Here is a 72,089-nt window from a genome sequence, read left to right on the forward strand (position 1 = left end):
GTTAGGCCATAAGTATGAAAAGGCCAGGTGTTAGGCCAGGAAACATCTGTGAGGCATGGGACATGTTAAGGGAGGGTCAGAGGATGTACAGAGGCCCTTGTAATCAGGGAAGGTAAAGGGCAGCCTTCTGCCTGATTAATATCTAATAATCAGAACATCAAGGCGTGGCAGGTAAGATGGGTAGATGGTTTGCTTGGAAACAAGTGGGCAGGCCTAGATTGAGATTGGGTCTGGGATGTCCACTTGTTATAGTCTGCCACTGCCGCTGCAGGAGGTGCTTCATCTGCCAGGGCTCCTCTGCATGCCATGCCTTCCTCCACCCAGGCATTGCAGAAGAACTCCCACTGGGCCTTACAGATGTTATGCATAATGCAGGCTGCAATAATGACCCAGGGAGGTTGTCCTTGGTGAACTCAAGGCGGGTGGTGAGGGTGTGCCAGCATCCCTTGAAGTGACTGAAGACATGCTCCACCAGGGCGCAGGTTTGGCTCAGGCAGCAGTTGAAGTGGGCCTGGTGGGAGTCCAGGTGGTCAGTGTAGGGCTGCATGAGCCAGGGCAGGAGTAGGTAAGCAGGATCCCTGAAGAGCAGGGGTGGGACCACCATGGTGTCCAGCTGCAGGTCTGGCACCTCAAGCAGGAATTGGCCACTCTGCCGGGTGTGGCAGACCAGAGGTCCAGAACACTCAGGCATCATGTACGCTGCCTGCCCAGCCGGCACTTGTGTACGAAGGAACCTCAGTGGTTCATGATGGCCTGGGGCACCACAGAGTGAAAGCCCCTCTGGCTGTAATAGGGGTGGTCTCCAATAGGGTGGGCAGGTGACAGGGATGTGGCTCCCATCCAGGGCCCCGATGCACTGAGGAAATCCTAGGGCATGGAACCTGGCCACCACTGTGCACACAGAGCACAGTGTTCCCCAGCAGGAGTGTAGGGCACTGGTTGTTGCAGCCAGGGGCAGGGGCTGGAGCAGCCATGGCACAGGGATATGCAGGTGGTGAGGAGAGTGCTTCTGTATGCTATCCCTGCACTGGGAACACTGCTCCTGGCCAGGGAAGTGGCTGGATAGAGAGCAGTGGGCAGGGCTGCCTTTTGAAGAGTGCTGCCTGGAACTCCACCCGGTGGTGGCAGGGGCCCATTGCAGGGCCCCAGGAAACAGGGAGCGGATTGGCAGCAAATCTCCCACTTCCCTGCATGTGTAGACACGTCTGGTACCATTTACTTGCGAGTAATTTACTCACGAATAAACTGGTGCTGCATCAAATGCACATGTAGTTGTGCACATTGTGTCTTTCCTAATTGTATAATTCTGTATAAGGAACCCTATCTTTCTATGTTGTCTGTTAAAAACTTCACATGCCTTCATATAACAACACTTAACAACAAATATAATATGTTACTATGAGAGACAGCCTTCAAGTCAAGGATCTATGTCCTACTTCTGCAGAATCATAGTCCTTTGTTTTTACTAGGTACCTTTTTATTTCACTCTTCTTGACTAATTTCTTCTACACATTGTTGCAAATCTGGATAGAAACCCCTCATCCAGGTTCTTTGTCTTCCAAGTTTTCCTGTGTGAATGGTGTTACCTTCTTTTTCTCTAATTTTCTTGACTAGTAAGCAATATTTTATCTCATAGGAGGGTATGATTCCTGGGGATGTCTGAGTGGCAGGTTTTGAGCTCTGTTTTTTGTTCCCCTACTTTTTTGGGTGAAGGAGGTTAGTGCTGCAGTCTATGTAAACAACCATGCTCATTTAGAGTGCTTATCTTTATGCTCACAATATCAAAAGAGAATGACCCTTTTAAAGTTCAGATGCCTGCAGCCCAGATGTGGACACCTGGCTCAGTGAAGATGGGGAGACTTTCTCTCATTTCCTCTGCAAGATAAATTGCTTCAAGATTTGTTAAGAGACTTTATAGGCTAAACCAGAGATCAAGCAACCAAGCAAGACCCTGCAGGAAACATAACAGATGTGCTGAGAAAAACTAAGAATGGCTCTTCTTTTGGGTGCCATTTGGATTTTAGAATTTTTTTGGTCTAATCATTCTTTTATCAGTTCAGTATGCAAGGGGAGGGAAACCTGTCTCATGCCTCTGGGGACACAGTGTTACCATAAATTTTTATGATTGTCTCACTTGTCTCTGGAAAATTACAGCTAAATTCTGTGCTGCCCTGTCTTTTCACACCTAATGAATGCTGGCTTCTATGGCAGTGATATAACAGTAAGAGCCACAAATGAGATAACACTTATTCTAATCAGCCCATCAAGGGGATGGTAAATCAAAATCTCTTCTGCCCTTTCTTAACAGTACTACCAGGATATGTTGTCCTGTTGGGCATTAACTGTATAAATAGTTGCACTGCTATAACTTTCCCAATTTCTGAAAGAAACTGCCCTGCGATCACACACAGAAATTATTTTCTATAAGTGCTAATCTCCATTTAAGTCCAGATAATTAATCTGCTTTGCAATAGATGCAACAATATAAGTGGGAGTTACAATGGTTGACAGGTAATATGTTAAACTGTACTTCCAATATAAGCATTGTAGTTCAATTTATCCTCCTACTGCTCTCTCACAGTCATCTGTTCACATTTGAAGAGACTGTTTACCTCTCTACATTTTTCTGGTTTGTGGCTACTTGGAGAGATATCTTCTTTATGTTTAAAAGCTGCTTGCAGATGACCAAGGGTTTCTACCAAATTTCACAGCAGGCACAGAGACTCTAAAGCAGTGGTCACCAACTGGTCGATCTCTCCCCACCTGCATCCCACTGTTCCTGATTGGGGAGCCCCTGACAATCAATCTCAGTCTGGGGGGGCTATCCCCCCCCAGACTGAGTTCGACTGTCAGAGGCTCCATGATTGGGAGTGGCGGGATGCACATGGGGAGCCATGCCCTCTGCCACCAGAGCCAGGGCTGGGTGAGTGGGATCAACCCACTCTGTACCCCCCACCACCAAGTGAGTGGGACCCTGGCTGGGCTGGGCCTGGGCGGCTTGTCCAGGAATGTGTGTGTGGGTGTGTGGGGGGGGTCTCCCACTGCTGCACGCACCCCAGTGGAGGCCTGGGGGGCGTGTGCCCCGCTGATCTCTGTGTGGGGTAAGGTAGCTGCCGCTGTGTGCTGGGCTTTGTGCCCTGGGCTTTGTGCCCCAAGCCCCGAACTGCAACAGGGCTTGGGGTGCAAAGCCCAGTGTGAAGTGACAGCTGCCTCACCCCAAGCACGGGTTGGGGGGGCAGGTGCCCCCTGGGCATCCTCCGAGATGTGGGCAGTGGTGGGAGTCCCCCTGCATGCCTAGATGAGCCACCCAGACTCTGACCCTTCCCTGGCCTGGCCCAGCCAGGGCCCACTCACCCCTGCCCCTGCCCAGACTGACCTGTTTTATGGGGGGCAGGGTGAGGGAGGGGGGCAGTAGATCCTGGTAGATCCCTTTACTTCAAAAAGTGATCTTCATCTTAAAACAGTTGGAGACCACTGCTCTAAAGCCATTACTACCATTCTGTGTTGTGCAAGTATGCATAATCACAAGCCACCATCAGTATGACTGTGTGTGGCCCCAGTGGGGATCCTGGACTTCTCTGCCCTTTGGAGAAAGAAGCTGCCTTTCATAGGAGATATTGTAGCTATTGAACTCTGCTGGAAGTTAGGTTCTGTCTGTGCTGACACTAAACCAGTTTGTTTAAAGGTGATTCTTCAGTTGAAAGACCCCCATATGAACCATGGAAAGGGTGGTGAGATGATAACAGAGTGCTAGCATGTTGGTCCCACACAGTGAAAGATACTGAACATTTCCCATCTGCTGCTCTGCCAGTGTAGAACTCATTTCTGTGAATTACTGGTAACTCGCAGAAAAAGGGTGACAGAGAATTAATTTATTTTGTGGGTGAGGCAGAAGCTGGAATTTGAGATGTCTGACTCTCCCAACATGGGGCGTTTTGAATATTTCTTTCTTCTCGTGTCCAGAGTAACAACACTGAGGATCCCAGAGGTAAATTAAAAAAAAACCCTGCTTTTATTAAAATACTTAATTCAGTCACATGAGCAAGTAGCGTGCACTTATCCCAGATTGCTCTCACTTCACTTTCCTAGCAGGATATTGACTGGCTATATACATACAGCCAATGTAACACATGATAAAAGCATTTCACACTCATTGAATACACAAACAGCATGAGTGGAGGAGTCTGTTGCTTGGCAACTATTGAAAGTTGCTTTACAAATTGTCCCTTTCATGAGAATCACACAACTTCTGTTAAGTTAGCTGCATACTGATGTCTGACTGAAAGTATTGAAAAATCTATTTAAGCATTCTAGTTATCATAAAAAGGAAAGGCTGGAAGGGACCTCTTTTGAGGTCTTCTAGTCCAACCCCCTGCTCAAGTCAGGATCATCTTTTTCATCCCATATTCTTATCCAGTGTCTACCATTGTATTTCATCCAGAAAAGGCAAGCCATGAATACATGGTTTAGATCTATACTTTGTGTAATTCTAAACTTTCACATGAATCCAATACACTTGCACTTACACAGATAAATGAGGTATTAATCTGGAAGCTGCAAGTGACTCAAATGAAAAATCTCACAAACTGCCTGACACATCAGGACTGGGATTTGTACCAAATGCAGCTTCAAATAACACAGCATGCTCAGGGTTTCAAAACAAATTGCTTTCCTGGAAAACTAAAAACAATTAAAACAGGATGTGCTGGTTGTGAAGCTGCCTTCAACTTGCCTGAGACTTTTTTGACAGTGTCTGTATTGTAGCAGCATCTGCCTAAATGGCTCTTCTGTACCAGGCACTGTCCATACACTTACCATGAAAGGCTGTTTCTGGCTCTCCACAGCAACAACAAGATTGAGAGAATGGGGATGGGAACCAACAGTTCATCTCAAACAATACTGCACATACTGTTCCATGGAAACTCTATTGTGCCACAAGGGAATAGTCCTACAATGCATGTATATGTTGGAAACCTGTGTTCAGTCTGGATCAAACTTCCATTAAAGCCTCCTGCATTGGGAGGAAGAACATTTTAAATCATCATTACTCCAAAGAGCAGACATCCTCTCTGAGCTGCTTGCCAGGATGGTTGTGTGACAAGATGTGCTGCCACCATTTCATATTTTACAGTAGCCCCTCATTGTGCAGACTAGAGGCTGCATTGCAAAAACATTGTCTAATTTCCTTTTCTGAACAGTGCTGAATGCCAGGACCAGAACCCCCTGATAAAGGAGGCATTGTCCACCTCACAAAACTTTGGCATCCATTACACAGAAAAAAAAAAGCAACTGTCAGAGGAAAAGGAACTCAGGAAAGGTAGGTAATTTAATGTTGTGTCATATGACTGTAGTTTGTCCAGACTCATTGTGCTTAGTGGGAAGGGAACAGTTATCTGTCCCAGAAGGGTCACAAATTTACTTGGATAAAGAACAGTAGTTCTGCCTGAGTGGATCCTGTGGACACAGAGATCCTGCACATTTTGTCTTGCTTGCTGTTTGTTAGCACCATATCTCCCCCGCCCCTTGCATTAGGCTTCCTGGAGCAATGTATAGAAGATCCTGCAGTTTGGCTCCAGTTCTAGCCAGCAGATCCAAACAATTTTATCATTGAGGAGCACAGCTATTCTTTTTGACATCCTCACTCCTTGCACTGTCATGAACAAGCACAAGCAGGTGGCTTAAGAAAACATTAACAAGGATATGTCATTGGTTTAAAAAGTGTTTGAAGGGAAACTGAGCTGTTGCTTTCAATTTTTCACTCAGCTGTCTCCCTGATGAAATACAGTTATATCCACTTAAGTAATACCTCATGGAAAAGGAAGTGTCATGTTTTTATTGGACACCTTTATTACCAGCCTTGGTGAAAAGTGCAGTTGCAAGCAGGTATCCATTCCTTAGGCCTTTCACCAGCTTGTAATCCTGACACAGAAGGGCTCTGAATTAAGCAGTCAGAGTTTCAGCAGCAGGATCCATAGCATGTGGAAAATAAACCTTAAACAGTTTAGGTTCATGAGTGGCTCCTCCTGACCCAGGTATAATTTATGAAGGATGTGCATATTGAAAGGCCTTTTCTCCAAATGAAGCTTGCAATTTAGATGAGAGTGTTCATTTATAGAAATCAAATTCACGCCCAACCACAAAGGATATTCATTTTCTTGCAGAAGCTAATGTGAACATGAGAAAGCAATAGGAAATTCTTCCTTATGGTGCCAGTCCATAGCCTACTAGTCATATTAATAATCACTGTGGGCGACTGGTGCCACCTTAGTGGGACACATGCCCTCCCCCAGCAACCAGTCAGCAACCGAGAGGGGGGGTCACCCTGCAGCCAATCTTGCCGACCAGGGGGAGAGTCCCCTCGTAGCAACACTTACTGACCAATGAGTGGCTGCACTGCTCCTGAAAGTGACCTACATCCAGCGCTCCCACTCCCCAGCCGGTCAGGGGGTGCGCCAGCACTGTCTGATGGTCTGATGTCTGATGATCACAGGGGATTGATAGGAGCTTCAGGGGATGGCTGAGATCTGTGAAAGAAAGGCAGAGAGGGCTCAGCACAGCCAAAGACCTGCTGTACACTTTGAAGTCCTGTTGGCAGTGTTCCAGTTTGGCTGGCAGAAGTGTTCATGTGTGTACATAGAAATGGCCAAAAATTGTTCTACCTATTAGGCACCTAGAGGCTAGGAATAGAAGCTGCATTTGTCCCAAGACAAGTTGTGCCTTTGTTTGTCCTGGAACAGAAAAGTCCTGGGATTGTTGTGTACACACATCAGCCTTCCAATCAGGGTTTAACGAGTGGCTGAATGCGCTGTTGCTTTTCTACTATTGTTTCAATGATGCAATTCTGAGACAACTGTTCAGACACACTTTTCAATGTCCCAGGACAAACTGTTAACACTTCTTATCCTGTGAACCTTTTTAGGGTTTGTCCCAGTACAACGGACAGACATCTGAATAACAGTACTATACTTTGTTTCTCCTGGGACAACGTGATGTCTGTTTGTAGTCTAAATGTGACCCTGTTGCACTCTGCTCAAGTTCCTGAAAAAAAATATTGACATTTACTTTTGCAACATGCCATCATCTTAGTCTTAAGACTGTCACAGAAAGTAGAGGAGGACCCAGACATGTTTTGTATGAAGTCTTTTTCAGAAACTCAAGCAGGGTCACACTTAGCCACCTTGTAAAGGGACTGGGATCTGGCCCACACCGTCAGAAATCTTTACTTCTTTTGGCTGTGTTATGCCACCTCTCTGAGCAACAGAAGCCACCTGCCTCTGTGTGGCATCTGGCAGAAGTCATGGGCCTCCCTCCTACACAGACTCAGAAGGCTGCACCCTTGGCCCTATCAGCTCTGGAGAGGAACAGAACTGTCCAGGCACATGTGTGTCAGGTAGGTACCAAAACTTTAGTTGCAGAAAAACAAGCATTTGATGGGGAAAGAGACAGGCCCTTCCACCTTTTAGATTAATAGTTAGGGCATTTGCCCTGGAAGTGGGAAATACAGTTCTAGGCTTCCCCTTCCCATCCAGAGCCCCTCACCAGGCATTGCCCTGAGCACCCTCCTCTTGAAGCTAGTCCACTGGGCAGTCAGCTAGTGAAATCATGTGGAGTCGGGAGGTAGAAAACTGTTAGGACCTGGTTCCCAAACCCCAGACTAGAGGCTCAGGGACTAAGTCCCACCTCAGTCCTCCAGCAGGCCACAGCCCGTGGCAGGGAAAGAGGGCCCAATGGGAAAAGGCCTCCTACTCCTGGCCTCTGATTGGCCCAAGGCTCCCAGCGGCTGATTACATCCTCCCGTCTATACAAGGCTTCCTGTGTCTTGTAGAAGCTGCCTAAACACAAAGCTTTTGCACTGCCCTGTCTCCTTGGTCCCGTATCTAGATTCTGGATCTGACCAGCCATTGCTGAACCTGCCTGGACTTTTATCTCTGCCTTGTGATTTAGACTGTTTGGGACTAGCTCTCCCAAGAACCTGAACCAGCTTGCTCCTTGTCCTTGCTTTGCCTGTTGCTTTGGCTTTTATTCAGGCGCTGACCTTCTGGTTTTGGCCTGCCTACTCCTTGGGCCTCCAGCTATCAACTCATGTCAGCCCCTAGGCAGATCACCCATGCCTCCCTGCATGACAAAAGGAAAGCTCATGAAGTACAGCTACATAAGATAGTGTTGCAGAAGGGTGGGGTCCTGTGTTCTGGTCCTGGGTCCTGCCCCCAATCTCAGGAGCAGAAACACTCCCACTGCTGTTTATCCAACAATTATTAAATACAAGGTGCAGAAAAAAATAATTAGGGAAGCAACCAGACACCCCCTGCCCCCTTTCTGGACAGTGCCTCTGTACCTGAGACACCTTCTCCCTGGCTGGAGGCTTTCCCCTTAGTCCTCTGTGGCTTCCCAAGAGAGCAGGAGTATGCTCAGCTCAGGGCCTGGTGGCTTGAGTACTCCACTGGAAAGTGGAAGATGCAGGTTCATATCTTCTTTAGATGAGGAAAGACTTAGATCAGTAGTTCCCAACCTTTTGAGACTCAAGCCCTCCCCACAAGTTTGTCAGGGAATCTGATCAAGCAGACCTGGCTGGGCCAAATATGTGAGTTACCACATCTGCCCCTGACCCCTGCCTAATGTGATTGGCCCAGTTCTTTGCAGCAAGATTGGCTGCTGAAAGTGCCACTTATCCCTTTCAAACACACCTGCCTCACGTTACGTGTTCACATAATCTCAGTCTATTCTAGCAAGCCTGGTGTTCACTGCTCTCTGGTTCCCTTGGCTCCTGATTCAGCTTTGGCTTTCCCTGACCCTGATCTTGGACCTCCCCTAAACCTCTGTTCTGGCCCTACTCATCCTGGTTTCCCTGGCGTCCTGACTTGGCTTTGCTTCCTTGACCCTGACCTCCAAACTTCCTTGGAACTTGGTGCCAGTTCTCCGACTCCTAGCATCTGACCTTGACTTACATCTTAGACTACATCTCTTGGATCTCCCCTTTTGGCTCTGGTACCCTATGTCTCCATCCTGCTGACCCCCAGATTGCTCCTAGTGGCCTGCCTCAGGCCTAGCCACCTACATCCCAACTGAATCTTCACTCAGTTAGACTCAAAGCACCTAGCTCTCTCCTCCCATTTTTTTTGACTACGCAAAAACAATAGAGCAATTCTTCTGTTGCAAAAAATTCAGAAAGACCCCGGAGCAGGTCAGCATGTTTTTGATGCAATGGATTCATACTTGAGGCCTCTGGGTTTACCTTGTGAATTATGCATGGCTGTTTGCACACCTAACTGCTAATATTGGGTGGCACCCTACGGCACCCTTAAAAGGATCTCACTAAACCTTGGCTGAGAATCAGTGGCTTAGAACCTGTGTTCTTTTCACTCACTGGTCAAGCATCCTAGTCCTAGTGCTGCCAGGTGGGAGGGTTCCCCTCTCATTCGACTTCTAGTATGTATGAGGAAACCCAAAGTGGAAATAAAATATGAACTGTGTTTAAGTGCCAAAAAATGGCAGTTACATAACTACATAAGTGCCACTTAAGCATATAAAGATATAGAAGGTAGCTTTTTGTGTTTCATTGACTTGATGACAATAGTATATATTTCTAAGGGATGGACTAATATCTTTAATTTATAGCAAGAATTTTGAATGCTGTCATCCTAAAATTGCAGGTATCAGTCTCTAATAAATGCTTTTGCAGAGGCTGAACAATAGTGTTAATAATGATTTAATCCACAGAGGAGAAGACTAAACTACCCAGACATCTGCTGGGAGACGCAGACAGCAAGGTCCCATCGCTCACGCAGGTTTCTAACCTGTATACAGGACCTCCACCTGACACAGGAGGTGCATGGTCCCACTAGGGGGAATGCCATACTGGATCTGGTATTGGCAACAGGAGATGACATGATAGGGGACCTCCAGATCGGTAGCCTTTTGGGAGACAGTGATCACCTTATAATAGAATTCAACATAAGATGGCGAGTGGGTAAGGTAACTATTAGGGTGAAAGTGCTAGACTTTAGGAAAGCTGATCTCAATGCACTCAGGCGATTAGTCAAGGAAGCACTGCAGAGTAGGAGTTTTGAAGGGATGGGAGCCCAAGAAGGGTGGCTGTGCCTAAAGGAAACGATCCTTCAGGCACAAAGCAAGACAATCCCCGAGCGAGGCAAAAAAGGGAAAGGGGCCAGGAGGCTTCCATGGCTGACCAGAGAAATCCAGGGCAGCCTAAGGGCCAAAAGGGGAGCACATAAAAAGTGGAAACAGGGTGAGATCACTAAAGATGAATATACCTCCTCTGCTCATGCTTGGAGGGAGGCAGTTAGGCGGGCCAAAGCTACCATGGAGCTGAGGATGGCAACCCAAGTAAAAGACAACAAGAAATTGTTTTTTAGATATATTGGGAGTAAAAGGAAGGCCCAGGGAGAAATAGGACCCCTGCTAAATGGGCAGAAACAATTGGTGACAGACAGGGGGGACAAGGCTGAACTCCTCAACAAGTTCTTTGCCTCAGTGTTCCTAAGCAAGGGACACGACAAGTCTCTCACTGGGGTTGTAGAGAGGCAGCAGCAAGGCGCCAGACTTCCATACGTAGATCCTGAGGTGGTGCAGAGTCATTTGGAAGAACTGGATGCCTTTAAATCGGCAGGCCCAGATGAGCTCCATCCGAGGGTGCTGAAGGCACTGGCCGACATCATTGCAGAGCCACTGGTGGGAATATTCGAACGCTCGTGGCGCACGGGCCAAGTCCTGGAGGACTGGAAAAGGGCTAACGTGGTCCCCATTTTCAAAAAGGGGAGGAAGGAGGACCCGGGCAACTATAGGCCAGTCAGTCTCACCTCCATCCTTGGTAAAGTCTTTGAAAAAATTATCAAGGCTCACATTTGTGAGAGCCCGGCAGGGCAGATTATGCTGAGGGGAAACCAGCACGGGTTTGTGGCGGGCAGATTGTGCCTGACCAACCTAGTCTCTTTCTATGACCAGGTTACGAAACGCCTGGACACAGGAGGAGGGGTGGATGTCGTATACTTAGACTTCAGGAAGGCCTTCGATACGGTATCCCACCCCATACTGGTGAACAAGTTAAGAGGCTGTGACGTGGATGACTGCACAGTCCGGTGGGTGGCGAATTGGTTAGAGGGTCGCGCCCAAAGAGTCGTGGTAGATGGGTCGGTCTCAACCTGGAAGGGTGTGGGCAGTGGGGTCCCGCAGGGCTCGGTCCTTGGACCGATACTCTTTAATGTCTTCATCAGCGACTTGGACGAGGGAGTCAAATGTACTCTGTCCAAGTTTGCAGATGACACAAAGCTATGGGGAGAAGTGGACACGCTAGAGGGCAGGGAACAGCTGCAGGCAGACCTGGACAGGTTAGACAAGTGGGCAGAAAACAACAGGATGCAGTTCAACAAGGAGAAATGCAAAGTGCTGCACCTAGGGAGGAAAAATGTCCAGCACACCTACAGCCTAGGGAATGACCTGCTGGGTGGCACAGAGGTGGAAAGGGATCTTGGAGTCCTAGTGGACTCCAAGATGAACATGAGCCAGCAGTGTGACGAAGCCATCAGAAAAGCCAATGGCACTTTATCGTGCATCAGCAGATGCATGACGAATAGGTCCAAGGAGGTGATACTTCCCCTCTATAGGGCGCTGGTCAGACCGCAGTTGGAGTACTGCATGCAATTCTGGGCGCCACACTTCAAGAAGGATGCGGATAACCTGGAGAGGGTCCAGAGAAGGGCAACTCGTATGGTCAAGGGCCTGCAGACCAAGCCCTACGAGGAGAGACTAGAGAAACTGGACCTTTTCAGCCTCCGCAAAAGAAGGTTGAGAGGCGACCTTGTGGCTGCCTATAAGTTCATCATGGGGGCACAGAAGGGAATTGGTGAGTATTTATTCACCAAGGCTCCCCCAGGGGTTACAAGAAATAATGGCCACAAGCTAGCAGAGAGCAGATTTATATTGGACGTTAGGAAGAACTTCTTCACAGTTCGAGTGGCCAAGGTCTGGAACGGGCTCCCAAGGGAGGTGGTGCTCTCCCCTACCCTGGGGGTCTTCAAGAGGAGGTTAGATGAGTATCTAGCTGGGGTCATCTAGACCCAGCACTCTTTCCTGCTTATGCAGGGGGTCGGACTCGATGATCTATTGAGGTCCCTTCCGACCCTAACATCTATGAATCTATGAATCTATGAAGGGGTGGGATTTGATAACAATCTTCAAAAACCTGAAGGGCAATTATAAAGAGGATGGAGAGAGACACTTTTTGTCTGGCTGTAGGGGACAGGAATAGGAGTAATGGCTTCAAACTGCAGCAGAGGAAATTAAGTTGGAGATTGGGAAAAACTTTCTGACGATGGGAGTGGTTAAGTATTAGAATAGGCTATGTAGAGAGACTAAGGAATCCCCATTCCTGGAAAATGTCAAGAGCAGGGTAGACAGACACTTGACTGGAATGGTTTAGTCAGGGTTGATCCTGCTTTGAGCAGGAGGATGGACTAAATGGCCTCATGTGATCCTTTCCAGTCCTGTTTTACTATTATCTCATGCTGTCTGTGTTTCTGCAAAAGAACTGTCATTAATAATGTAGTAATAAACTCACTTGTGTCCAACTCACTTGTGTCCAAACAAGTTCAGCTATAGTACCTGTTAATTTTGACTGTCCTCAGCAGAATTAATAAACTGGGCACATAAGATTTTTACTCCAGATTTTTGAATGGAATGACTCATTGGATGGTGCATGTCCCAGCTAAGATGAGAAGCTATTTAGATAGAACAGAAAATAGTTTATTTGATATAAAAGACAAAAGAATACAAGAATACTATTCATCTCAATTCATCTTATTTTATCTTTTGTTCTTTTATTTGATGAGGTAAAAAATACCCAGAAATTCAGCTGTGAGTAAACACCAGCTAAACACTAAACAATAACAAAATGATTTCTCCTTAAATGGAACATGTGCAAAAGTTGACTCACTTAAGCAGTGGCCTTTAGCATTCATAATGAATGTGTTGTGTTTTTGGGATCCATCCCAGGGAAAGCATGTCAATAAGCTACATTAGAGATGGTCCCGAGCTCAACAATAGACTTGACTGTGATTCTGGACAGTGTCCTTTACAAGAGGCTGTTCCAAATAGGTGTACTGGCATGTTTAAGTGAGATACACCCATGACGTTATTAGTTTTTCTAAAGGCTTAGTGCTCTACAGTGATAAGAATCATAGGTCAGATACAGCAGGGCACTGGTGCACATGCTTAACTTTCACCCCTGACTCCTGAAAAACTCACTACTGGGTGTGTCTACATGAGACACTTTACTGTGCAGCAGTGCAGTTTACTGCACAGTAAGTGTGCACGTTTACATATGCACACATTTACTGTGCAGTAAACTTCGCTACCTGCAAGTAAATTTGCTACTGGCAAATGGAAGTAACTTCTGGCCCTGGAACGCAAGTAGGTGGAGGCGTTGCGGGTGTAGACCGCAGTCCTGGGCAGGCCCTGGATAATGACCGCTGGGTGTTGGACATCATTCTATCTCTGGAGGTCACTTTCATGCTGGCCACTGCCCAAGCCGCAACTCTAGCCCCGCCTACCCCCTGGCAGCCATACAGCAGCAGGCTCCCACCGGGGCCTGGGAAGAGGTCCTGCATTGCCTCCAGCAGTCAGGAGCCCCTGCCCCAGACCCCGCACCAGGTCTAGTGCCACCTAGCCCCCACACTTGGGCCCAGGCCCACCACTCTCCCTAACTCCATGTGGGTGAAGAGCCAAACCTGCCTGCAGCAGGGCCAGGATTTCATGCCAGCCCTGCTGGCCCTGGACACTGGCTACTGGAGGGGAAGCCATTCATGCCAGGGGAGCACTGGCAGCCATCGTCCTTGGGCGAGCTCCTCACCCACTACACTTGCTGCAGCACCCGCACCCATGGACATGAATGACTGGTGCCTCCCGAGACTGGGGAGGCACCATTTGTAGGTGGCAGTGGGGACCACCCGCAGATGCCAGCAGTTGTGCCGGCAGTGGGGGGGTGGTGGCCAGGGGTGAGCACTCACAGAAGCTGGCTGCAGCTTCAGTTGTAATCAATCTCAGGGTGGCATGTACCTCCCCGTGCCCCCCTTACACATTGCCTGTGCCCATGGAGTAATGGCCAGAGGCCAGGGTGCTGACTACCTGTCCCCAGGGCTCTTCTAGGCCCACTGGGTACCCCCAACCCATGGTCTTCCACCCCAGGATGGCACACAAGGGACATATTACATAGATTTCATGGGGAAGAAAGTTTTTTATTGTTGGTGGGTAGGGTGGGGTGGGTGGTGGAGGGGCTCTGGTTGTTGGGAAGGGAGTGGGGAGAGGGTCTCTGGTTGATGTGAGGGGAATAAAAACTTGCTCTTCTTAGATGTGTCTGCAGTGAGCGTGGAAGTGGGCAGGGAGTGTGGGGGGGTCCATGGGCAGCAATGCGGGCAGGCTAGAGTAGGGAGTGCTGGAGGAGGCGGTCAGCCAGTGCTTCCTGCATCCGGTGCTGTGGCTCCCACTGGCGGGTGCGCAGCTCTCCTGGTCCTCAGTGGGCAGGGCCTGCCGCTGCCACTGTAGGTAGTGCTCCTGCTGTCAAGCATCCTCTATGCGCTGCGCTTCCTTCACCCAGTCCTCATGGAAGAGCTCCCCCCAGGCCTCACAGATGTTTTGCAGGACACAAGCTACAATGATGACCTAGGGGAGGATGTCCTTGGCAAACTCACTACTGGGTGGTAAACATCAAGGGCTATAGGCTGTATAGGTGGAATAGAACAGGGAGGGAAGGTGGGGGTGTGGCGCTCTACGTCAAAGAACAATACACATCTTCTGCAAACAGCACTGGGTCTGAGGTAGGGGATACGGAGGTGCTCTGGGTCAGAATACAAGGGGATCAGGGGAAAGGGACCTATCAGTGGGGGTCTACTACAGGCCACCTAACCAGGGAGAAGAGCTGGACCGGGAATTCTCAGGTCAGCTCACGGAGGCAGTTAAGTTGAGGGACGTGGTCATCATGGGTGACCTAAACTACCTGGACATCTGCTGGGAAGAGCAGTCAGCCAGGTCTGACCGCTCATGTAGGCTCCTAGCCAAGTTACAGGACCTCCACCTAACCCAGGAGGTGCACAGTCCCACCAGGGGAAATGCCTTGCTGGACCTGGTCCTGGTCCTGGCCACAGGCAATGACCTGGTGAGGGGACTGCGGGTGTTCGACCACTTAGGCGATAGTGACCATCGCCTACTGGAATTTACCATCCGGCACAGGGTGTCAAAGGCCTGCAGCAAGGCAGCAGCCCTGGACTTCAGGAGGGCAGATTTCAATGAGGTAAGGAGACTAGTTGAGGAGGCACTGAGGTCCTGGAGGGGGGGAGGAGTTGGGAGTCCAGGAAGAGTGGTCGTTCCTTAAGGAGACAATCCTCCAAGCCCAAAGCTTGACAATCCCCACGCGGATCAAAGGGGACAAGGGTGCTCAAAACCCCCATGGCTCACCAAAAGCATCCACGGATGCCTCAAAGCCAAAAAGGAGGCATACACCCAATGGAAAGGAGGGGCCATCACCAAGGAGGATTATACCTCCTTGGCTCGAGATTGTAGGGTGGCTATTAGGAAGGCTAAGGTAAAAAGAAGGTGCCAAATAATGTGGGGCCGCTGCAGGACATGCTGGGTAATCTGGTGGTAGCACCAGATGACAAAGCTAATCTCTTCAACAGATTCTTTGCTTCCATTTTTCTGAACAGGGACAGGGACCTCCCCCACAATGGGATTCCAGATGGACCCAGGGGAGGCACAGCCAGGCCCAGGGTCAGTGAGGACCTAGTCAGGGAACTTCTGGAGGGACTAGATGTGTTCAAATCAGCAGGTCCTGATGATCTCCACCCCAGAGCGCTTAGGGAATTGGCAGAGGTCATTGCAGGACCCCTGGCACAGCTTTATGAGCACTCATGGTGCTCTGGTGAGGTGCCTGATGACTGGAAAAGGGCCAATGTGGTCCCCATTTTCAAAAAAGGGAGGAAGGAGGACCCAGTAAACTATAGGCCTGTTAGTCTTACCTCGGTCCTGGGGAACTCTTTGAGAAAATTATCCAGGAGCACATCTGCGAGGGGCCAGCAGGGGAGTTTGTGCTTAGGGGCAATCAACACTGGTTCATTAGAGGCAGGTCCCATCAGACCAACCTGGTAGCCTTCTATGACCAGGTCACAAAATCCTTGGATGCAGGTGTTGTGGTGGACGTAGTCTTCCTGGACTTCAGGAAGGCCTTTGACACTGTCTCTCACCCCATCCTCATTAAAAAATTAGGTGTCTGTGATGTTGACACTTACACAGTCAGATGGGTCACAAATTGGTTGGAGGGCCACACCCAGAGAGTGGTAGTGGACGGGTCATTTTCGACCTGGAGAGATGTGGGTAGTGAGGTTCCCCAGGGCTCGGTCCTCGGGCCTGCACTGTTCAATATCTTCATCAGCGATTTGGACAAGGGGGTGAAAAGCACCTTGTTCAAGTTCACAGATGACACTAAGATGTGGGGAGAACTAAGCACGCTAGAAGAGAGGGACAGGCTACAACTAGATCTCGACAGGTTACAGAGGTGGGCAGATGAGAATAGGATGGGTTTCAATATGGACAAGTGCAAGGTGTTGCACCTGGAAAGGAAGAACCAGCAGCATACCTACAGGTTGGGGAACTCCCTTCTCATCAGCAAAGAGGGAGAGAAGGATCTTGGAATCACTATTGATCTCAAGATGAACATGAGCCGCCAATGTGGGGACACAGTCAGGAAGGCTTGGACGCAGGTCCAAGGAGGTGATCTTCCCCCTCTATATGACATTGGTCAGGCTGCAGTTGGAGTACTGTGTCCAGTTCTGGGCATCGCACTTCAGGAGGTATGTGGACAGCATTGAGAGGGTCCAGAGGAGGGCCACTCATATGATTAGGGGGAGCAGGGCAGGCCCTACAAGGAGAGGCTACAGGACCTGAACCTGTTCAGCCTCCACAAAAGAAGGCTGAGAGGGGATCTGGTGGCCACCTATAAACTTGCCAAGGGGGACCAGCATGCAATGGGAGAGTCCCTGTTCCCCCGAGCACTACCAGGAGTAACAAGGAACAACAGCCATAAGTTGACTGAGAGTAGATTCAGGCTGGATATCAGGAGGCACTACTTCACTGTCAGGGTGGCTAGGAGCTGGAACCAACTTCCAAGGGAAATGGTGCTTGCCCCTACCCTGGGGATCTTCAAAAGGAGGCTAGACAGCCACCTAGCTGGGGTCATTTGACCCCAGCATCCTTTCCTGCCCATGGCAGGGGGTCGTACAAATGATTTGCTTAGGTCCCTTCTGACCCTACCAACTATGAAACTATGAAATTATGAAACTATGAAACTCAAGGCAGACGGTGAAGGTGCACCAGCATCCCTTGAGGCAGCAGAAGGTGCACTCCACCAGCACATGAGTCCAGCCCAGGCAGCAGTTAAAGTGGGCCTGGCAGGGGTCCAGGTAGCCAGTGTAGGGCCAGAAGAGCCAGAGCAGGAGTGGGTAGGCAGGGTCCCTGATAAGGAGGGGTGGGACCACCACAGCACCCAGCTGCAGGTCTGACACCCCTGACACAAAGCACCCACTCTCCACCAGGCCCGGCAGACCAGTGTTTCAGAAGACACGGGCGTTGTGGGCACTGCCCGCCCAGCCAGCACTCATGTGTGTGAAGGCACCTTGGGAGTCTATGATGGCCTGAAGCACCATGGAGTAAAAGCCCCTATGGCTGTAGTAGGGGTCATTTCCAGGGGGCAAGCAGGTGATGGGGATGTATGTTGTGTCCAGGGCCCCACTGCTCTGGGAGGATCCCAGGACATGGAACCCTGCCACCACTGCCATGGGGTCATGCACATGGAGCACAGTGTCCACCAGCATGTCCTGGAGGGTGCTGCATACCTCCAGGATGGCTTCCCCAATGGTGGCCTTGCCTACACCAAACAGGTGGCTGGCATACCATGATGTGCAGGCAGAGCTGCTCCAGGAGGTCCAGAAAGGTGGCCTGGGTCATGCAGAACTTCTCCAGCCACTGCTTGTCATCCAAGGTGTGCTGGGTGACATGCAGACACCAGTTCTGGCTGGCCTGGTGGGCCCAGAGGCAGCAGGGCTGGAGGCCCAGGAGGCCATGGATGGCTCCACTGGTGGCATCCAGGAACACATCCTGCTGGGGTCCAGCCAGTAGGATAGGGTGCAGATGGCAGCTGTATGGCAGCAGCCCTGGGACAGCGAGGTGTGGCTGGGCAGGAAGTTGCAAGTATCAAATTTACTTACAATTAGGGGTTTTTACTGCACACTAAGCCTGTGCATGTGTAGACAAGCATGCTTAATGTGCAGTAAACTATGAAACTGCATAGTTAAATGTCTTATGTATATGTGCCCACTGATTTTTTTTCAAACTATTATAGGCTTCTAGCACCCAGCCAGAGCCAGAGCTCACAGTTCTCTTACCCTGAGTGGCTTCACATAGTCTAAGTAGGCTGAAAATCATTTAAGGCTAAGCTATGTTGTGTAAAAGAAGTGCTAGAACTTGGGTGGATTAAGACTATCAAACCTGTTTAATTTAGGGTTGGGAGGGGTGAAAGCAGAGTTTGGCTACAGGAGGGTTAGAGTTCAGTAGCCTGTAGTCAGGATTCAGAAATGAATTGAGGGAGAAGTGCTTAGAGCCATGGTATGTGTATATATGTCTACATAGGACATAAAAATGATGGGTCACAGTGATCTCCACTAAGTCAGGGGATAGTTCTCAACTTGATGTCACTGCAGTGCGATTTTTAGCTTCAATAGGACACCTCAGAATAGAGTACCTCAGAACTGTGCTGGGTATTTTATTTATTTGATTTGTTTGATTGTATGGTGCAAAGACTCATGGTGATTGCTAAAAAATAATATTTAGAGATTTGCTTTTAGGAATTGGCTTGTAGGTAGAGGTAGATGTATTGCATTAGAACAATGGTCCAGGGGAACAGCAAGGGTTAATTGGTTTCTAAAAGTCTGTTTGTGACAAAGTCTCATGTTCTCAGCCTTCAAGGCCCACTGTATCAGAAGCTAGCAGACATACAGGCTGGGGAAGCTGAAAACATGTACCACAGTGTTCTCTGAAAACCCATAACACAAGATAAGGACAGTGACCAGCTGCAGAGCCCCTGGGATTTCTGGTTTTGGTGGATGAACCAAATTAGAAGTTTGGGCATGCCCAAATTAAGGTACTGGTAAATGACAAAATTAAGATGTATGCATGTGATATGTTTGAGAAACAAAGGGATGTGCTAACAGAATAGAATGTGGACAGTATGATGACCACAGGGAAACCAGTCAGCGGTACCTGGAAATGAAGAGTCATCAGGAGAAAAAGAATACAAAAGTGGGCATCCCAAGAGGGGGATCCCAAGGCCACCATGGGTAGAGGGTATGCCACTGGCCCATCTCACCCACCCAATTGTGGGGGGGAGGGGCAGGGGGAGGTGATGGGCATCAACTCTTGACCTCCAGGCTGCTGACATCTGACATTCAAGATGAGCACACTGCTCTCTTTGTGAACCCCCTGGGATGGGGAATAATTGATATTGTATTCTGTAATCATCTTTCTTGCACTACTTTTATTTTCTATCACTGTGGATCAATAAAATTTGCCTATTATTAAATGGAAGAAGTCGTCGGTCTGAGGGTTTGGGTCCACCCGGAAGGTATCAGGAATGGAGTGCCAGCACATGGCAGCTTACAGAAGAGAACAAAAAAGCTTGTAAAACAAATAAGCAAGAAAAAAGCAGCAGAAATAAAATTTCTTCTTTTTGTGTCATAAACTAGATGTTTTTCCAGAATCATGCAGAAGCGATGGCTCTTTCTATAGCTGCAATGAGGTCCTTCTTTGTACAGGTCTCACCAAGGAGTTGGCAAAGGAACAGGTGCTCCACGGCCTGTACTTCACTGTGCTTGCATATATTCATATCATTAGAATAGCTTCACTTGATCATGTTTGTTTTTGATCTCCCAGTTTGCATGAGCAGGCAATTCAGGTATCACTATGTTGGCCAGTCTAGATCAGCCAATCTGGGAAGGTTCTTCTAGGGTTTCAGGTCCATTTCAGAGAACCTGACTGTGGATAATCTTTCCTTCCATAATCTAAGTCGCATATCAGCCATTGTGTCCAGCAGTGCAACACTGGTCACAAAACTCTTGTGCTTTAAGCCATTTAATTACTTCTGTGTGACCATAGAGTGGATGCCAGGGTTCTTCCACCGCCATGACCTTTCTTTTTGGCTCACTACATTTCTTCTGATATCAGGTGGTGCAATGCCAGCCAGTAACAACAGGCTATCCTTTTGGTGTTGGCCATAGACATTCTGTTATTTCATAACAGCTGTTATTTAGAACTAGCTCTAGTTTCTTGGCATGAACTGATCATTCCCATACTGGACATGCATACTCTAGAGTAATACAAGGCAACAACAGTGGTTCTTAATGTAGATGGGTTCACTCCCCAATGAGGTGACCAATTTTTGAAGTACGTTGTTGTGGGTGCTGACTTTCTCTTTCATCTTCTCTACATGTGCTTTGAAGAAAACTTGTAAAAACCTAAAATTCTAAAGTATTTAGTATAGAAACCTAAAATACTAGATAAGTAAAATAAGTTAAATTACTATATTTACTTGAATCCAAGGTGAGGTTTTTCCCCTCGGCCAACATGGGGGGAGGGGGAGGGAACCCTTATCTTAGATTTGGATACTGCCCCAGGGCAGTTCCAGCTTTGGCCCTGGGCAACATGGACACCATTGATGACCCCAATGCATTTTGGAGCGCCTATGCAGGTGAATCCAGTTATTACCTCCTGGGGGTTGAAGAGATAGAGGAAGAATAGTGCTATCACTTTCTGGATGGTTTGGCACATCTGGACTGAGGATCCAGCTGCAAACTTGACCATGCTGAAGTGGTTGACCGCAGATTGAAGGTTGTCAGAAGTTGTCAGCTTCCAGATTGACTGCCACCTACTTCTCAATGGACACAGGCACTTTTATGCTGGTGTCTTGCTGCTGGAACAATGAGGCCTGCTCAACACAAATCCCCATGAAGGTAGGCCTGCCCCTCTTGAAGCCCTGCTGCCACTGTCTGTCATTCTAAGTCCCCAAGGCTAACTTACCAGTCATGGCTCATCTCCTGGCCCAAAAGCACATGGTTTGTAGGTGGTCTCAGCAAAGACTGTAGTCTATGGCATCCCAGGTCTTTTCATCCTCAGGCATGTTGCAGCTGGATATGCAGGGCATGTAGCATGATTTGAGGAAGTGCCTTTTGTGTGCCTGGGTCATGGTGCTGTAAGCTGCCATGATGTAACCCAGTGCTGTCCAATCTTTTTCCTCCATGAGTTGAATCAGCAGTGCCAGGTTGGCCCATGGGCCTGATCTCGTCTGTGGGTCTGATCTGGCATGAGGTGCTGGCCCAGCTGCGGTCTGATGCAGCTATGCACAGACTGCTCAGCTGGCCCCCAATCCAGCCATGTAGGGCTGGGGCCTATTCCAGCTACGCAGGGTTGGCCTGGCCATGGTCTAGTCCAGCTGTGTGGGATCAGCATGACCGGGACCTCATCCAGCTGCAGGGGATCAGTGCACCCCTGGGGCCTGATCCAGTCATCCCCAGGAAGTCATCCCCAGGAAGAGCCCCGCACAGCCCATCAGCTCCTCCAGATGCGCGACACGGGGATCCAAGGAGGGGAGGGGTCATTAGGGCTGTGCAAAGCTTCGGTCCCTGATTCAATTCAGCAGAAATTTGGCCTGATTTGGTGGCTAAATTGCCGAATCCGAATTGAATCAGAGGACCCTTTAATCTCTCTGAATTGGATCAGAACCCTTTGAATTGATTTGGAGAGATTTGGAAAGATTTGGAGATTCAGACATAGAGACAGCTTTAAATGTTTTTTCTACAATCCTCTAGGTAGCAGGCGTCTCATGAATGTTGCAATGCTGGGGTGCATGAAGTGTCCTACAGAAGCACGGGGGGCTCCCCAGCTTGCTCGGCAGCAGACCTGGAAATGGACCAGAAGCACTTCCTGTCCACTTCTGGATCTGTCAGGGAGCACACGGGTGGAAGGGGGGGGGCATGCCCTCCTGGCTCAGCAACTGGTGCCTCCTAGGTCTTGGGGGGCACCCGGGGTCCCCCCGTGGCCAATCGCTGAGCGGGGGGGGGGCACAGGCCCCCCCCCGTGAGCTCCTCGGCAGACCCAGAGGTGGATTTAGAACTTCCGGTCCACTTCCAGGTTCGCTGCTGAGCATGTGAAGGTTCCCACTGTGCTCCTGTGGGACGCTCCATCCACCCAAGCATCTCAGCATTCACAAGCCGTGCTGGTACCTCGAGGTATGTAGAAAAAAACTTTTAAAGCTGTGTCTATGTCTGAATCAGCATCAAATCTTCAGATTCGGATTCAGCCGAATCGAATCAGGGACATTGATCTGAATCAATGAATTGAATCACTGTCCCTGATTCAGGCTGAATCTGAATTGAATAGGGCCCACTTCACACATCCCTAGGGAACATGTGCCCACCCCCAATTTTTGTGTGGAGCTAGGGCAGGCTGCAGATGAGGGCTGGGCTCAGCCTCTGTTCTGTGCCTCTGTGCCTCGCTGCCACTGCTTGGATCCCCGGTGCCAGATAAGGTGCTGGGCTCCAATTTTTGCACAATATGGCCCGTCCAGTGCCAGATTCACCGTGAATGGGGCCCCGGCTGGGCCGGGTTGTGGGGCAATTGGAGCCTGCCAGCTCAACCAGGGGTGTGGGTAGGCAGCTCCCACTGCTGCGCACACTGTGGGACCCAAGACAGGGAGGGAAGTTCCCCCTGCCTTGGCTCCCCTGTGCCAGGTCCCTGGATAAGCCCCTGGGCTCTGATTGTCCCATGACCTGGCCTGGCCAGGGCCCCATTCATAGTGAACGGGGCCTTGGCCACACTGTGTGATTGGACAATGGTAAGGCAGGCCACAGCTGCGAGCTGGGCTCAGCCTCTGCGTCTCACTTCTGCCACTGAAGTACATGGTGCTACGCTGCACCACTTTCAAAGCAGCAGCGGCAGTGAGACACAGAGGCACGGAACAGAGGCTGATCCCAGCCCTCAACTGCAGCCCACCCTTGCCCCACACACAAATCGTGGAGGGGGTAGGGGAGGGGTCATTTTCATTTTCAGCAGAATGATTTCCTCTGCCCCTTCCCCACTCTCTCCTCCACTGTGGGGGTCTTGATCTGCCCTCCCCCCCACCAGCCCAAGCAGTGATAAAAAAAGATTGAAAGAAACTTACTTGCTTGAGGCTGGGCTGGCTGCGATCACACAGGGTATCTGAGTGTGCCCACCTTTTCCTCCCCTGCTGCAGCAGGCTGCCCTACAGCCCTACCTGCTGCCCTGCTTTGGGGGGCTGAGTCCAGTTAGCTCTGAAGAAGCCTGGGAGATCAGTGTTGGTTCCAGCACCGTTTTAGTTTCTTCAGCTGGTAGGAGCCTGTACATCTGTAAAGTGCTGAAGCGCTTCAAGCTACAACTAGGGCAGGATTTCAAGTGTTTCACATTTAGTCTACACCTTGTGTTATGGAGCAAAGATTTCCTCCTTTATCTGGTGGGTTTTTACAACTTCATTCTAGTGATGCTGTTCCAAATTTGTTTTGGTTTTCAGCCAAATTGTGGTTTGTTCAGTTACCATCTTGAAATTAAGCTTGCATGGGAGAAAAACTGTGATGGTGGCATGGGGCATGGCTAGCAGAGTGTGGGTAGTATGAGATCAATGACTATTTGCAGCAACACCCAGAAGGATCTACGCTCTTTTTTCTGATTGAGATTGGCCCAGAGTAGGGCCAGCAATTTCCAGAGTGAGAAATAATGTGTTTTGCTAGCTGATCAGTCTGAGCTAGTGAGTAGCCAGTGAATCTTAGATGAAGTTGGGCACAGGCTAAAGCGAAGGGGCCAGCCACCCTGTGATTATGAGGGCCTGGAAACTGAGCAGAACAAATTTACTGTGCAGAAGTCTGGTCACAATGGCCTTAAAAGCTCTGAATCTGGGGGAAATGTTCTTTCTGCTTCTTTCAGCACTTTTTAAATAGACACTGAAATGTTATGGGGCTATGTCAAGCATGTATAACCAAGCTTGAACAGAGCTCTGCATTCCCCCTGGATTCTTTGCACAGGCCTTATATGGGAAGAAAGCCTTATTTCCCTGCCTGCATGCAGTTCCTGTGGAAGTATGTGAACACCATTCTCAGGCCTGCCAGATTCTTCCTGTGGTATGTGGGTGACTATGCACAGATTATTTATTGAGAATCAGGCACAGGAAGCATTGCCAAACTTCCCCAGATATTTCACTTCCTTTCTGTGAAGAGAAAAAACCTGATGTAGATTTCTGAGAAAAATAATTGCGGGTCAGAGAGGTTGCTCCCCAATGACTGACTTTGCCTGAAAGATTCTTGGCACCAAGGGTTCAAGGGTCAGATGCTTTCATGTCAGAAGTTAAATGTTCCTTCACAAAACACTAAAATTTTAGAATGAGCAGATGGTTTCATATGAAAATTCCAGCATCAAGTGGACTCTCAGGTGACTCTCACCTTATTTCTCAAGAGCCAGTCCTATTTTAAGAGCTGTGATTATGGGCACGAATTGAGATCCTGATGACTTGCTTTCAAGTGCTGTAAACTGGAACCTGACCTACTGCTGTGGGCGTCTTTGTTGCAAAGGAAGATTTATTACCCCTTTTTCTGGGTGAGGAGTCAGTCTGAGCTGCTCTTTCGTTTACCCTACTCTCTTGGTTATCAAGGGGCTAGCAAATTTCAGCCCTTGCAGCCATTCTTTCAAAGCAATTTCCCAAATATGGTTGGGGGTAGATGCACACAACACAACTGTCTCGAGATCTTATGCCAAAACGAGCAACAGAGAAGGCAAACTAAATAGATTTTTTTTTCTCAGACTGAGTGCTGTTTGTCTGTTGTATCTGTTGAGTGAAGTAATTTAACACATTGATATATACTCTGGGCATTATTCTTGTTGAGGCACTACTGTCACCTGGAAGCAAAGGGGCTTCTACAGAAGGAACTCTTTTTTTTCAAGTGTTTGTTGGGGGCTTGAATCAATTGGATTATAACTAAAAAACACAGGGCTCCTATACATGAGCGCAGAGGCTGGAATTCCAGTGTGTCGGAGCAGACTCAATTAATTACTGAGCTCCAGCAACCTCCTGCATCTCATGTATCAGCGTTCCTACACTTAAAAATGGTGGCAGGGGCACTTGAACTAATGTTTGTCAAACTCTAATTAAAGTGCTGCCCCCTCCCACCCCGAGAGCATGTGTAAAAGTGCCTACAAAGTTTAAACCAAACAGAAAATGTAAGGACCTTCCTTAGGATACAACAAACTTCTGTCTTTTATTGTTTCATTTCAGCAAGAGTCTGACACAGGGTTTGGATGGGGTAAATAGCGCTGATGCTTACTGAGTTTTTAAATGGTGCTTGGGAGTGGGAGTTCAGGTAGGGTAACATATTCATGAATACCCTGTGAAAATCTTTTTGAAGTAAATTCAGTGATTATTTAAATTTGCGGAGGGAAGGCACAAGAGGGGTCTGGAGAGAATTCCAAATAACACGGTCCAAAAATTTGTTGGTTCCAACTGAACGTCTGTCCAACTGACTGGGAAGTAACATGGAAGGCGACTCTGAAATAAAAGGTGCTTTGCATATGTTTGGTAAAGATTTAAGGTACCTGACTACATCAGAGTTCAGAGCAATGGAACTGGTCTCTGAAGCTTCACTTTTGCTTTAGCTACTTTTGGTCAGAGAGCATAGCAATTATACTTACATGATAAAATGGACCAAAAAGAAAACAGTATGAATCCGTCTGCATCAGTTGTTTTGCAGGGCAAAATTCTCCTTTGTGTAGAGAACCAGCTTGAACGTTTGGTACTGCTTATATCTCCTTGTTAGGAAAAAAGAGTGGAAGAATAGGGAGATAAAGTGACTGTGGCTAACACTTGAAAGGGTTCCTTAAAGCCCATTCTCCCAAGATGTCTTGAAGTTTCAGGATTGACCTCAGCATTGGTAGTCACAGACATAAAGAAAAAGCAAACAGATGAAAAAGTACAGTGTAAACAGGAAACTACAGAACAAGAAATCATTAAAAAACTAGACTGTGTTAAGTATGGTTTAAACAGGGATATAGATTTTCTGATTGCCTCAATTAGCTTTTGTGACCCTTTTGTTCCTATGGGTGCTGACAGATATGCAGGCCCCCTCTCTAATTCAAGGTGCTTACATAAAGCACCATGAGTTAGAGTCTGTCCCCGCCCCACCTCGCAACTCAACAGACCTGTTGGGTCATGGAGGGGGATCAAGCCTACCTGCAGGAGCCAAAAGAGGTTGTTTGCATTTGAGGAGCTGTCCCCTGCCCATTAGGCCTGTGTGAAGTGGCTAGTATTCACTTTGGATTTGGATCTGGCTGATTAGGGGGGACAGTGATTCGATTTGGTGATTTGAATCACCGTTCTGACTCAATTCAGCTGAATCAATTCAGCAGCAGCTGAATCTCTGAATCAGCCAGGCCAGGCCAGGCCAGTCCCCTGCCCCTCTCCCAGCCCAGCAATGGCCGCCCCCGCCTGCCCCAGGTCCTGCCACTTGGGGGAAAAAAAAGCCCCAGCTCAGCAGGTGCTGCTGGGCAGAGGGTGATCCCCGCTGCCCCCCACTTTCCCATGCTGCATGAAGGGCTCTGCACTAACCCCTGAACCCCCAGCCCCCCAACAGCTGCCCGCATGGGCCAGCTCCAGCCCTTTAAGGAAAAAAAAACCTAAAAAAACCCCAGGACTCACCGGTCCTGCAGGCGGGGGTGATCCCCGCTGCCCCGCACCACAAGGGGGCTCTGCAGGAGCCCCCCAAGCCCCAAGGATGCACCAGGAGTGGTGAGTCCCAGGGCTTTTCTCTGCTTTTTTTTTTTCTTAAAGGGCCAGAGCCCTGGCAGGCAGGACAGCCATGGGGGGGGGGCAGGGGAGCAAGGCGGGGGTCAAGGGGGCTCATGCAGAGCCCCCCGTGCAGCATGGGGCAGTGGGGATCTCTCCCTGCCGAACAGTACCCATTAAACACTGGAGCTTTTCTTTAAAGTAATGACCTGGGGCAGGCGGGGGCCGCCATGGGGTCCCCCATGGTCCCTTCCCTAGTACTTACCAGCTTGCAATGGCTGCAGCTCTCTGCTGCAGCCACTGGGGACTGCACAAATCATCAAAGCTCTCTGAACCTTTGCCAAAGCTTCGGAGAGCTTTGAATCGATTCAGACCTTTAAATTGGTTCCCTGATTCAATTCAGGTTCAGGCCAAATCGCCTCTGAATTGAATCACTACCTGAAGCTTCTCGCAGCCCTACTGCCCATCTCCCCAGTTCTGGGGCTATTAGCAGGAAGCTGGGGGGAGGGGGAACAAGGTGCTGGCTGGGGTTTGCCCAGCCTGAACAGGAGGGTGTTGTTGGGGAGGGGGCTACAGGGTTGGGGGGCTCCAATCCACCCCCCCTTCCAGCTCAGGCTAGGCAAACTCCAGCTGGCAGCCTGCTTCCCCTCTGCCCTCCCTTCCTGCTGACAGTCCCAGGGTTGGGGCTGGGCTGATGCAGCCCAGCCCCGATCACACAACAAATGAACATTAGGGAACACAAGTTCCCTAGGGCTCTCTAAAGTGAAGTGCCTTCATCTGATACCTCATTTGATGAGGGTTAATTTGTGCAATTGGCCATACACATGTGTCATGGCACAGCTGTAGAGCGCTTTCAGGTGGCTGAGCACATAAGAAACATAACTTCCATCTATGGCCTACGGGTTCTTTGCTTGTATGCCTCTCACAGCATTTTTCCTCCTCCCTCCGCACACCCCTGATTCTCTCCCTCTTGCTTTCCTACCTAACATATTCTAATCACTTATTCCACTTCATGTTCTGCTTTCTGTATGTGTGTCCTTTCACAGTATCTGATGATGTGAACTTTAGTTCTAGAAAGCTTGTGGTCTCTCTATTATATCTCTATAAAGGCTGAAGTTTCATTGTTATGGTGGAATGTTGACAGAGTTACCACTCTTTACTTTCCAAACACACAACAGAACTATAAATAATTTCATAGATTTCATAGACATTAGGGCTGGAAGGGACCTTGGAAGATCAACGAGTCCAGCCCCCTGCCCCAGGGGCAGAAAGTCAGCAGGGATCATAGGATCCCAGCAAGATGAACATCCAATTTTTTCTTGAAGGCGTTCAGAGTAGATGCTTGAACCACCTCTGGCGGCAGGCGATTCTAAACCTTGGGGGCTCGGACAATAAGGAAGTTCTTCCTTATGTCCAGCCTGAAATGGTCATGGAGGAGTTTATGACCGTTCGACCTTGTCATCCCTTGGGGTGCTCTGGTGAACAGCCGTTCCCCCAGATCCTGGTGAGTGCCCTGATAAACTTATAGGTGGCCATCAGATCACCTCTGAGCCTGCGCTTTTCCAGGCTGGAGAGTCCCATAACTGTCAGCCTGTCATCATATGGTCTGTTTTCCTGACCTCTAATCATCCATGTGGCTCTCCTCTGCACTCTCTCAAGCTTCTCCACAACCTTTTTGAATTGTGGAGCCCAAAACCGGAGGCAGTACTCCAGCTGCAGCCTCACCAAGGCCAAGTACAACGGGAGAATGACATCCTGGGATTTGCTGGAGGAGCATCTATGGATGCAAGCCAGCATTTTGATCGTTTTACTAGCTGCAGCATCACATTGAAGGCTCATGTTCATCTTGTGGTCAATCATGATCCCCAAGTCTCTTTCGTCCATAGTGCTAGCTAGCATAGCACTGCCGAGCCTATAAGGATGCTGCAGGTTTTTCTTCCCAAGGTGGAGAGCCTTGCATTTTTTGGTGTTAAACACCATCAGGTTCTTGTCCACACATTTCATGAGTCTGTCAAGGTCAGCCTGGATCACCCCCCTGTCCTCAGGTGTGGACGCTTTACCCCAGAGTTTGGTGTCATCGGCAAACTTGGCCAGTCCGCTTCTGATACCAATGTCCACATCATTAAAGAAGATGTTGAATAGTGTAGGCCCAAAAACAGAGCCTTGAGGGACCCCACTGGTCACAGCGCACCACGATGATTGACTTCCATCAACCACCACCCTCCAACCACGGAGCCAATTCCCCAGCCAGCAGATCGTGGTGAGGCTGAGGCTGCAGTTAGCCAGTTTTGCTAAGAGGTGATCATGGAATGCCAGATCGAAGGCTTTTTTAAAGTCAAGATAAATGATATAATGAAAAAAGTAAATTTTGGAGGCTTTAAATTTTTAACATAAAAATATAATTTCCCTATTTTTTTATTCCCTTCAGGCTTTATTGTTTGAATAAAGAAATATCTTTTCCCTCTCTGAGTTACTTTATTTTTAAGCCATTATATGCAAATATGCATTTTAGCTTTCTTTTTTTTCACAAGTCTCACAAAAAATTGGATATTTCAAAAGAAAGGAAGTAATCGTGATGGGTGGACACAATATTTTTAGTTTTTTAAAAGGATCCTGTATTCTTGGTTACATTAATTTTTGTATATATATTTCTGGAAATCTTTTACAAAGTGTAACAACTATATTTTTAAATTGGTCATCCAGATATGAAAGCAGGTGTTCAAACATATCTGCAATGCTTAGGAATTGGGTATAAAGAAGCAGAGATCAGTGTTTGGTGGAGCATCTTGGATCTGTTAAAACTCATTAACAGTGTATGAGAGTAAAATCAAAATGCAATAGTATAATACTGGCTTCCAGGAATGTGCAAACAGCATGAAATCATCTGATAGCAAATAGCTTGAAATGTTTATATATGATCTTCAGTACTTTAAAAATTAACATTTCATATATTGTTTTCAGAATGTTAAGAGTGATGTTTTGTTATGATATGGAAATATTACATTAGAAAATACAAAATAAAGAGACAAAAGGAATTAGATTTTATGGAAGCTATCACTATTTTTCCCTAAAACTATTCATACAGTAATTTGATATAAAACAAACTTTTGAGAAAAGAGGCCAATTTCAGGTAACATTGTTGAAACATCTGGGGCTGCCAGGGCCTTTTAAAGATCCTGAGATAAAATCAAAATGATGTACTGGCAATTTTCTTATTTATTTAACTACAAAAAAGAGCACCAGTGTCTCAGTATTAGGGATTCACTTAAAGGGTTTGGTAAAATGCCAATTTATCTCTCCCAAATGAAGAGATAACCAAACACTGAGAAATGCCTCCAGCCTGTGCTAAAGGGAAGAACAGAACTGCACAGTTTTGAATCACACTAGTATCCATAGCGCACATTTGCAAAAACTCTTGCATCAGATACCTTATAACTCACACCAGCGGCAATGCGTAGGGGGTTCATGTACATGCCCTGAGAACGCTGGTGTACCCCCTGTCCCAGCGTCCCAGAAGTGCCAGCGGCGCACCACTGCCAGTTGCGGGTAGGCAGGATTGGCTGTGGGGGGGAACCCCCCCAGCCTGAGGGATTGGCTGCTAGGGGACCCCTCTAGGTTGCTGACTGTCCAGTTGGGGGCGGGGGGGTAAGTGCCCCCCGTGACTCAGGAGGCATTAGTCGCCCATGCCTCACACAAACTAAGTCCTTACTGTTTCTGTTTACAAGACTTAGATTTCCTGGACTGCTACAAAACTTTTTTTTTTTTTAAATCTTGGGGTAACTAATCTACATGAGAAGTCTCAAGTTAAAACTCTTAGCTGGCAAGGGTTTACCATGAGGTCAACTTGTGGGTAAAGGTTGACCTTGGTCAGTTTATCCTGTGGTAGAACTAATTTGCCTGTATACACTTCTTTTTTTATCTTAGGATAGCTTCATACATTAGTCTCCTCAAGGTGCAAATGCACTTTTGTAAGTTGGCACAATTCCTTTCTGTTGTCGCTCGTTCACCTTCTATCAAAAGATCTTGCAGAAATCTCCTAGATAATGTATTGCCTCCACTGAGCTAAACAACCCTAGTTATCGTTCATGGCAGTCCCATGATACGAGAATGACTGATGATGATGATGCCCCCACCTGTGTGTGTCTGTGTTTTGTTACATTGATGTTTGGAAGTGTTGCTCTTCACACTAGCACCTATATTTCAACACTGAAATGGTTGTACACACATAAGAGAATTAGTTATTAAATGCCTCCTTTCCTTCATTTACTGTTCACTAGTCTCCTGTTTTAAAAAGTCTGTCATCCCATCAGGGGATCAAAAACCAATTTCATGTGGCATGGACAGCCAATCACAAAATACAAACAGTTAAAAATGAACAGTATGCAAACAATTCATAGGCAAAAATCTGTTTGCATCAGCTATCCAAACAGCTGCAAATGGCAAATCAATTCACAAAAATCAAGCTCTTCACAGAAAGTTTCCAGGTAGAAAAAATGACTAAATTGTTCAGATAATGAATAACTAATTTGATCAGCTCAGCTATTGAGAAGGAATGCATGTATAGTAAATATTTATCCACACAACACACAGCATTATGGACACATATTTATACATAATTCACACACACAGACACACACGCATGCTTATTTGAAGAAAGTTCTTTCACCAAAAAGGAAAAGAAACAAGAAAATAAGACAAATTAATTCAACTAAGTCATTTCACAGGACACTGTTTCCTGTTTGTCCAAACAGTCCTGAGCTCTAACCAAGGACACAAAGGTAAATACCGAGAGGAGGTCCACAGGCAACTATGAGGAACACAACAGAAAGGAATAGCTTTCTTTTAGAAGATATACCAAAACACAGTTCACCTTCTGGTCCAGAAGAGTGGTGATTCTTGACATGCTCAAGGAACTTCAACGGTATCCAGTAAGAGTAATTAAACAAACTTTTGGAATTAGCAAAGTACCTGTCATCTTAGCTCTCTAATGGAAATCCATGTCTTTCTGGACATGATCTCTTCCACAAATAGCAGGCACAGGCCTGTATATAAGTTGGGTCTGCACTTTTTTTAAAGATTATAAAATGGGAAGCTGTATAACTAGTTTGCTTGATCTAAAAATGCTGCCTTGAAACATGCATTTTCTGAGGGTTTACAGCCACGTTCTTAGAAAGCCAGCTTTAGGCAGCCTTATTTCTACTTCATATTCAGTGGTTTTAGTTAGCATTGTATATACACTGGCATTGTTCAGACAGTGCTGGACATCTTGGTTCATTCAGACAAAAATCAAAGCCAGACCTTTCTCTTATCACTCCCCTGGGCCTTGCACAGTCACCTCTGAGTGGCGAGACATGACAGTCCTTAGAACGGCACAAGAGGACAAGGAGGGGTGTCTGAAAATCATGCAGCTGCTTCTGAACTATATGGCATCAATGTTCTGATCAACAGTCCTTCCCATAGTCAGTGGACTACTGCTGCAGAGGGACTACTCAGAGCTTGGGGAGGCAGCAGAGTCCATGTCTTCTGGGTCATGCTCATGAGGGGACACTGGCTGCCCACCTTTAACACGCTTCCACTTCATTCTTCGGTTTTGAAACCACACTTTAACCTGAATTAGAAAGGGAAAGAATTGATGATCAGTTCCCTTACCTCTATATCTGTCTGGGCATCATATTTCTAATGGGCCTTTCTCTGCATCGGCTAAGCACAAAAGGCCAGATTTTTATAGGTGTTTAGGTGTCTCATTCCAACAAAATCAATTCTTTAAAGTTCTATAATTCTTTTTCTTCACTTGATTGATTCCTTTATTGGACATTTATTAAGCTCTGATGTAAGGCCCCTTGTTAAGAGCACACCATAAGGATGAAAGCATGCTGACCTCCTTAATTCTCTACACTCTTATCCTCTCAAGTGATTGCTCAACATCTTTCTAACGTATAGGCTAAGTACAGACAGTCAAAAGCCCGAGGCTGCATCAATTCAATCTCTTCAGGTTAGTCTAAGCTGTGTCGATTGAACCACTAAACAAGCGAACAGACATTCATTTTTTATTCCAGAAATGCAGCCACATGCCTGTAGTGGCCCAGACCAAAAGCCGGGTGGCACTAGAGCATGCCTCCCTGCTCAGCTGGAGCAGACAGCTTGGGCCAACGCTAGCCCACCCACCCTGTGAGAGCAGGGTTTTGTGGGGGATGTGCAAAGCATCCTGGGATGCTGGGGGACTGTAAGTTAACTTGATTCTGGAGGGGATCTGGGACAGAAGTTCAATAAACTAATTAACCTAAATCTGTTAAGTTTGATATATATCCATTATATACATCCAGTTTTATCTTAAACCACTTTCAGCCATTTTGAAAGTGGTTTATGTGCCCTGAACTTATGTTGTGTTACAGATTTGAACCAGTTTCCTATCACTTACACCAGTTTCTGTGTAATTTCTGTCCCTAGCCATAAGGAGGACACCTTGTCAAATAAGAATCTAATGCCCTCTCATGCCCGTGCCCATTATTACTGAGCCAGGAAGCTTCCTGGGATTCTACAGAATTTGGGAACTTCAGAGGATTGTTTCAGCTCAGTCATGCTCATCAAAGTCTGAAAAGTATCACCAGATCCTCCTTCAGTTATGAGCCTGTTGGTGTGTGCCAGTGAATGTTGAGAAATAATTAAGATGTGTCAAGGCTCTGGGCGCTAGTCATCTATTAATACGTTTTCTGCAGCTTACATGAAAATAAACCAAGTTAACCAAATACCAAAAATGAGCTTCTTGGTTATGTCATAGTTAAAATACAGTTGCCATATATGTTACAACGTTTTTAGGGTATGTGCATATATTTATGCACACTTGCAAAGGTAGAAATTGGTGTCACATGGATATATATGATTCACCTTCTTGTGTAGGCAGACATAACTCTGTAAAATCACAGTTGAAGAGGCAGGGATTCAGGAAGTACCTGTCTCTCAGTGAGGTCCAGGTTCACTGCTATCTCATATCTCCTGAGCCTTGTCAAATAGTTATGGTGAGCAAATTCTGCTTCTAATTCCCGCAGCTGCTCCTTGGTGAAAGCTGTTCTCTCCTTCCGTGCTTTGCTGCTGGCTTCTGGCTTGCTACTGGAGTCCTGGTTTTCTAAGAGGCAAATGCATATTTTGTGTGAACTGTATTCATGGCAGCTTACCCAGCTATATGGTTAAAGAACTAAATCTTGCTTTAAGTCACAAGTGGAAGTGAGTATAATGGATTAATTCTAGCCCTCTTCATGACAACAGTCGCACAACTTGACATTAGTGTCAGTTTCTAGTTCAACAGGAAAAGAAGTGGGACACCATAGCGGTGGGCTGCATGTGAAGATAAAGGGTTCAGTAGCAGAGGCTGTGGAAACAAGGGCTAGAAGGACAATGAGTTATAGGTTAGGACTGAAAAGCCCTTCAAAGATGTGTGAAAGAATCCTAGGCACTTATGCATGTCTCCATCAAGCACTACTTGTCACTCCCTTTCATTTGCATATTTTTATATATCTGCATTTGCACCTAACTATCTTCTGTGGTGCCTTAGACTTTAGTCTCAAAGCCTATGCTCTTAATGAGGTGTATGGTGACCTCTGCTGGTCCATGTGAGAGTAGTGAAAGTCATTTTGCAAATATCTAGGGCTATTTATTTATTTATTAGATTTATATGCTGCACTCCCCCCCCCACCAAATATATATACAAAGCTCAAGGAAGCATGTATAAGTTATTTTGCTCTTTTCTAAAACAAGTGAACAAGAGAAAAAAACAGGAGAAACAAAGTAATATATCAAAGCCAGTAGTTGTTTAAAACAAACTGGGTACTAAATCAAGTACTAAAACAAATCAAGTACGAAATAAATGCACAGTAACTGGAGTTACTGTGTAGTAGCACTGGTGAATGCCTTTTAAGTGACATGACTGCACAATAGCCTATTAATACTATGCAGTAGTGTATTAGCACTGTTTGTTCTGTGATGCGCTACTGTGCAGTATTATTAGGTTACTGCACTGTTAGTGTCTCATGTAGATGTGCCCACTATGTAGGAAAAAACACCAAAATAGTATCCCAGCTAAGCCTTGCCTGATAAATGCCTGCCCAAGAAGGAAGGTCTTACAGTGCTTCCAATAAATGTCTAGGCTCAGGTTTAGTGGGTCTCAAAGGGGAGAGTACTAGAGCTAAGGCATGAGTATCAAAAATGACCTCCAATGTGCTTTTTCCAAGCAAACTTGGTGCATTGATGATACTTGCAGGTTGCTCTTGGGGATTGCAATGGGGCGTAAGGGACAAGGCAGTCCCCCTCCCCGGGTATATAGTGCTCAGGCTATAAGGCTTTATGGTTTGATACCAAGACCTTGGATTGCTCCCAGAAAGCCATTGAGCCAGTGCAGACTCTGGCACTGGAGTTATGTGCTCCCAGTGATCCACCCTGTTAGACGGTGGGCCACCACATTCTGTAATAGCTGGAACTTCCAGATGTCTTTCAAACTCTGAAGAGCCAACCTCAGCGTGGATGTGGAAGTCACACAGAACAATTGGATCTGGTTTTGGAATATGAAGAAGAAAAGAGGATGAGTTAACAATGAGCACTGAAAAATCAGTGGCCTTGAGCTTAGTGCATGGTTATGATAAGGGTTTATAATACACAGCCCACTCCACTCTGGTGCCTGCAGATACCCTGGAAATGTGTTTAGAACTTAAACCTAACCACAGAAAAAATCTCATTGGAGTGAAAACATAAGATATGCTGGCATCAGTAACTTCATGGCCATCTCTGTTATTTAGGCACTTAACTTTATTTCATGCTTTCCTTAACTCTCTTTTTGTGGATGGTGTAGTTGGTGGCAAAATAGCCCTAGGAAGGACATATTTCCAAAGCTTGCCTTTTAACTCTGGTCCAGAGAATTGCCATCCAAACAACAATTTTAAAAATTCTAATGGTGCTGCAGCCTCAGGTAAATGGACAGCTTGTAAAGCAATGGTTATTGGACGTTTCCAAGCAGTGTAGGGACAGAACTCCCCTACTTCAGAGAACAAAGCCAAAGCTTATGCCTTCATGATGGAGGCATGTTTCCAAGTGCCTGAACTCAAAAGTGAGTTCTGAGTTTTAATGGAATTGAAGATTTTTGTTGGCACATGAAAGCTAGCTTAAAATATATATATATATATATATATATATATATATATATATATATATATATCTGTAATTGCTTAATAATGCCATTGTCCATTGATTCCTTTGCTGACTGAAATGAAGACCTCTGCACTCCTGATTTGCAGTTTGGAGCTTGTGGTTATTTCATTGGAAAGAGAAACTTTGGACATTTGAGATTTGAAGATGAAGCAGAGGAGTGTAAAAGACAATGGGAAGGCAATGTGCATCTTGCCAAACTGCTCAGAATGTCTGGGCTATGCTGAATTTTGGGTTTTGCAGCACTACCTTCCCTGCGGGGCTCTACTTTGTTCTTTAGCCAACTTCCAACTCTGTCTTATATAAATATTTTCATCATTTAGTAAAGTCAGCAGGAATACAAAGTGATGTCAGGGCTGGAAAACCCCTCACTGTGCCATTTTGAACCTCACTGAAAAGTGTCATTAAATAAGATGCAGCAACTCCAGAAAACAACTATTCATTTGTATATTTTTTCTGAAGTCTTTCTTTAAGTGCCTGCTAAGAATTACCCACCCTTCTCCACTATTTAAAACCTTCTGATTTCAGTTTTCCACACAGCAAGCATACTGGTAACTGCAAGAAAAGAGATTAATAGAACTCAGATTAATAGAACTCAGAGAACCCCATGTAGCCAACATCTTGAAAAGAAATGGAGGAATCCATTAGGTAATTTTCCTATGTCTTCAGAGTATTTTAAGTGCTTATTTTTTTTGGTCTAATAAAAGATATCAGATTCACCCAAGGAACCTTGTCTGCCTATGTCCTTAGACCAACACGGCTACAACCTACACCCCTGTATTTTTTTTAAGGAAAGGCACAAAAAAATGTTGAAGAAGGAATAGAAATAGAAATAGAAATCAATATATCATCTATACCCAAGCCCAACATGACTTTGAATTTAAGATGACCCCCCAATAATTAAATTCTAGAAATGGAAAATTATACATTTCTTATAATTTTCCATGTATAGGACCTAATTATTGGAGGGTTGTCTTAAATTTGCCCCCTCTGCCACCTGTGTCCCTCTAAACACTTGTGTCCCCTGCCACTAATTATCCTATGCATCAGCTCTGGCTCTGGCTCCAGTTCCAGCCAGGGAAATGGAGCATGTGTTGGGTTTGGCCCTCTACCCACCACCATCAGGCACCAGTGGTAGCAGAAGCTCTGGCTCCAGCCCTGTCCCTACCCCCATTGGGTGCTTCTACATGAGATGCCTAACTGTGCCGTAGCTTAGTTTACCGTGCAGTGAGCTTGTGCATCTACATATGTGTGTGCTTACTGTACAGTAAAAGACCCTTAATCATGCTTGCAGGTAGCAAATTTAAGTACGATTAGTTACTCATGTATAGATGCGACCTGGGAGCAAGTTTGCCCCCACATCAGCTCTACTGCTAGGGGACTGGCCTGAGGCTAGCCCCAGGGCTCCAGGCTGGGAGCCTCTCCTGTCCCAGGGCTGGGCTGCCTCTATGGCAGCCCTTGTCTCAGGCTTTAAAATCCTGCAGCCATTTTCAGTCCTGGGGTACACCAGCAGGGAGTCTGAGGGTACTGCAGGCCCCTGTGTCCCCCTGGGCAGGCTGCATCCTAGCTGTGCCAGCCTACCTGTACCCCAGAGCTGCTGCCTGGTATCACACTGCTATGCATCAGCCAGGGCTGCACGGTCTAGGCCTGCAGGGTGCTTCAGGGTGCTGCAGACTCCGGGCAGGCCTGTCAGCCCCCAGGCCCAGCTGCAGGCAGCTTCTGGACAGCAGGCCCAGCTCCACCTGTCTGCAGCACACCTCCAGCAGCCTGCCTGAAGCCTGCAGGTGCTATGGGGCATTGCCAATGCTGTGTGGCTGCTAGTCACATGCCATGCCCCTGTGCTGGGTGCTGCAGGCAGCTGCCCAGGCCCAGCAGCACACAGACAGCCACGCAGAATCCCAGAGAGCAGTTGTGGGATCCCCAATGGTGTCTTCCTTGCCCATGCCCATGCCCATGCCCAACACCCGGGGCCCCAACTGGTTCAAAGAAGAGACTGGTGACCTTGTAGCACTGTGGAGTGAGGCAGAGGTGCAGCTCCAGTTTGAGCAGGGTGGCTACTCCAGTGCCTGCATCTATGAGGTGGTCAGGCCTGATGCAGAAGCACAGGCACAACCAGTTGGTGCAGCAGTGCTGCTAAAGGTCAAGGCTTTGCAGGCACAGTGAGTCGCCATGAACAACCACAATCGTTGTTCTGGCAGTGCCTGCAAGTCCATGCCCTCTACGCATCAACTGATGGACATCTTTTCATCCTGGGACCCAGGCTGCAGCCATACTGTCTACAGCAGGTGACCTGCCCAAGATCCTGCCCCAGCCTAGCACCCCTGGTGACATGTCACCAGAGGAGGGCCCCTCAGGTGTCCAGTGGCCTGTCTGGCTGAGGTCCCGGCTGCAGTCTCCACCAACAGCTCAGGAAGCCTGGGCCAGCACCTGCCTCACCAGCTCTATAATTTCAGGGCCAGCCACAAGGTGCAGCTGGCCAGGATACCAGCAGCCACCAGCAGAACAAGCTCCTCCCTTGGGGTGGCCTCCAGCTGGGTGCTTGCATGCTGCACCCCACCATCTGAGGACACCAGCTGGAGCTGCATGCTGTCACCAACAGCTGGGACCGAGCTTACCTGCTAGCTATGCCAGCTCTGACCATGTGGTAAGGCCCCACTGGGGGCCTCCCCACCCTGACCTCTGCCCCTGCCCCTCCTCCCCACCCAGCCTGGCTGCACTCCCTGGTTCCAGGTTGCCCCCTCACAGCATATAGAGAGGAGGGAAACACTGCAAAACTTTATTGAGCAGCCCCTGCCCCCACAGCTAGGTTGGCATGTGCCTCTCACACTCTGAGGAATGCATTGATGCTGGTGATGAGGGCCTCCTTAGCTGTGGGGAGCAGGGACATGTAGTGCAGCCACAGGTAGCCCTCCAGGTGGCGGTGGAGGTTGTGGAGCAGCTCTGGTTTGCTCCTGTGCTATCATAGCTCAGGGTCCTATACCAGGGGTGCTGGTGTGCCCAGGGCACCATGGCCATCAGTGGCAGCAGGGCACAGTAGGTCGGGCACACCTCGGTCCAAGCAAGGAGCTCCTCCCGCACTGCCAGCAAGATGCAGCAGTGTGTGTGTGTGGGGGGGGGGGGGAGGGCTGCCCCAGGGCACCTCCCCGGAGAGGTCCCCTGCAGGGAGGGCAGGAGTGTGGGCAGCTTCTCCTCCCAGTCATCTGGGAGCCCTATGCTCCTGAGCCTGACTGTCATGGGCTGGGCAGCAGCACAGGGAACCACCTGGCCTGCAGGAGTAGAGTAGGGGAGTGGGGTCTGGAGCCATGGCATCAGGTACTGTCAGAAGCCTGGCCTGTCCCACCCTGGGAATAAGGTGGGGGAGGCAGGCTGCCTGCAGCTAGCATTCTGTGGTCCAATGGCCTCTGGGGAGCGTGGGGACGGGAGGTTTGGCTGGTGGCCACCTGGGCCTGCCTGGCTGACTTATCATGGTCCCTGGGTACCTGTGCGTACCTGATCCCCGATCTCAGGCTGGGCAGCACACAACCCCTGGTACAGAGAATCTTATCTCTGAAATGTTGCAAACTCTCACAAACAGCTTTTGTCTCATGGCTCTACAGGGCCTGCAGCTGCACGCAGGGGAGAGGCCACCTTTGGCAGCCAGGATGTGGCCTCAGGGTCACTGCAACCCACAGCTAGGGCCCTGCGGATGCGCCAGCTCTGCCAGAGGAGGCCCCTGGATAGAACCCTCCTCCTGGACTGCCTGGTCATGGCATTGGAGCACCAGTTGGTGGACACTCAGGCCTGGCAGGCAGAGGATGTCACCTGAGAGGACACGTGGGACTAGGCAGACCAGGAGTTCCTGGAGTTTGAGCGGCTCAATTTGCTGCAAGAACAGAACACAATTCTGGCCCAGGCAGTGCAGGTCATGGACAATGACCATTGGGTGCTGGACACTGTTCTGGCCCTGGTGGTCACCATCATGCTGCCTGATACCTGGTCACTGACCCTCGCCCTACCTGCAGCCTGGCAACCGCCTGCTGCCCAGCAGCAAGCCCTTGCCTGAGCCTGGGAGGAGGTCCTGCATTACTTCTAGCTGCTAGAAGCCCCTGCCTCAGACCTAGTCCCAGGTCCAGCTCCAACTGGCCCTCCCACCTGGGCCCATCCCCGCCGTTCACCCCAGGTCCATGCAGGTGCAGAGCTGGAGCTACCTGCAGTGGAGCCAGGACTGCACGCCAGCCCTGCTGCCTCTGGACACTGGCTGCCAGAGGGGGAGCCACCCACGCCAGGGGACTAGTGGCTGCCATCCTCCCAGGGCAAGCCCCCCACTGGCTGCACTCACCATGGCATGCTCACACACAGGGAAACAGGCAGAGGCCTGGATGCTGGGCATCTATCCCTGGGTTCTACTCCCTAGTCACCCCCACCCCACTGCTCCCTATCCCAGGACACCACATAAAGGACACTAGACACGGTTTTCATGGGGAAGAGGGTGTTTTATTGTTGGTGGGTGGGGTGGGTGGTGCAGGGCCTCTGTTTGTTGGGGAGGGAGGAGACTCTGTTTACTGGGGAGGGTTGGGGGAGGGGGGCTCTTTGTGATTTGTGGGGAATACAAACTCATTCTTCTGACAAGTGTCTGCAGTGAGCATAGTGCTGGGGGTGGATTGGGGAAGGGGAGTCCATGGACAGTGATCTAGGAGGGCTACAGTGGCGAGTGCAGGAGGAGGTGGTAGGCCAGGGCCTCCTGAACCTGTTACTCTGGTCCCTGCTGGAGGGTGTGTTGCTTGCCTGAGGCCTCGGGGGGGGGGGGGGGCCTGCTGCTGTCACTGCTGCTGCAGGTGGTGGCCCAGCTGCCAGATGCCCTCCACCCACCGTGCCTCTTCCCCACACAGAAGAGCTCTCCCTGGGCCTTGCAGTTGTTATGCAGCATTGTGACAATGTCCCAGGGGAGGTTGTCCTTGGTGAACTAGAGACAAGTGGTGAGGGAGCGCCAGCATCCCTTGAGACTGCCAAAGGTGCACTACACCAACGCGTGAGTCTAGCTTAGGAAGTGGTTAAAGTGGGCCTGATGGGGGTCCAGCTGTCTGGTGTCGGGCTGCATAAGCAAAGGGAAGAGAGGGTAGGCAAGGTCCCTGATGAGAAGAGGTGGGACCACCATGGAACCCAGCTGCAGGTCTGACACCTGTGGTGTGAAGCACCCTCTCTCTACCAGGCCTGGCACGCTGGAGTTTCAGAAGATGTGGGCATTGTGGACACTGCCTACCCAGCTGGCACTCATGTGCATGAAGGCATCTCAGTGGTCCAAGAGAGCCTGGAACACCATGAGTGAAAGCTCCTCAGCTGTAGTAGGGGAGGTCTCTGGGAGGAGGGAGGGGGACAGGTGATGGGGATGTGGGTCCTGTCCAGGGTCCTGATGCACTGGTGGGATTCCAGTGCATGGAACCCCACCGCCACTGCCAGGGGGTCATGTATTCGGAGCACAGTGTCCACCAGCATGTCCTGGAGGATGCCACACACCTCCAGAACAGCCTCCCCAGTGGTGGCCTTGCCCACACCAAACAGGTGGCTGACATACCACAAGCTAGTGGGCATGGCCAGGTTGAGCAGGGTGAGGTCAGCCAGGTGTCCACAGGGAGAGGCAGCCACATGTCAGTGTTCTGGTGCTCCAGGTGGGGCCAGAGCTGCTCCACAAGGTCCTGGAAGGCTGCCTGGTTCATGTGGAAGATCTCCAGCCACTGCTTGTTATCCTATGTGTGCTGGACAACGTGCAGCCACTAGTTCTGGCTGGCCCAGCGGGCCCAGAGAAGGTGGGGCTGGAGGCCTAGGAGGGTGACGGCAGCCCTGGCAGTGGTGTCCAGAAGCCCCTTGTCGGTGTCTTTGCTGGCAGCAGCTATGTGGTGGCAGCAGCAGCCCTGGGATGGCATGCTGTGGTCAGGCAAGCAGCCACTATGAGGGTCGGGGAGCCTGGGCTTGCAGCATAGGTGGTGGAAGGCCAGGACTAATGGGGCTTATCCCCCTCCAGATGCCAGGCAGTGGGTAGGGTTGCAGGGCAGCCTAGGCATGGGCTCCAGGCAGCTGCAGCATGCGGGGAGGGGCACGCACAGATACAGATACTCAGCTGTGGCTTGCAGCAGACCGGTGGCATGTGGAGCACTGCCCACCACAGTAGGTAAGTCTGTTGTGGGGAAGGGGGAAGCGGGGGAGTGGGGCAGATCAAGGACCCTGTGGTGAGGGAGGGAGTGTGGCAGGGGCACGAGTGAATGGAGTCCTGGGGCCGGGTCAGGTCATGGGATGCTCAGAGCCTGGGCGGCTCATGCAGGGGCGTGGGGAGGGGGGGGATGGAGGGCTCCAGCCACTGCGTGCACCCCAGCAGAGGCCTGAGGGGCCTGTGCCCCCCCAGATCTGTGCACAGGGTGGATGCAGGCTGCTGCTGTGGGCTACTCTCTGTGTCCTGCTACTGCTGCCCAGGAGCAGTGTAATGCCATGGGCCTGCCACGTGCCAATTACACCATGTCCCCATGCTGCTTGGTGGTGGCAGGCACATGGCATTTCACTGTTCCCAAGGCAGCTGCAGCAGGGCACAGAGCCCAGCTTGCAGTGGCAGCCTGCCTCCACCTCGCACACAAATCCAGGGGGCACGTGCCCCTTGTGCCTCCACTGGGGTGCATGCAGCGGCAGAAGCCCCCCCCCCTCCCCCATGCCTCTGGATGAGCTGCCTGGACTCTGAGTGTCCCATGACCTGCCCTGGTCCCAGAGCCCCACTCACCCCAGCCCCTGCCTCTGCTCCACTTCCTCCCTCACTGTGTGGGCATCGATCTGCCCCTCCCCTCCACGGCCCTTCCCCATGACAGAGCTATGTGTAAATGCACCCCATATGAGGCAGGGAGCAGCTGTCTGGCCTTGAGCCTGGGCTAAGGCTAGAACCACAGCAGTTCCCTTGCCACTGCATGGTTCCTCCCCACGCTGTCCCCTTGCACCATGTGGTCTTCCCCATGCTTCTCCTGCCATGTGCCCCTTCCCACATGCTCACCCTGGGCTGCTCATTGTATGGTCTCCTCCATACTTTCCCCGATTATGCAGTCTCCCCTACATTTCCCTGATGTATGAATCACCCTGGGCCCAGCCTGGGGCAGGTGGTGGCTCTGGCTTTGAACCTGGGGCCAGAGCTACAGCTGTAACCTGCCCCAGCCTGGTACTTAAATCAAACACAAGTATGAGTTTTTCAGTTATCTCATTGTTACAAAGCAGTTGTTAAATTTGCAGTTGATATATATATGTGTATATTTTATATACGTATGTGCATGTGTATGTGTGTAAATAAAAAGCAATGTCTATACACTGCAACATCATCTACTAAAAGCTTAATTTGTTCACCAAAGCAAAACCAATTAAAATAATCCAATCAATTTAAAATGTAGGATTCATAATGGAATCATTCTTGGTGCTTTCCACCAGAAATGGAGAAATAAAATATCAGTGATATCTTTTAAAGGGAACTGATTGTGTCACCTACTAACATAGTCCTTTCCCACATTAGACAAATTCTTTTCCAGTTTGTAACCATATGTTCCCTGCTGCTAGAACTTTAACTGCCCCGCAAGCAAATTACAAAAAAATAACAAGGTGGGAAAACAAAACTCAACTCCAAATATCTCCCTTCTCCTTCATGCCCACAGTGCCCACAGTGCCAGAGTTGTCCCTTCACTCAGGCCCCTCCTGAATAAACAGACTAGATTCATATTATTCCCCAAAAGTCAACAAATCAGGGGTTGGGCAAAGCAACAAGAGAAAAAAATCTCAGACCTGAGCCCTCCTACTGAGCACCTACCATAAGCTCCTGAGACCTTTCAACTAAGAGGTCTCCCAGCTGACCTCTGCTCTACTGGGCCACCATCAAGAGAGCGCTGTGATCTGAAAGGCCCCAGATCATGCAAGGTTACAGGCAGAGGCATAACTGGGTGCTTGAGCATCCTGGGTGGCAGTCCCGCATGGACAGCATCAGTAGCTATTTTGCCAGTGTTGCGGCAGTCTTTTTGCATCACCACAGGGTTGGTACCCAAGGTTGCCCCTGTCTTTGTTATGTTACTGGCTACAGGCATCAAGGCCAACATTAATTGAGTCTGGAAGCAAATTATTAGGCAGTGTAATCTAAACAATCAGGCAGCAACAAGCACCATTACCTGAAGCTCACAAGTTAGCCTATGTGAGTCGTTTGCTTCTGAAGAAGGTAATTTCACTAGTCTTTTTTTCGTAAGAGACTATTCTTGTCATTTTAAAAGCAAATAGTGTTGTCTTTCTGGATGAATATCTATGGCAAAGAACAGGCTGTGTAACTTGGAACATGTACCACATGGAGTTACTAGACTGGCAGGTTATTTATGATGCGGGGGTTTGTGCCATTCCAAAAGTGGAAACTGGCTTTAATCTGCTTTGGGGCTTTTGGCCACAGAATATGGAAAATGCAGAATGCACATAAAATATGACAGCCTTCAGGAAGACTTTTTCTTCACCACAGTCCATAAAAACCCCAGAGCAGAAAGATCTTTGTTAGTTCTTTGGGGAAACCCAGTGGTATTTACTACAGTTTGTGACCAATTTCAAACTTTCATGCCTTCATTGAATCTCACTTCTCCTCCAGCTTCATTTTTGTAGCTTAATCACACAGCAGGCTTTTCTCCAGGGAGCATGCAGTAAAACCAAGATTCATACAGGAATCAAAAAGATCTTGTGTCTCTGTGCCAAAATGTTTCTAAGATGAGACTGCATAACTATTTTGCATACAAAGTGCAAAAAATGACCAGTTATCTCTGAAAAGTTGGTGGGCTAGAATGTAAATCAGGAATCAATTAATTGAAGTTGGTGGGGGTTGCTCTGGATTTATACTAGCGAAGCTAAAAACAGCACCTGGCCCCAGGAAAAGAAGGGTGAGCAAACAGATATGTAACAGCAACATCCCATTGGCAGGGCTCACCCTTCATCTCCCTCCCCACTCTTGAGACATGCCCATCAGTGTTAGACCCAAAGGAGTTTCTCTGCAAACTATTTCCAGTGAGCACGAACCAATTCATTTCTAAGGCTGCATCCCCATGAGTGGGAACGTGTGCTCTGTGGTGCCTCAAAGGCTTTTGAGGTGCTGCAAAATGTGCATGTGAATAGGTTCTCTGTGCTGCATATTTGCAGTATGGAGGCAAAATTAGATACCAGGAAATCCCCATATCTAAAAAATGTGGAGAAAAAAGAGGGTGTGGCTCATGTGGCAGCAGCGTGTGCCGCCTGAAACTGGAGCCTGGCTGTCCAGAACCACTCTCCAGCTGCCAGCCAGGCTCTGTGCACCCAGATCACTGCTGCTGCAATCCTGGGAGGCCCCCAGGACCTGATGTAAGGCTGCTGGGGCCAGCCCAGGTGCTCTAACTCACCCAGGGCAATTTGCTGCATGCCAGAGCATGCATGCAGGGACCTTCCCCTGGGACAATTAGCAGCAGCACAATTATGTGCTGCTGCTGGTTGTCTCAGGGAAACACGTGTACACTCTTGTGGGGATGTGTCCTAAGGTGGCACCCTGTAATGTGTTCTGCTGGACTTCAGACTAACATAGCTAACCACCTTCTTTACTCATGATAACTAACTGGTCCCTCCCTCTGCTATTGTTCCACACTGATTTCTGTGCAGTATTTTGGGATATGGCTAACATGAACAAATCTCTATCTACACAAAAAAGGAAAACTTTGTATTTGTAACCTCTAAGCCTGCAGTTGCAGTTCACTCCACAGCTTTTGGACAAGTTGACTTTGAATTTGAGGTTCGAGTAGGAGGTTGAAAAGTCCAAAAGAAACTTGCTCAGGTCACCATAAGCAGCCAGTTGAAGCAGGGTCTAATTCAGACCCCTCTGTTTGACAGTGGTCAGCACCAGATGGTTCACAAAATGTTGAAAGACCTTACAGGATGCAGATGTGGGATAATTACACTTCCAGAAGAGGCCCATTTTAATCCCTAATAGTTCGAAGTTGTCTTAAACGCTGAAGCATGAAAGTCACTATGCGGTGTGAATACAGTGACACTGTCCATGCGAGCTTGCAGGCAGTCTGTATGCACCTGGAGTTTATTATACTATTAACTATTGACATCTTGTTAATTTCTGCATTTTTTTCTTCCCAGCTAGAAAAAAAAGTTATTAAAAAAATTGGAGCATCTGCACAATGTCTTCAAAGTTACAGTTTCACACAGTGAAAGCTTTAAGAGTATATTTATTCTAGCTAGTTAAATAAAATAACAAGATACTAAGGGTTGGGTTTTTTTTGCTGTTATGGAACATATAATAGGATTCTGATATCCACGTAACAGGTTTATTTGTGGTGCCCAGTCATGTTGCCAAGTAAAATGGTTACATATATAGCTGATATGATTTGCAGCTGATCCTAAAGTAACCAGACCATTTTATGTAAAAGACAGTGAGCCTAACTGGTGCTTTACCAGTCAAGCTATATCACATGAAGTTCTGCCTATGGACAGATAAAGACCATGTGATAAAGATCATGTAATCTAGGGAACCTGTTTTCTTTTGCTCTTTTTGAGGTCAGCAAGAGGGCAAGGAAAGTTTATGCAGCTGTTTTACTACAACCTAGTTTATCAAAACTTCCAAGCTTTCAGTCATAACGTGAAGTCTTTTTGGACATTAAAAACACTTAGTTGTGTTGCTTAATGAAACATTATCACAGCCAGTGCAGGTTAGAACACAACTTTCTTGGCAAATTGATTGATATAAATGAATATACCAAGTGAGCATAGGGCTGGCCCAATTAAGAATGCCTCATGGCTTTTGAAATGCATTTTTTCTGTCTTAAGTGTTACTTGTGTTTGCACACTGCTGCCTGAAAATAAATAGTTAAACTCAGCTAGCAAGGTAACATTGTAAATTTCCTATCCAAAATAAATTAAATGGAAATGATTAGACAGTATTAGCAGTAACACAAATATTACACAGCCCAGTTCTGTATGGTATCAGGAACCAAACAAGCGGATAAATTGTACAGAAAGATTGCTAGGGGCCCTGATGTTACAGGTTAGTCATTTTTTTTTTCCTTTCCTAACTTAGGTTCAGTGCTACTCTTGCAAGTGCAGGCAGGATGGGCTGATACTGGGCAAAACAGAACTGCCTGATATATGACAAAAAGTAAGAAAAATCAAACAAACTTCTGGAGCTGCTGCATGAAAGTTATTAAGGAACAAAGCAGGGTGGATTATTTGGACAGCTTTCTTCTTACTAGGGACCTACTTAAATTGTGGCAAGATTTTGGCAGCCCACTTGTGGCACACAGAACCAATTTCACGGGCATGTCATGGCGGTCCAACCCCTCGTAGATGATTGGTGCAGCTTGGCAGTGCTACGCTGGCTAGCACTACAGAAGAAAGAGACTTGGGGGTCATTACTGACCACAAGATGAACATGAGCCTTCAATGCGATGCTGCGGCTAGTAAAGTGAGCAAAACGCTGGCTTGCATCCATAGATGCTTCTCAAACAAATCCCAGGACATCATTCTCCCATTGTACTTGGCCTTGGTGAGGCCACAGCTGGGGTACTGCGTCTAGTTTTGGGCCCCACAGTTAAAAAAGGATGTGGAGAAGCTTGAGAGAGTCCAGAGAAGAGCCATGCGCATGATCGGAGGTTAGGAAAACAGACCTTATGATGACAGGCTGAGAGCTATGGGGCTTTTTAGCCTGGAAAAGCGCAGACTCAAGGGTGATCTGGTGGCCACCTATAAGTTTATCGGGATGACCACCAGGATCTGGGGGAACATTTGTTCACCAGAGCGCCCCAAGGGATGACAAGGTCGAACGGTTATAAACTACTGCAAGACCATTTCAGGCTGGACATAAGGAAGAATTTCTTTACTGTCCAAGCCCCCAAGGTCTGGAATAGCCTGACACCAGAGATGGTTCAAGCACCTACGTTGAACACCTTCAAGAGAAAATTGGATGCTTATCTTGCTGGGATTCTATGACCCCAGCTGACTTCCTACCCCTCAGGCGGGGGTCTGGACTCGATGATCTTCTGAGGTCCCTTCCAGCCCTAATGTCTATGAAATCTATCCCTTGCGACTGACTGACACCAAAACATTTTCGCTTTCTTGACTGGCACATTCACATAGTCTACATCACTAGGTCGGCTGCTCAGTAGTTCTAATTCAAATCACTTGCTCTGTGGCTGCAGTGATTGCTGCACTTTCTTTGTACTCCAGTAAACATTTTTTTGGAGTCAATTTTGCAGAAAGTTGTAGCCAATGCCATTTTTTGTGGCAATCACAACAATCACTGTTTTTCACAGTTTCTGGGAAAATCACAAAACTGTGATTTAAGTAGTTCTCTAATTTTTATCCAGCTCCAGTAAATGCAAGCTACCTTAAAAAAAAACCTGAAACAAAAAAGATACCTGCCTGAAAGACTAAAAAAAAGACATCTGTGCAGATTGTTTGAAAGAGCAGGAAGGATAGGAGGTATGAAATAAGCAATGAGAATCAATTCAGCAGAATTGAGAGTCAATACAGCAGTGCACAGGCAATCTAGGAAGGTTTTGGAGAGTGTTGGAAACAACTTCCTGGTGCAAGTGTTGGAGAGGCCAACTAGGGGCCACACTCTTCTTGACCTGCTGCTCACAAACAGGGAAGAAGTGGTGGGAAATATAGTAGTGGATGGTAACTTTGACAGCAGCTACCACAAGATGATTAAGTTCAGGATCCTGAGAAAAAGAAGGAAGGAGAGAAGCAGAGTAAGGACCCTGGACTTCAGAAAAGCAGACTTTGACTCATTCAGGGAACTGATGGGCAGGATCCCCTTAGAGGCCCGTCTGAGAGGGAAAGGAGTCCAGGAAAGCTAGTTATGTTTTAAAGAAACCTTACTGAGGGGGAAGGAACAAACCATCCCAATGCACAGGAAGACTAGCAAGTATGGCAGAAGACCAGCTTGGCTTAGCAGGGAACACCTCAATGAGCTAAAACTCAAAATGGAAGCTTACAAGAAGTGGAAACTTGGACAAACACTGAGTGAGGAGTATAAGAGTATTGCTCAGGGATGCAGGGATGAAATCAGGGAGGCCAAAGCGTAAGTGAAGTTGCAGCTAGCAAGTGATGTGAAAGGTAACAAGAACGGTTTCTACAAGTATGTCAGGAACAAAAGGTAATCAGGAAAAGTGTGGGTCCTTTACTAAATGGGGGAGGCAACCTAATGAGAGATGATGCAAAAAAGGCTGAAGTACTCAACGCCCTTTTTCACCTCAGTCTTCACAGGCAAGGTCAGCTCTCAGCCTACTGTACCTGGCTGCACAGTATGGGGAGGAGGTGAGTAGACAACAGTGGCAAAAGAACAGGTTAAGAACTATTTAGAAAAGCTGAACATATACAAGTCCATGGGACCAGATGCAATGCATCCATGGGTGCTGAGGGAATTGACCAATATGATTATATACCCAATGGCTGTTATCTTTGAAAACTCATGGCAATTTGGAGAGGTCCCTGATATTGGAAAAGGGCAAATATAGCGCCTCTCTCTAAGAAAAGAAAGGAGGATCCAGGGAACTACAGGGTCAGTCTCAACTCAGTCCCTGGGAAGATCATGGAGCAGGTCCTCAAGGAAGCACTTGGAGGAGAATAAAGGAATCAGGAACAGTCAGGAACACTCAGCATGGATTCACCAAGCTGATTGCCTTCTATGACAAGATGACTGGCTCTGTGGATGTGAGGAGAACAGTGGACATCATATACTTTGACTTTTGATATAGTTTCCCACAACTTTCTTGCAAACAAGCTAAGGAAGTCCAGGTTGGATGAATGGACTGCATGGACTGTAAGGTGGATAGAAAACTGGCGGATCATCGGGCTCAAAGGCTCGATGTCAAGTTGGCAGCCAGTATCAAGTGGAGTGCTCCAGTGGTCAGTTCTCGGGCTGGTTTTGATCAATATCTTTATCCATGACCTGGAAGATGGGATAGAGTACACCCTCAGCAAGTTTTCAGATGAGACCATGCTGGAGGGAGTAGTAGATACACTGGAGGGTAGGGCTAGGATTCAGAATGACCAAGACAAATTGGAGGATTGGGCTTAAAAAAATTCTCATGATGTTCAGTAAGGAGAAGTGCAAAGTCCTGCACTTAGGACAGAATGACCCCATGCACTGCTACAGGCTGGGGAGTATAAGTGGCAGCTCTGCAAAAAAGGACCTGGGGATTACAGTGTACAATAAGTTGAATATGAACAACAGTGTGCCTTTTTTGTGAAGAAGTCCAACCGCATACTGGACTGAATTAGTAGAAGCGTAGCCAGCAGATTGAGGGAAGTGATTATTTCCCTCTATTTGGCACTGGTGAGGTCACATCTAGAGTAGTGTGTCCAGTTTTGGGCTCCCCACTACAGAAAGGGTGTAGACAAATTGGAGAGAGTCCAGCAGAAGGCAATTTAGGAGGCTGAGAGAACTGAGTTTATTTAGTCTGGAGAAGAGAAGACTGAGATGGGATTCAATAGCAGCCTGCAACTACCTGAAGGGGGTTCCAATGAGGATGGAGCTGGACTGTTCTTAGTGGTGGCAGATAAAGGGAGATGGAGCAATAGTCTCAAGTTGCAGCAACAGAAGTTTAGGTTAGATATTAGGAAGAACTTTCTCACTAGTAGGGTAGTGAAGCACTGGAACAGGTTACCTAGATTGGTTGTGAAATCTCCATCCTTAGAGGTTTTTAATACCTGGCTAGACAAAGCCTTGGCAGGGGTGATCTAGTTGGGGATGCTCCTGCTTTAGAAAGCAGTTGGATTCGATGACCTCCTGAGGTCCCTTCCAACACTAATACTCTGTGATTCTATGAATTCTGCTCTTATTCTTACAACTAATTCCTTCATGGCAAATGCGAGATGTGTTTGTGGGTGAAGCTTGCTCTGCTGTCACCCATGCTGCATTTGTGCCAGAGTTAGAGGGGTCCTGTTCTCTCCATCAGTTAAGCAGTCATCAATTCTCCTTTCAAAGCAAAACTCCAACAAACCAAGCAAATCCTGGGCTAGGCGGTACAGTGGAAATTGCCTATTGAACTGCTTTTCCCTGCTGAAGGATAGAATTCTTTATTTCCATATTTTCAGATTGTGCAGGACCTATGTGATCCCCCTTAAAAGGACTGATGTGATCCCCTTTATATTTTTCTCTCCATATCAGGAGGGGAACAAGGGAGAGAGGATGTGCCATGGAGCTGGCTACTCTGAGATTCTCCTTCTTACTTACTGCTGAACAGCAGAATCATGCAATATCCATGGAGTGCAATGCAGGGACAAGATCCATGAAAGCACTGAGCAGTGAGTTGCAAGATTCATGAAAGCAGTGAGTCACAGAACAGAGCTCTGAACCGCACCCACCCTAGATCTGGGATTATGATTTAGGTTTGAATGCAAGAAGTCAGAAACTGTCTTTATAGCACTTAATAATTTTATTATGTATGATTTTTTATAAATCATGATAAATGAGCAAAAGTAGTTTTTCAAATAAAATAAATCTTATTCGTTAATCCACAGTTAATAGACTGGAACACAGCCTGAAATCCTGTCATTGTGGAAAGAGTCAGGTTCTAAACCAAGTGCAGGAAGAGGGGGTGGTTCTGGTAGGGAGCACAGCAGTGAAATATGAAGGGAGGTGGAGAGTCATGACAGGGCTTCATGGCTCTTTCAAGTAAAGACCTGTCTAAGGAGGTGAGGTATATCCAGGGCACCCTGGGACATTAGGCAGGGGGTAACTCAGCTAAAGCTGTCTCCCAGACAGCTTAGACACAGACAGTATCTCAGCACAGCACAGCACAGCACAGCACAGCCCACTATATTCTCTTATTAATGTGCTCCTTTATCCTTGCCTACTCATACTCTGTTGTGGCATAAATGGCACACAGTGGACCCGTCTGCACAAGATGCTTTGATGTGCAGTAGAGCAAATTACTGTATAGTAAACATCACCGTCTACACTTGCAAATGCAAGTAGCAAATTAACTGCTGAGGAATTACTGCACAGTAAGGCACATGTAGAAGGCCAACCAGGAGCAAATTTGCTCCTGGTCAACCAGGCAGCAGGGGGTGGAAGATTGCTCCCTGCCCCTGGAAGCTGCCTGCTGCTAGGGTGGTTCCAAAGAGGATGGCGCTAAACTGTTCTCAGTGGTGGCAGATGACAGAACAAGGAACAGTGGTCTCAAGTTGCAGGAAGGGAAGCTTAGGTTAGATTAGGACAAACTTTCTCACTAAGGGCATTTATACACATACTTTTTCATCCCACGATGCACTGGAGATCCGCCACTTTGGAACAGACTCGATTAATCAAGTCTGCACTTCATGCAAACTGAAGCGTACTGTGCTGCACCTCATGCGGTTGCTAAAGTGGCAAAATGCGCATTAGTGCGCAGAAAATGGCAGTGGTGTACTTTTAAACTAAAGCACCTCTGATGTGTTTTAGTGCAAAAACACACTGCCGCCATTTTCTTAGTGCTGACGCACATTTCACTGCTTATACAATTGTAAGTGTTGCCTGGCCCTGTGGCACTTGCACATGTAAAAATGCCCTGGGAGGGTAGTAAAGCACTGGAACAGGTTACCTAGAAAGAAGTTGTGGAGTCTCCCTTCTTGGTGGTTTTTAAGACCCGACTAGACAAAACCTTGGATGGGATGATCCAGTTGGGAATGGTTTTGCTTTGAGCAGGGGGTTGGATAGATGACCTCCTGAGGTCCTTTCCAACCCTAACTTTCTGTGATTCTTTTATTGTGTTAATTCCATCCTTTTTCCCCACCTTGTGTGTTGGAGAAAAACTTGATGAATTTCTGTTGTTCAGTGGGTATCTTTTAAGCATATCTGAATGATTATTGAGGAATGAGAGGTTTCTGTGGGCAAATAGGAAGAGATATTTCACAAAAGAACTCATTGCTTTATGTAGTCAAAATAAAAAAAATGCTATGAGATTGTTGATTAAATGGACTCTAAGATATGTAATATGTTTGCCTTTATGGGTAAACTGCAAAATGTTTTGCATCCATTGGCCAAAACATTTTGCAGTTTACCCATAAAGGGTTTGTAGAAGAAACCAGATTGGTGAGGTTTGGTCTTGCTTATAGACTCTTTCTGATCCTTTTCATTTTCTGGTTCTAATGTACATTGTTATACTGTCTAGGCTGAAGAAACTATAAAAGTGGTTGTTTAAATCCAGAACTATTTTAATATTAAAAAGAAATATTGGACTATTTCTGCTGATGCCTGGAATTGACAACAAAACACGAAAACCTTATACCACTATACAAATCCATGGTGCAACTACATCTTGAATGTTATGTGCAGTTGTCATCTTTGCATTTCAAAAAGGTGTAGTAGAATTAGAAAAGGCATAGATAAGGGCAACCAAAATGATCAGGGATATAGAATTACGAAATCATGCAGAGGTTTTAGCAGCAGGTAGTACAAATTCATAGATGATAGATCTATTAATAGCTATTGAACATAAGTGTCAGAGATGCATCATCAATGATGGTGGATACCAGGGTGGGTAATGAATAGGGGATAGATCACTGTAAATATTCCTGGTTCAATGTTCTCCCTCTAAAGCATCCATTCCTGCCACTGTCAGAGACAGGCTACTGAGGTAAATGGATCATTTGTCTGACCCAGTATTCTTATGTTCTTATGATTTTTGAAACCTCGTGTTTTGTATCTGCATTAGACTGATACCTTGCTTTGAACATACTGGCCACATTTACACGAGATGCTGACTACAGTTGTTAGTGTGCAGTCATTTAGCACTTGCATAGATAAGTTCTAATGATTGCACAGTAACTAGAGTTGCTGTTCAGTTGTGTCCCTGCACATCTTCTTGGTGACACTGACTGTGCAGTAGCTCATTACTACTGCACAGTACCTCATTACTACTGTGCAGTAGCATCATGTCATACTTTGTGCTGTCGATTCTACTACACAGTAGTAATTAGCTACTGCTCAGCCACTGTCTCGTGTAGATATGGGCTCTGTGAAGTATTTTAGGATCCTACAGGGTGAAGGACACTACATGAATATAAAGTGTTATTAATCTTTACATGCTATACTCTATATCTCATTCCCACCATATTTCCCTTTAACTACTACATGGTTTCACTTATGTAAATTAATGGATCAGATGGTCTGCTCAGTTATATATTTACTGGTGGATGCTCCAGTCATAGATATTTTGTATTTACTCATAGATGCATAGAAGGACCAAATTTGACCCAATGTGACTGGTTTTTACTACTCATTTCTTTAGCTTATTAAATGGTAGGAAAACTGAACTATTTAAGACTATTTGAATGAATTGGGTTTCTTCTGGGATTCCTTGTTATGCTTGTAAATGTTTGTGTAAATGGAGAGAAAAAATGCAACTGGAGGTGTCTTCTGCTATGCTTTCATTTGTAAAATGTTTCACTTAGAAAGTCCAAAAGATTACAAAAGATACATTCAAAGCTTGCTTGGGTGCTGATTGCATTTAACCTGTCCAGGTCGTTTATAGCCTGTGTCTACAGGGTCTTTGAACTCCTTGACATCATACCATTTCTCATTTTATTTTAGAGTTTGTTTCATTGCTGTGGAGTTATTCCCTTACTTGCTAATGGATCATTTGTAAAAATCAGAATAAATACATTACAAGTCATTATAAATTCCTTTTGTGTTTGTAATGCTAGTAGTTGCAAGACATTGTGTTAGTGCCAGTTTTTTATGTGATTTATAAAGCTGCACAATATTGAGTATTTGCAAAAATGTATGAAAACAAACAGTGAAAATATTGATGAGCTTGAGCACAGATGCAGCAGTAGCTGTGAAAACAAACAGCAGCTCAACTTCCGTCTTGAGTTAATAATAGGTCCATCTGGGATGTCAGTCCAGGGCCAGTCGTAGCCCTCAATAATGAGAGTCTGTAGAAAAGAAGTGTGTGTGTGTGTGTGTGTGTGTGTGTAAGAAGTATGCGAGTATTTGCACATATTGCTGTTCTGTAACTATTATGTTAATTAGGCATTTATATAAACAAGTTTAAATATTACAGCACATTAATGAAGAATTCAGTGATTAAACAAAAGTAGCTGTCTTTCTCTTACACTGACAAGGCTTTATAGATTCCCTGTTGATCACAGAAGTGTATTACTTTTAACTCTTCTTGTGGTACCTTATTAACAAAAAGCTTCATACTGAATACTGCATATTCTTTGAGGAATATGGGCTGAGAATAAACTACAATATTTGATACCAAAATAAGTCATTGTAATACTTTGGCTGGGCTATAGTTCAGCAACAATAGCATCTGGTAAGCCACCGGCGTGTAGCTCTCTGGAACGGGACTTTATCTTCCAGAACTGTCTGAAAGCAATAGATAATTTGCTGCTTCATTTTACTAACAACTATTAACCTCTCTGAAGAGAGCAGTTTTTTAGCTGCTTAGACTTGCTAAAGCAACCTAGATCCAATTCTCAGGAGGAGTCAGAGGAAGTGTGTTCCACTTACAACAAGCTACTGATGTGCATCTGGTTGCATTTTCAAGGAATTGGAGAAAGGTTTCAGGAAATCAGAATAGTTGAAGCCATGCAATTTTTTTTATTTGTTCTCTTTTATTTGGGGGTGAGAACTGTTGAAGGAGTGATACTGTGCAATTCTGTTATATTATTAGCAGAGAAATGAGTGAAATGAAAGAAATATTGGGATCACATTTTGGAACACAGTCTGTGCAAAGTGTTAAACTAGAGAAAGCAGACTAATGAAAATAACAGTTGGTCGGGAAGCAGGAAATCAATTTGTATTTTGGTGATATCATGTATGGGTTGTTTATAGTTCCCCTGTAATGACAGGTGTGCAGGCAGCAAGTGGGAGAAGAGAGTGTCAAGGCTGCTCACAGCAGTAAGCAAGTAAAAGGTGCCAAGGACCATTTGCTTTCCATTTAACACATGGGCACATGCTTTGGAATATTCTCAATTTGCTAACTGTGCCCTGATAATGTGATTGGGGTGAGATCTCCCACCAACTCATGAATTGTTAGGAACTTAATAACTTAAAATTGTATTGTTCTGTAGGGGAGCAAAGATTTTGGAGAGTGATATCTATCATTGGACAAACTGCATGGTCGGGATGGTTTTACCCAAGAATGCCCTCATCTGAAAGCTCGTCTAAAACTAACCCAGACATGTAGCTGGGGTATCCATGCCTCTCACGTATTTCCTGGACACCTACAACATCACCCCAACATTACAATAACATTGTTCTGTAAGGATTCTTCTGTAAGGGGTTTTTTTGGGGGGGAGGGAGGAGGGAGGTGTTGGGTGGAAGAGGGAGACAGAGAGGGAGTGCAGCTGTAGATGGTCATAAATTCTACCTGGGTTTCAAGAGATCATAAATGCATGAAAGGGAGTAACTTGGACTCTGGAACAAAGAAAGGGTTGCATTACTAGATGTTTCAGATATGCACCGACAGCCTGTCAGTGTCTAGGGGGAAACAGAAATGGGAGACAATCATAATCAGTTATTAGGGCTAACCATGGAGAGAGAGAGAGACAGACAGAGAGAGAGAGAGAGAGGGAAAATATTCTCTTGTTTAATTGCAAGGCAGAGACTCAGGAGATCTGGACTGAATTCGTAGCTCTGCTATGGATAACATATGGAACCTTGGAGAAAACATTTCATTTTTTGTGCTTCAGTTGTCTCTTATATGCATGCTCTGAAGATAAATCAGTCACAGTTTGTGAGGTGTACAGATCCTATAGTTAGGAAAAGCTGCATAAAAACCCTTCAATTGACAGCTTCCTTACAAACCCCCCCACCTTTATCTTAATTTCTGTATTTAACACTGCTGAACAAGTGAGGTAACAGCAAGTCAGTAGCTAACTGGCTGTGAGATTCTAGGGTGTGGAAATAACTTGTTTTTCCTAGGTAAAACAGTGCAATTCAACTGTATGTATCATTCTCTCTGCAGCTGAGGACAAAGCATGCTGGTGACTTGTCTGACGGGTGAGTTGCTAAAAGAAGCTTTGATTTTGGATTTGAGTTGAGCGTATTAAAACTCAGTCAGATCAACACAGAGAGTGGGATTAGACACCACACGGGGGACAAGAGTAGACACCTCATATGTTAGAAAGCTGAAAGCTACTTTAAATGCATCTGGCTACACAAACTAATGACAAAATGACACTGCAATAAGGAGTATTGCCAACTGCTGTAGGGAACTAGAAGACAGCCTGTGATCTGTAGTGAATACAGATGCTATTCCCTTCACAAACAGTTAGTAGAACTGGAATGTTTCCTTCAGATGCTGGTACCTAACTGCACAGACATCAAAGAACAAAATGAATAACCCCCGAGAGCCTGTACTAAATGCTAGGGCACCTGCTACTGTAGAAGAATGCATTTAGCAAGCCAGTCTTCATTTGCCTTCCTAATTTTACCTCTTTAAAAGTCAGGGAGTGGGAGCTGGCTCCTGTTTATTCCTAACTAAGTCTGTACTACTCTTGATTGCCTTGACCCTCATCTAACTTCTTAATAGGTTAGTAATAGTAATTGCTAACTAGTTTAGAGTTGAGATTTGCAAGACACTATCCCAGGCTGCCTTGCCCTTTGACTCTCATCACTTCATGCTGAGACAAATGGCAGCCGAGCCATAGATTATGTGTTGGAGGGCTGTGAGCTCCATGTGCAGAACACCATGTGATTCTTTCACACACAAAAAGGCTACATCATGAGGATGGAGGAAGTAGCTAGTTTTGGCAGCAAGATTTGGAAAAACACACCAGGAAGCATCAAACAGAAAACAATTTAGTTTCAGTGTTAGTGTCCCATATGGCCAGCTACACCTTTTCCCTAGACAGGAATTCTAAAACATAAGTCTCTCGGGTTTCTTTTTCTAATTTCTGTGCTGTGGAAGTTAATGGGCGCTCTGGCCGAGGAGATTTTGCTATCCCACATCCCTAGTGATATGTCACTTACCTGAGTTTTCCTTTTTCCTTCTGGAAGCCTTTTTCTCAGTTTCATTAGTACTGTTGCCTGGTACCCCATACTCTTCATTCACACTCTCTGCAGCACCCACCAGGTTTGGGCTGCCACCTTCTAGCTCCCCAGAACCCAAAGCCAGTCCAGGATTTAGTCGCCTTCTGGCCTCAGAGGCTGCAAAGTGCCAGTCGGAAGGCTGGAAGGAAGGATGCTGCTCTGCAAACCCGCGTTCCTCTCGAGGGAAGCTGTGGGGCGCAGTGGCCAGGCAGGAGGCTGAGAAATCGGAATATGTAGCAAAGTCTGGTTTTTGATGGAATGAGAAAGGTGCTTGAGGGTAATGATTCAGCCCGGATGCAGTGCTGACCTCCGTGGTGCCGTTCCGTAGACACCCCCAAAGTGGGGTATTGGGATGGGGACTCCGCATGCAGCTGCTCATGGAAGGATCCATTTGCCAGCTCTATATCTGTCCACGCTCCAGAGGCTGTAGCTGGGTTTGTCTCAGTCTTCAAGAACACGAGAGAAGGGAAAAAACAACTTTGAACTTTTATGAAAAAAACCCCCCAGAATTGGATTTCCCCACCCCTGCTAAAATACAGCTAGTTTGTGGGTTTGCTTGGTAGCCAATTTGTTAGTTTGGGACCTCCACTAAACATCTTCATTGTTGTAGCTGGAAAACATTAATCAATTCTATACTGCAATTGGCCTGAATTGTTTCCCAGGGCCTGGAGTTGCCTCCCTGTGAAATGCTGGACATGGGTGAAACACTTTTTAAATACTGTGCTGGGGAGTGGGCGACAAGTTTGTGAAGTGAAATGTGAGAGAGAGGAGGGAGGGGTTAACTTGCATACACTCAGCCCCTCCAACCAAAGCAAAGCAGGCAACTATTAATCATCCGAAACCTTATATGCACATCTAATGGGATTTGCAGATGGAGACTTTTAAAGAAACATTGTCTGTATTTTTTTTTTAAAAGGAAAAGAGCAGCACACAAAAAGGCTTTAATGTTTCCCTGTAACACTATGAAGTTATTTTTATTGCACTGTTAACAAAATTCCCCAAGTCTTGGATTTGGAAAAAGCCCTAAACCAGATCCAGAATGCAACAGATGCCAAATTCCAGGGACTATAACAGGAAATAAAATGAAGAGAGAACTTTACTGATTGCAGTTGATTTAAGGGCCAATCATAAGTTAAAAAAATAAACCTGATTTTTTTTTTTTTATCCAAGGTTTTATGAACAACTTTTGTTGACTCTGTTTCAGGCAGATTTGCTGATATGAAGATTTTGTTGCCAGTGGCAAAGGATAATCCCTGCTGCATCTCTCATTGTGTTCTCTGAAAAGAAGTCTGTTTTCCTGGTAAAGAGACTTTTTTCATCTTTTATTCAAAGGGGGGGGGGGAGTGTTGTTTTGTTTTCTTTGTTTTTTTTATTCAGTTTGTGTTAATTGAATGGATTCTCTGCCTGTATAGCAATCGTAGTCAGAAGGATGTTAACACGGAAGCTGCCTCCACCTTTTTCCTAGAAAGAAGTGTGGGTGGGGAATAGTCAGAACATATTGCTCTCATGAGCTGTGCCAAAGCCACTCTGTAGCTTGCCTCAAGGAAAGTACTGATATCTACACAGCACCAGAATATAGTGTATGTCCATCACATTTGCATCTCCTATCTGCCTTCCCCTCCAGCACACATTCCTCAGGACCCTGCTACATTGTCAGGATTAAAAAGCAAGTGATTGCTAGGAAATATAACACTCACAGGTACTTCATTATTTAATTATAATGATCCTCTTGCTATCCAGGGATAGTGTTACCCAAAGTAAAATGATGTTTCTAGAGAAAGACAAGCATCCCAGTGGACAAGACATAATACCCTCCTTGTCGTATTGTTCCAGACAAGTATACCAAAATGAATCACATCACCAACAGGCTACAGATCAAGTAGCTTTGACAGTGGACTCAGCTGATCCCACCTGCCAAGATTTTGGCTTCTAAAACAAATCACGAGAGACAGAACTTGTGAGAAAGGTGATGGCATACATTGCCTTTATCATACCACTCAGCAAAGAAGAAATCATGTTATGTGTCCTTATCACCTCCCTGATAGACCACAAAATGCTGCAGTCCCTCATGATTGGAAGTAAGCTCTTGTGGTGAATGATTGAAACTGTTCTTATTTCAGTTCTGCCACAGATTTCCAGTGCGACTTTGAGCAAGTCACTTAGGGCTAAATCCAATCTCACCTTTACATTCCTAAGTAGCGTCTATATAGCTCTGTAACCACAGTTTTTGATGCTTATGCACAATTTGGATTCTGTTTCCATCTGTGGTAGAATAGGATTGTTCACGTACCTGCTCAAAGTAAAACAGAGGAGGCCAGCCCCTCCCCCTTTTCAGCCTACATTTAGGGTGCTTGCCCAGGAAGAAGGAGATCCAGGATGTAGGCCCTCCCCAGCCAGAGTGAGTTTGCACTTTTTTCTCCCATGGCTCAGCCAAGTGCTGGAACCACAAAACCATGCACTAGGCAGTACTCAGAATATACTAGCTCTCTTCTTGAAGCTGTCTCACTGGGCTTCCAGGAGGGGAAGTTACTTGGGACCACCAGGAGGAAGTGAAGTAAGCCAAAGGGGTAAGAGAAACGCCTCCCTAGAAGGGAAAGGTCTCTTGTTTATTGTCCTGGATTCTGCCCCGAGTGGGACAGAAGCTATCTCAAAGCTATTTTAGCCAATGCATATTAAATGTAAGGTGAAGGGAAGCCTTTAGGTACAGAACCTACAACATCAACTATTTGCTAGTCGTGGCTTTTCCATGACAAAAATTTTCAGACTTACACAATATTATGTGTGCGCCCAGGTGATTCTATCCTACCATGGAGCCTACATGGACTGAGTGCAGAAGACCAAACATTTGCAGAAGAGAAGCGCAGGGCAAGAATAACTACAAACGCACAAATAGAATCTGCTCTGTGCATAAAGGCCAAAAGTTGTACTAACCCAGCTATGCCACTTAAGTGAAGGTGAAATAGGATTTAGCCCTTAGCCTACCTGGGCCTCAGTTCTCTACTTGTAACATGGGTATAATAATGCATCCTTTTCCCATCCCTTGTATGTCTTATATGTAAACTCATCAGGGTAGTGACTGTCTCTTATTTTTTGTGGGTACAAGGCCCTGAGTTCCACTGGGTCTTCCTTGTACTTTGTGATACTAGTAATAATAGTTGAAGATCTGTGAGATGCACCAAGCAGACAATACAAACTATGCTTAATTGCTATTGGAAGTGGCGGGTGATTTTCTGGTTATGCTGTCTAAAGCAAGAAAGTGGGTTAGAACTGCTGGTAACAAAAGAAATTATCATTTTATCTCTACCCCAACAGCTTGGAACAAACTGACTGATTTAAAAAACAACAAATCCATCTTTTCCCTTCTATATTTTATCCCATCCCCACTCTGTTGCTTGTGTCTTCTACATTTAGATTATCTGCCCCTCCAGAGACAGAGAACCTGTCATTCTGTTGTTCAGTAAAGATCCTTTAACACGAGTGGTGCTACATGAAAACAAGTAACCCTTCTCTGAGGAAGCGAACTCTACTAATAAAGGAGTGCGCAATTATTTTGGCTGGGGGCCGCTTAATGAGTTTTGGGGAACTGTCGAGGGCTGCAAGGATAGCCCTTTCCCTTGACAAGTGCCCCCACCCCCTGGTCACCAGCTGGGAACCAGAAGTCCTGGCCCCTAACCCCTAACCTTTGCTGCTAGAAGTCCCTCCCCTTGTCCCAGTAGTACTCCTTTTGGGGGTGGAGGTTTGCCATCTTGACGCTGGAAAAAAACCAAATCATATACTAAAAGAATCAAACGTACTATAACTTACTTTAATTTTTTTTTTTTTAATCTTGTCCTGATTTCTGTGTGTTTGCATAGTGTATCTTGAGGTGATTGCATGATAACTCAAAATACAGTCTTACTCTTATATATTGTGGGTGGTACAGTGTGGGTATGGTGGGTGGATGTGGAAGTGGGTGGATGGGGGGTATCTGGTTGGGATGGGGTGTGTGGGAGGGTGTGGGTGCGTGTGTGTGCGTGTGTTGGGGTGGGGGAGTCCTCAGAGTCCCTGGCAGTGGCGAAACATAGGGGGTGCACAGGGTGCACGTGCACCCCCTGAGAATGCTGGTGCCCCCCCTGACAGGCTGCACTCCCTGCTTAGGTGACGGGCAGGGGGAGCAGGTGGGAGTGTCGCAGCCACTTCTGGGAGCTCTGTGGCCATTTCCCGGTCAGTGCAATCAGCTACGAGGGACACCCCCCCCTCCAGTTGGTGAGATTGGCCACAGGGGACTCCCCTCCAGTCACTGACTGGTCGCTGGGGAGGTATGTTCCCCCCCTGACTAAGGTGGCACCAGTTGCCCATGGTCCCTGGAGTGTGTGAATCCCTGAAGCTGAGTGTGCCCTGAGTCCTTATGCACCCAGCCCCACAGCACATAGCTCCCTGCACCCCCAGGCCAGTCCCCAGCTGCAAGTGGCAGCAGCATGCAGGGCCGGCCCCACCCCACCCAATAGCTCTCTTGCCCAAGTCCCCGGCTGCACATGATGGCAGGGTGCAGGGCCAGCTCCACCCAGTCCCATAGCGCACAGCTCCCATGCTCTGACCCCAGTCCCTGGCCACAGGTGGTGGCAGCCCCACCCAGCCCTATAACACACAACTCCTGCCCAAGTCCCTATCTGCACGTCTGCAGTGTGTGGGGCTAGCTCTACTAGCCCCAATAGCACTAATGTCTACCAGCTTGATATTGACTGTTTTGCCAGTTCATTCAGAAATGAGAGTCTTGGGTTGGATTGTTTCTCTGCTTTGAGACTCTTCACATTTTAGGTTACGTACTGCATTTTTAAGGTAGTATTTGTAGCTTATTCCTGGGATCCCTCCATAAGTCATATCTCAGTAACTGGAATAGGTGAAATTTCACCATCTATTAGCCCATTCTGAACTATCTTTCAAAAACTGCCAGTATGTGATGACATACCCAATATTTGATGGGCAGCTATTTGCACATGCACAAATGTCAATGAACAAGTTGCTGTTACCTTATGAAACCGGAGACCTGTGTGGATTCCTATTAAAGCCATATTCTTGTACTGAAGTGTTTTTTTTTTTCAAAGGATCTTATAATTTCTTGGCTAAGTAGCTTTTGAACACATGGAAAGCAGATTCTATTCTTGGCAATACAGAACTTGAGGGCTGGTGACATCTGGAGTATTTTCATGAATCCAGGTTACAGTTGAGATGCAGACAATGTCCACAAAACAAGAAAAGATGACATATCCCTCACCTTAGCTCATTCAGAGCCAATAATGCTGAAAACCTGGTGAAAGGATTTCTGCCTTCATTGCCTGGGAATCCAGGCATCATCCATAAGATTTAAAATAGACATCAGGGAAATTGTAAATGTGGTTTGAAAAAACCCATGATCATATGGTGGCTGTGTTCTGAGTGCACTGGTCTGGAGTCAGGACCAAATGGTAAAGCTGGAATTGAATGATTGCAAGACACAGTCAACATGCTGACATGCATAGGCTCGCAGTTTAATAAGTTTGTTGTAGTGTTGGTCCTTCCAAAGGCTTTATATGGTGCTTAGGCTTTTCATGAGCCCTTTGTGCATAGGTGAAATGCACCTGAGGAGAATCATTTTTAGGAGTCAGATTAAAAGGGAAAATGTGCATTCACTCTGCTTATTCCCAGTTGTTTACTGAGGAACTAAGCTGGTCTAATGCAGAATGCTAGCCTGTTCAACCAGTAAGGCATTGCATCCCACTCTGCTTTCATGTGATGCTCGACCTGCAAGATACTAAATATCTGGTTTCTGATTCATTCTTTGGGAAGAGCTATTCTTACTAATGCAATCTCCTGCTGTCTTGTAGCCCAGTTCTAGCTGAGTATTACATCAGACTTTTTCCTCCTGTCACTGAGTTCAAAGCCAAATTGCTTCTAGACTTGGAAAGTCATGGCTATGTTGAATTTATGAATCTCTAACTGGAACACAAACAGGATGATCACAGATTTTGCAGAGTTCTCAAGAAGTGCTGTATATCAGGCAGCACAAATGCAAAAAGCCTGTACAAAGGTTCTCATAGCTTTCCTGTCCAGCAATAAATCCAGCAATAAGTAACGTAACTGTTGCTGGCCATGAAAGCCCTTCCTGGGGATCAGAGAGGGTTATTGTGTGAGCATGACTTGAAATTAATTTAAGACTCTCCTGTATCTAAGATATTTGTGTGACCCTCATCACTATGGTATGAGAGCATCATACAGTCCTTAATGTATGTAACTTCACAACTTCCCTGAAGTAGAGGAATAGCATGCCCATTTTACAGATGAGAAGCTAAGGCACAGAAAGGATAAAATTTGAAAGTCATGGAGTAAGGCTGGGATAGCACAGGAGATAGAACCTGAAGTTTCCAGAGCTCAGGCTAGTGCCCCAATCATTAGATCATCTTTTCTTTCTCAGAATAAATAGATGCAGGCATGAAATGAACTTGGGTTCATGAAAGCCTGTGCTCTCTCTCTATATCTTATTTAGTTAATCTGGAAAGGTGCATATCTACCCTGCCTTTTTATAAACGATGCAGGCATAGAAGCTCCACTTAGAACAATAATGTTGTCCCTGACCAAGTGCTACTGAAAATGTTACAGTCATGAAGAAAGAAGCAATGAGAGTTGCAGTCACATTAGAAGAGTGGTCTCCCATGGTAGTCCAAAGAGGTTATGCCTCCAGTCCTATTGGTCTATTAATCATGTCACTGTTATGCTTGGTTTCATGAGTGGATCTAGGACGTTGAAAATGGGGGGTACAGATGATATAGTGCATCAAAACAACATATACTTTTGTCCACTTAAAGAAAAATTAGAAGATTTTCTAATATGTTAGGGGCCCAAAGCTATATTATTCATTTTAAGATCAAAGCAAAGCTAAGCGCAACTTTATTGGAAAGTGCATTGATTTGCTAGATTATATGCTAAATTTAAGAAACCACTATGACCTAGACAAAATAGTCTCAGGATATTGTTTTATTTGTCCTGTACTAATTATAGATAAGTGCACATCTCTTATTTAGATTCATAATACAAAATCTACCCTTCCTGAGCATCTTTACAATGTATCCAGCGCTTTACTGATAGTCATTTACACAACTGAGTTCAAATTACCACACCTGAGTTAAGGTTTTTAGCTAGAACTAAAACCAGTCTGCAGGGCTGTGAAATAAGAGAGAGATATTACTAGGAATTGCTAATAGACAGCAAAATTGCCAAAGAAGGGATCACTTAATTAATGGAACATCAAGACTATTAAAAAGGAGACCGGATTAGCAGGGAACTGGTAGATTATAATGAGCCATGAAATCAATTGATTGACTGAACATTGCCTGAGTAGAAATGCTGCTGCCCCTCCCAGGCAGTTGGTTTTAAAGTTTGGGGGGGCTAGAATGAAAGTGGGGTGCAATTGCCCACTGCACCTACCCCACTCCCCTGGAACCACTGCCTGCCTGCTTCCAGAGAAAGGAAAAAAAAAAAAAGTATTTGAAACTGAAAGTCCCACACATCTGTATACATGCATCAGCTACTATGGCCATATGAAGTGTTAACTGGTTAGCTGGATTGATTTAGCAAACTGAGCATGGGACCAACAGTCAGGAGGCCTAGATAAATTGTGCCCTTGCCATCTTGTGTGACCTCGAGTAAGTAATTTAAATTCTCTGTGAGTGTCCACATTTGCATAATGCTGTCATTTTTTTTGTGAAGCTGTTTGAAATGTACAGGTGGAAGGGACTCTGTAGTTGCCCAACACTTAGATAGTAGCCAGATTCAATTATCTGTGGATGACCAATTTCAGGATCCACAGGATTTAGATTGTTGTTCTGAAGCCCACATGAAGCTGAGTTTAGGGGCTACCTACAGGGTGAAATCGTTCCTGCAAGTCATACAATACTGAGAGCTAAATCCCTTGGATTCAGTTTTCCGAAGGAAGCCTGCCTTACTATTCCTCTAAGTTTAGATGGAGGAAAGAGGGGCAGCTTGCATTTCCCAGTGGTGAGAACCTGCTGGTCCTGCATCACCCCAGAACCTTCTGCAGCTGGTACTGTCAGTCAGCTGCTCAGCAGGGGCTCTGTTTGCCCTCTACATCTTCCTGACACTTGGCTCCTGTGAAATGAGAAAAACAACAGTCTTTTTCTTCTGCAAGAGCCCATTTGCTAGATGGGGCAGCCACCTTTAACCTTGTTTAAGTCAACATCTCTCTTGTCATGCTCCAGGCTGGGCAAAAAGGCTGAGATGGATGGAAATGCTTGTTTGTAACAGAAGCTCCTATAACAGTTTGACACAAAGAGAGGGATTTTTCTTAAGTTTTATCTGTTTTTGGTTTGTTGTCCCTAGAGATAAGGGGTGTCCCCAGGAAATATTTTCTAAAGTCCCTGAAATAAAAAGTGGACAGAGATTGTATGAGGAACACATGGCTGTGAACACACTTAACTTTTACAGCAGTGTTTATCCAGATCATTTTGCAAAGGTGAGATGTTGTGAATTTGTGCCCTTTCCTGTTGGGTTTAGTAAAGCTCAGTACAATCTTTTGTCTCCTTATGAGTAAAGGCCTGAGTCATTTCATTCTGCACAAACTCAGCCCAGGCGATTCCTTCAGATTCATGGTAGCATTCAAGATATATACAATATCCACAAGTGTAAAAGGGAGGCTCTTTGGGGCAGAAGCCAAGGCATTCACTGTTGTTATGCTGAACCTGGCAAAATTGGGGCCTGGTCCTGACAAAAGCTACTCTTAGCCAGTAATAATGCTAAGAGAGAGCCTGCAGGCTTGCTATGTTCTCATTGGCCCCCAACAACAAGCCAGGGGTGTTCAGATCCAAGAAAGACATCAATAGGGCAAAGTCACCAACCTGAAGGATGCAACACAGAGGCCATGCTAAGGATATGTGTTCTGGTAGGCAGCAGGTGGGACAGAAGCACCTCTTGGTGAGGAGCTAGGGGACCTTGGTTCTGTCTCCAGGGTACTTATGTCAGCTTGGGAAGGGTTGGCTGGGCTACTCACTAAAGCATCAGTGAGGTGCCTATGTGGACTCTGTTTCATTCATTGCTAATGGTGCAGAGAATGTTTCCTCTGCTTCATCAATTTGCTTTGATGTTCCTAGCCTGGGCATGGGGAGGGGGGAGATGGGGGTGACCTCTAGCAGCAGGTGTTTTTAGGGTATAGTACAAGATTCTACTTAGGATCATATCAGAGGTATGTGATTTCTGCTTGGAGTCAGTGGGGAGTTGCTCAGAAGGACTCACTTGGGACTAATCCCATTGTCATAGTGTAATCAGGATGGAGCAGTGCAGCTGGCCAGAGAAATATTAGAGAGCTTTCTTTTTTCACTTTTCAGCTTCATGGTTCAGGCACTTTTTGCAGAAACTACAAAATTGTCAAGTGCTTAAATATAGTGTGTGGGGCTAATTGTTTCCTAAGCTGGCAAAACTTCTGAACTGGAGGCTTCTACAGGAATGCACTTTGAAGCTGGAGTTCAAGTCATTTGGGGCCAGATTCTATTCCATCTATTAGGTGCCTAAATATGATTCTCTTCTATCCTGCTTTAACCTCTGAAAAAAAAGGTAATGCAAGGTGGGTGAGTTCTCTTCCACCTCAGTGCTTTTTTGTGACTCAGTTTTAGGGGTAGGAGGACAGTGGGTATGTTTACATGTGCACTAATATGCCTTTTCTAATGCACATTAGATGTAGTACCTCCAATGTGAGAGCATTTTATATGTGCTCCACGTGCAGGCAGGGGGGTGGAGGGGCTTTAATTAGAGCGGCTCCAAGAGTCGCTCTAACTGAAGTGCCACATCATCTCGTGTATCAGCACCCCTGTGCTTCACAATGGTGGCAGGGGTGCTTGAACTAAAGCTCATTCGATGAGCTTTAGTTCAAGTGCTCCTGCTGCCATTTTGAAGTGTGGGGATGCTGATACATGAGACACAGGAGGGTGCTGGAGCATGGTAATTAGCATGCTCAAGAAGACTCAATTAATTAATTACAGCACATCAGAGCAGCCTCCCCACTCACGTACAGGCACTTTGAAGTACTGAATTAATATGCATTAGATTTATAGATTGTGAGGCCAGAAGGGACCTTGGAAGATCATTGGGTCCAGCCCCCTGCACCAAGCAGGAAAGATAATTGGGGGTCAAGTGATCCCAGCAAGGTGACTGTCTAGTCTCCTCTTGAAGATTTCCTGGGTAGGTGATTGCACCACCTCTGGAGGGAGCTTATTCTACAGTTTGGGCACCCTGACTGTGAAGAAGCTTTTCCTAATGTTGAGTATGAATCAGTCTTCCAGAAGTTTGTCGCCATTACTCCTAGTTTTCCCCTCAGGTGTCCTGGGGAACAGTTGCTGACCGAGCCCTTGATGTACTCCCCTAGTGTAGTAGTAAGCTGCTACCAGGTCCCCTCTCAGCCTTCTTTTCTTCAGGCTGAAGAGTCCCAGGTCCCTCAGCTGTTCTTCATATGGCTTACCGTATAAGACTCTGATCATACATGTGGCTCTTCTTTGGACTCTCTCAAGCTTGTCCATGTCCTTGTTAAAGTGTGGTGCCCAGAACTGGATACAGTACTCAAGCTGTGGTCTCACCAGCGCTGAGTAGAGTGGAAGAATCACCTCCTTGGTTTTGCTGGAGATGCATCGATTGATGCATGCCAGAGTATTATTTGCCCTACTGGCTACTAGGGCTATGTGAAGCTTCAGTCCCTGATTTGATTCAGTGGAGATTTGGCCCGATTCAGTGGCCAAATCTCTGAATCCGAATCGAATCAGAGGACCCTTTAATCTCTCCGAACTGAATCGGAACCCTCTGAATCAATTCGGAGAGATTTGGAAAGATTTGGAGATTCAGACATAGAGACAGCTTTAAGTGTTTTTTCTACATACCTCTAGGTAGCAGGGGCTTGTGAGCGCTGTGATGCTGGGGCACATGGAGTATCCCACAGAAGCATGGGGGGTTCCCCAGGGTGCTCAGCAGCAGACCCAGAAGTGGACCAGAAGCACTTGTGGTCCACTTCTGGGCCGGCTGGGGAGTGTGCAGGGTGACCTCCCTGCCCCTCCCGACTCAGTGACTGGTGCCTCCTGGGTTGGGGGCCACCCGGGGTCCCCCTGTGACCTATCACTGAGCCATGGGGGAAAGGGGGCCCCCCCGTGTGCTCCCTGGGGGACCGGAAGTGGACCAGAAGTACTTCCAGTCCACTTCCAGGTTTGCCGCTGAGCACGTGGAGGGCCCCTCACGGTCCTGTGGGATGCCCCATGCACCACAGCATCACAGTGATCACGAGCTGTGCCTGCTTCCTCAAGGTATGTAGAAAAACTTTTAAAACTGTGTCCGAGTCGCTGATTCTGCAAATCAACAGCGAAACTTCAGATTAGGATTCGGCCGAATCAAATCAGGGACAGTGATCCGAATCCGCAAATTGAATCACTGTCCCTGATTCAGGCTAAATCTGAATCTAATAGGGCCCGCTTTGCACACCCCTACTGGCTACAGCATCACACTGACAGCTCATATTCATACTGTGGTCTATTATTACTCCAAGGTCCCTTTCATTCGTGGTGCTAGTCAGTTTGGTGCCGCCAAGCCTGTAGGTATACTGAGGGTTGCTTGTCCCAAGGTGGACTAGTTTACATTTCTTGATGCTGAACTTCATCAGATTCTGATCTGTCCAACTTGCTAGCCTGTCTAGGTCTGCCTGTATCTGTAGCCTATCTTCAAGTGTGACCATGCTCCCCCATAACTTGCTGTCATCCACAAACTTGGCCAGTGAGCTCTTCACCCCCACATCCAAATCATTAATAAAGATGTTGAAAAGTACTGGACCAAGCACTGACCCCTGCGGGACACCGCTGCCCATTTCTTCCTAGGATGACACAGATCTGTTCACTATGACTCTCTGGGTCCTGTCCTGCAGCCAGTTTCTTACCCACCTGACTGTCTTGGAGTTAAGCCCACAATCCTCCAATTTTCTCATGAGGACATCATGGGATACTAGATCAAAGGCCTTTTGGAAGTCTAAGTATGCAATGTCAATCTGCTCTCTCATGTCCAGGTGACGAGCTACTTGGTCATAGAAGGAGATGAGGTTGGTAAGGCAAGACCTGCCTGTGCCAAAACGATGCTGGCTGTCATTCAGAATCTTACCTTCTTTAAGCTTATTGCAGATAGACTCCTTGAGGAACTTTTCTAGGATTTTCCCTAGGGTGGAAGTTAGGCTGATTGGTCTATAGTTACCCAGGTCCTCCCTCCTCCCCCTCTTGAGGATGGGCATAACACTGGCCCTCTTCCAGTCCTCAGGGACTTCTCCAGAGTGCCACGAGGTATGGAAGAGTTTTGCCAGGGGTTCCTTGATGACTCGGCCAACTCCTTCAGCATTCTCAGATGAAGATCATCTGGTCCCGCTGACTTGTATATGTGTAATTTTTTTAACTGGTCATACACCAATTCTACGGCAATAGTAGGAAGGCAATTATTCCTACCATGCTCATCCTGTACTCTACCTGGTGTTGTTTTCCCCTTGGTCCAGTGAAAGACTGAGGTGAAGTAGTCATTCAGGAGTTCAGCTTTCTCCTGGGTGCCGGTAACCAGCTCTACTGAGTTACTGTTAGGCTGCTGTTATTAGGCAGTTGTTGTTAGGCTGCACTAATGCGCAGCAGCACATTTCCATCCTTTTTTAGTGATGCTTAATGAGCAGTAGACTATTTTACTGTGCATTAGTGCAATGTCATGGTTTTTATGTGATGCTTTAATGCGCAGTAAAATAGTCTACTGTACATTAAAGCACATGTGTAGACTTGCCCCCCTGTGTTACAAACGTAGATGCATTAATGGATTTTCAAGGTCGAAGAAAGTAGAACAGAATCACACTCAGGTGCCTAAGTCCACTTAGATGCCCAATAGGTGGAACAGAATCTAGCCTGTACCCCAATACATGCATGAACACTTGACTGCCCAATAGTAAAATTAAGAAATTATAAAGTATCACTTGAAAATTTTATCATAAGACAGGTAGAAAGGGCTATCCTGAGCATAAGGAGATAATGCTCTTAGACTATTATCCTTTGGGGAGAAGAGAACCCAAAATTCTTTCCTTTGTAAATGGGGTAGTGGGGGAAACACCTGTGAGGAACAGTTCACTGAAACTTCCAAGGAGTACTTAGAATTTACACTGGAAGAAGTGAGATTATTTGACAGTAAATAATTTCTTTCTAATATAAAACTTCCTGTGTTCTGCAATCAAGACAGAGAAACTCTGGCTAAAGATTTATTTCATGTAGAGTCAAAGAAAAAAAATTACATGCTTGGCATGGAGAAAACTCTAGGCATACAAGGTTAATCTGTTAAATTTTATGAGCTATTAAGTTGCAAGTTAATAGGCCCCTTTATGAAAAAGCTCTGACTTGATCTGCCATTAAAGTAACTGGAGTGATGTCTGCATGGCTTGTATTCACCAAGGCTGGGGGGTTTTGCATATTGAGAAGGACCTTAGTTACTGGCACCTTCCTTCACTTAAACAAGGGTGAATTATTAACTTCTGTTACCTTCATTGCTGTCTATGACGCTCCTGCTCCACAAGCAGAGAGTGACAGAGATTAAAGCTGGAAAATCCTATAGGTCAGGGGTTGGCAACTCCCAACATGTGTGCCAGTGTGGCATGCAAAGACATTTTGCTTGGCCCACTGTCCACCCAGAGGCATGCATGTACCTGCTGCTGGCAGTTTGCAGCCTCCCTGCTGCCTGCAGCGAGCAGTCTGGACTCTGTAGCGGGTGGCTGGCTGTGGCAGGTGGTGGGGAGGCTACAAGCAGCTGCACTGAGGTCTGCGGAGCCCCAGCCCAGCTCGTTTCTGGCGGTGGGTGTACGTGCACCTCCAGGCAGAAGGCAGGGAAGGGTCTGGGGCTGTGCTGCCACAAGAATCAGGCCCCTTGTAGTTCCCCTGCCATCCACCCCTGGCATGCCAACATCTTACAAGTGGAGGT

At 46.7% G+C, this 72,089-nt stretch overlaps 1 protein-coding gene across 1 annotated transcript; it reads right to left on the bottom strand.

Moving 5' to 3' along the window:
• Positions 1-29,284: 29,284 nt before the first annotated feature.
• Positions 29,285-58,806, bottom strand: MEOX1 (mesenchyme homeobox 1). The gene is made up of 3 exons (XM_006266368.4): positions 58,047-58,806; positions 33,844-34,016; positions 29,285-32,501 (listed from the first exon to the last, which is right to left on the bottom strand). The coding sequence occupies exons 1-3, from the start codon at positions 58,495-58,497 to the stop codon at positions 32,379-32,381; spliced, it is 747 nt and encodes a 248-aa protein (XP_006266430.1). The 5' UTR covers positions 58,498-58,806; the 3' UTR covers positions 29,285-32,378.
• Positions 58,807-72,089: the final 13,283 nt, after the last annotated feature.

This window comes from Alligator mississippiensis, chromosome 4 (genome assembly GCF_030867095.1).
Source record: "Alligator mississippiensis isolate rAllMis1 chromosome 4, rAllMis1, whole genome shotgun sequence".
Lineage (NCBI taxonomy): Eukaryota > Metazoa > Chordata > Crocodylia > Alligatoridae > Alligator > Alligator mississippiensis.

What these genes read in the sequence shown, in the direction of transcription:
- MEOX1 (XM_006266368.4), bottom strand. Translation starts at nt 58,497, where the DNA reads ATGGATCCTTCCATGAGCAGCTGCATGCGGAGTCCCCATCCCAATACC. An exon ending in AAGGAAAAAGGAAAACTCAG is followed by an intron (nt 34,017 to 58,046) that starts GTAAGTGACATA and finishes TTTGCCTCTTAG; the next exon opens with AAAACCAGGACTCCAGTAGC. An exon ending in TGGACCTCACTGAGAGACAG is followed by an intron (nt 32,502 to 33,843) that starts GTACTTCCTGAA and finishes TTTCTAATTCAG; the next exon opens with GTTAAAGTGTGGTTTCAAAA.